The following is a 72,089-nucleotide window of genomic DNA, read 5'->3' as shown; positions in this document are numbered from 1 at the left end:
ATATACAGCCCCAGGGAACATACTTAAGAGAGGAGGAGAAAAAAATTTCACTGGCTCCACTATGGGTCATGACAGAATGACAGTCCTGTGAGAGCCACATACCAGTGGTCCAGGAGACAAATGGGCAATAACTGGAGATAATGTTGTTGTGCCACACAAAGAATTGTCTAGCCCCAGATGTCAATGTTACTAATGAGAATCCTTGCTGAAAAGGGTATGGGAAAATGCTGTGAATTTGGAGCATTGAAGAGCTTTCATTTGGCCTCAGTTACCTAGGAGAACTATGCTGAAAAATTGTCTTCTTTGTGTTTGGGAGTGGGGAATTTTTTTATTTGTTTGATTGTTGGTTTGGGGGGTCACACCTAATGATGCTAAGGGTTTACTTCTGGCTCTGCACTCAGGGATTTCTTTGGAAAGTGTTTGGGGAGCAATCTGAAATGCAAGGAACTGAATCAAGTTGCCACATGCAAGACAAATACTCTAGCAGCTCTACTATCTCTCCAGCCCCATGTTTATAATTATAAGTACAATCCTCCCAACTTTGCTGCAGTGTGGATTAATATTAGAGAAATTTCTGGGCCCGGAGAGATAGCACTGCGGTGTTTGCCTTGCAAGCAGCCGATCCAGGACCAAAGGTGGTTGGTTCGAGTCCCGGTATCCCATATGGCCCCCCCCATGCCTGTCAGGACCTATTTCTGAGCACACAGCCAGGAGTAACCCCTGAGCACCGCCGGGTGTGGCCCAAAGACCAAAAAAAAAAAAAAAAAAAAAAAAAAAACAAGAAAAAACAACAATATTAGAGAAATTACAACAACATGGACAATATAAAAGAAAAGGAACTATTAGGGGAGACAAATAGACCAGAAATAGGAAAAAAAAAAAAGGAGCTTGAGCGATAGCATAACAGTAGGGCAGTTGCCTTGCATGCAAACGACCCAGTACAGACCCGGGCTTGATCCCCAGCATTCCATATGTTCCCTACCCTGCCAGGAGTGATTTCTGAGTGCAGAACAAGGTGTAACCCCTGAGCACTGCCAGGTGTGACCCAAAAACCCAAAGAAAAAAGAAGTAGAAAAAAGAAAAGAAAAGCTCCAGCCTTCTTTACAACCAAGGACAAAAAAAATTTAGGTACTTTATTATGTACTTATTTATTTATTTATTTATTTATTTTGTTTTTTAGGGGACCACACCAGGGCGTTCAGGGATTACTCCTGGCTCTTTGCTCAGAAATTGCTCCTGGAAGGCTTGGGATGCCGGGAATCAAACCTGGGCTCATCCCAAGTCAACAGTGTGCAAGTGCAAGGCAAATGCCCTACTGCTGTGCTATCACTCAGCCCACTTTATATTATTTTTATTTGGGGGCCATACCCACTGGTGCTTAGAGCTTACTCCTGTTTCTGCACTCAGAGATCACTCCCGGTAATGCTCAGGGGACCATATGGGTTCCAGCCCAATGTAGCAAGGTAGGGCAAGGTCTTCCCCATTGTACTATCACTCTGGCCCCACAATTCATGCACTTTAATGTAGAGCTTCAGTCATTGAAATACTTCTGTCTCCACTACAAACTCCTGGATCCTGCATCCAGATCCAAGTCATCATCATATCTTTCCAGAACCAATAACTGCTAAATACTTCTCCTAGATTCTCTCTGATCACCTCCTTTTTTTCCCTATTGACACCCCCAAATCCCAACAAAAGGGAGAGGGTTTTAGAGCACAAGTTTTGGGGGTGAGCGCACCTGATGGTGCTTTGGGTTATTTCCGGCTCAGGGATCACCTCAGAAAGTGATCATTCCTAGGGAAAGGAATATGGGGCTGCCTAGATACAGTTGATTAATCTATATTTTAATCCAGTTGATTAAGCTATATTTTCTGGCTTTGAACTCTCTCTCCTGAATGATGCACTAACCTTTTCTTTTTTGGCCACATGTGGTGGAGCTCAGGAGTTATTTATGGCTCTGCACTCAAAAATTACTCCTGGGGGGGGGGCTGGATAGCATGGAGGTAAGGTGTTTGCCTTGCATGTGGAAGGATGGTGGTTCAAATTAGGGCATCCCATATGGTCCCCGAGCCTGCCAGGAGCGATTTCTGAGCATGGAGCCAGAAGTAACCCCTGAGCACTGCTGGGTGTGACCCAAAAACCAAAAAAAAAAAAAAATTACTCCTGGGGCCAGAGCGATAGAGCAGTGGTAGGGCATTTGCCTTGCAACAGGCCTATCTAGGATGGACCTTGGTTCGATCTCCCTGTGTCCCATATGGCACTCAAACCAGGGGCGATATCTGAGTGCAAAGCCAGGAGTAACCCCTAAGTGTCACAGGTTGTGGCCCAAAAAGGAAAAAAAGAAATTACTCCTGGCTGTCTCAGGGGACCATATGGGATGCTGCGGATCGAACTCGGCCAGCCACATGCAAGGCAAATGCCTTGCTCACTGTGCTATTGCTCCAGCTCCATTATTATTATTATTATTATTATTATTATTATTATTATTATTATTATTATTATTATTATTATTATTACTGCAGTAACCTTTTTTTTTTGTTTTTCTTTTGGGGCCACACCTAGTGGCCCTCACAGGTTACGCCTGGCTCTGAGCTCAGAAACCACTCCTGGCAGCCTCCTAGGACCATATGGGATGCTGGAAATCAAACCCAAGTCAGTCCTGGGTTGGTCATGCACAAGGCAAACACCCTACTGTTGTGCTATCTCTCCGGTCCCTGCAGTAACTTAAAAATATTCTGTTAGAAGAGAGACAACAGGCTTGGATGGAATGGCTCCTACTAAGATCCAAGTCACCAACTGTGAGTTAATATAGAATATAATTGCAGTTTCTGCCTCTCCTAGGAATGCAATTTAACCAGTTGAACTGGAATTTCCTGGCCAACATAAGAGATGTATATGTAAGCTATCTGCTAGGGATCTTTCATCCCCTATAGGTAAACTTGCTGGGGGAAAAATCCTGTTTCTTTATCCTGCCCCCTTTTTTTTTCATTGAAAATATTTGTTTGTTTGGGCCATATCTGGCAGTGCTTAAGGGTTACTCCTGGATTCATGCTAAAATATCACTCTTAACAGGCTTGGCTTGGGGGACCATATCGAATGCTAGGTCGCAAACCTGGCTCAGCCATATGTAAGGTAAGTATTCTCTCCACTGTATTAGCTATCTCTTAAACCCCTCTGTGAAAATATTTAGAGGCCATGGATGTGCCTTAAGTAGTGGTGCACATGCCTGTAGTGTGAGATAAATTTTATTTCTACATCAATTTCAAAATCCTCCCTTCAGCACCACATGACTCTGGTAGCCCCCAAACATCATCTGGATGGCCTTGATCCCCAAGCATGCCATACATGACCCCACATCAACCACAGTAACAAACATCCAACAAAAATTTCAATATAGTTCACTTTTTGTTTGGTTGTTTGTTTGTTTGGCCATACCCAGTGATTCTCAGGGGTTACTCCTGGCTATGCACTCAGAAATCACTCCTGGCTTGAGGGACCGTATGGGACGCCGGGGAATGAATTGCGATCCATCCTAGGCTAGTGTGGGCAAGACAGACGTCTTACCACTTGGCCAAGCTCGAGCCCCTCTATATAGTTCTCTAAGCTCCTTTTTATTTGTTAGGTGGAATATAACCCAGTTTATGAAGCATTGACTAAAACCAATAAAACCTTTCAATGTACACAACTGAATTTTGTTTTCAACACTTCCCATTTCACTTAAGATAAAATCCAGGGGCCGCTCGATTTAAAGAAAAGGTCATGAGTGCATACTCTGTGATAAGAACAGAACCATCTGTCCTCTATGATCTCAGGAAAAAAAGATGCTTCAGGGATAGAGGAAGCCCATGGTGGAAGTTTGAGTTTGGGGGCTCAATCTATAGTATCCCACATGCTCTGAGATCATGGCTGCCTCATGGTCGAAGGTTGTGAGGAAAACAAAAATAGGTGCCAGGAGATAGCTCAAGGATCAGAGACAAAAAGCTATACTAGTACAAAGCCTTCAGTTGGTCCCTGTGATTACATGACCCTTTCCCTCCTAGCACTGTCAAGTGTGGTCATTATGGCCTTCAGCAACTAGTTTTGCTCAGATCTAGTATCTGAGCAGCATTGCATCACTAGGCCCTTGCACTGAACCTTCCAGTTCAGTTGGCCATGTAGCCCTTAGAGTGGGCTCTGAGTTTCCGAAGAATCGCTTGGGTGTCCATCTTCTTAAAAAAAAAAAAAAAACAACAGGGCCCGGAGAGATAGCACAGCGGTGTTTGCCTTGCAAGCAGCCCATCCAGGACCAAAGGTAGTTGGTTCGAATCCCGGTGTCCCATATGGTCCCCCGTGCCTGCCAGGAGCTATTTCTGAGCAGACAGCCAGGAGTAACTCCTGAGCACAGCCGGGTGTGACCCAAAAACCAAAAACAAAACAAAACAAAAAAAAAAACAACAACAAAACCCATAAAATTCTCCCTCACTGCAATCTATTGAAAGTCAGCACTAGACACAAGGATTTGTAAAAAAAAAAAAAGAGAGAGAAAAGAAAACTAAAAAATACCAATAAAGAAAAGAGGGAGATGGGGCAAGAGCTATTAAGCACAGTGGTAGGGTATTTGCCTTGCATGCAGCTGACCTGGAATGGACCCAAGTTTGATCCCTGGAATTCTACATGTTCCCCCGAGCCTGCCAGGAGCAATTTCTGAGTGTAGAGCCAGGAATAATCTCTGAGTCCCACCAGGTGCAGACCAAAAACCAAAACCAAAACAAAACAAAACAAAAAAACAAAACAAAAAAAGGGAGAAAAATAGAAAAACCAGATAACATAAAATCATCTTCTTGCTGCCTTGCCAGGCTTTGGAAGATCCTGTCTCATCCTACCTCAGGCTGCTCCCCGAACCACTCCAAATATGAAAGCCTCCTTTTGGCCAGTCTTCAATTTATGGAGGACTTTGGACTCAATCCAACCTCAGATTTCTGCCTTTATGATTTTGAGAGACTAATGACACCTGGAGATGAACCTGAATAATCCCTCTTGCAGCCAGATCATATTAAATCACTCATACAGTCAGAAAGAGCTACACCAAGTGATGCTCAGGGGTTACTCTTGGATCTGTGCTCAGAAATCTCTCCTGTCTCCAGGGACACCTGGGATAGAACCAAGTTTGTCCTGGGTCAGCCATGTGCAAGGCAAAAGTCCTACTGCTGTACTATCTCTCCAGCTCCAGTAAATGAATTCTTGAATAAGTCACTCAAACTCACATCTATTAGATGAGAAAGAATTAACTAAGTTCAAAGAAAGCAGAAGGAGCCTGTGCAAATGCTCTGTGGGTTGTGCAGGGGAGGCTGGGTGGAGGAGGAGAGAAGGAGTGGGCAGGAGACAGATCTCGCAAGGCTGAAACCCAGGGGAAATTTTCAGGTTTTATTCCGAGAAGAAGGGGAAGCTCCTAGAGAATCTTAAGCAAGAGACTGACCAATAAGATTTGCAATCAGAAATAATGACTTCGGTGGCAGAACAACATCTCTAAAAAATTTCTCTCAGTCTTACAGCTGGATTTGCTGGACACCAAGGCAGCACTAGAGCAATTATTTCTCCCGAAATTTGGAGAGATCAGGAAGAATGTGAGGACTCTATGGCTGTCAAAGAAAGAGATAGGGAGGCACACACCAGACGTAGCTTTTGCCTTCCTGGTGCATTTTTTTTCCTCCCAAGAATTATTTGCCAAAAGGCCCATTCAGAGAAGTCAATTATTGACCATTTACGTGAATCATTGGCTATAATTCTATGACATTACGTTTTCTCTTTATTTGGCCACTATAGAAATTCGGCCTCAGCTTTCCTGCAGACAAAGAAATGTCACTACCAAAGCCTGCCAAAAGTTCCCCACTGGCTAGTCTATTTGTGAATCTTACTTCTAGTATAACCTGGCGCCAGCAGCTTGTTTTTCTGAATTTAGCTCTATGATGGTAAACAATTATTTCTGTCCCCCCAAAAATCCATTTTCTGGCAACTAGATAAACATCATAAATATTTCTATCTCTCTACTGTTTCCTTGTTAAACCTGTTTTTCTGCTTACCCAAAAACACTTCCACCACCAACCTTCAATAGGGCTCTTTCTCACCTATAGGACAGTCATTTGATATGTAGAATCTAGGCCTGGTTCCCCATTGTACTGCTCTCCTACTTTTTGTTCTCCCTGACAACACCCTACATACCAAAGCTCGTGCTTAAAAAGTCATCAGCTGAAAAATAAATTTGTCTCTCGTCCCTTGGACGTGGATCCCCATACAATGCATTTTGTGTGGTCTCATTTATTTCATTTTCATATTTCATATTCGTCCGCTTTGTGTACCTGCTTATTTCCGGTGATGATTATCTAACCCACTAAGGTTTTTTGCTTAGGGACGCTAACACGTCTGCAGTAGTGATGCCGTGAAGATGGTAGAAATACTTGCAAATTGGGACCGGAGAGATAGCATGGAGGTAAGGCGTTTGCCTTTCATGCAGAAGGTCGGTGGTTCGAATCCTGGCATCCCATATGGTCCCCTGAGCCTGCCAGGAGTGATTTCTGAGTGTAAAACCAGGAGTAACCCCTGAGCACTGCTGGGTGTGACCCAAAAACTAAAAAAAAAAAAAAAAAAAAAAAAACACAAATATTTGCAAATTAGTTATTTGTGTGTAGTTAAGGCACAAATATATTCCAATTTATTGTTCTAAATCCCTATATTCTCCTGACCAATACCAAAGAATAAAAGAAGACATACAGTTTAAAGACAGCAGATGAGTAGGTATGTTTCTGTGGGTGGGAAGTTTAGGAGGCATTGGACGGTATATTGAATCTGGATTGGCCAGAGGTGACAAAACCTCACAGGCCAGAGGAGTATCTTTTTGACAGATCCCAATGCAAGAATGGTTCAAGTGACATTGAAAGGCTGCTTTTCAATAAGCATGAAAGCCCCCAGCAGAGTCAGACTTCCTGAATTCAAAATTATCTATTTCAGGGCTAGAGCTATAGTACAGGGGAGTAGGGCATTTGCCTTGCACACAGTTGACCCAGGTACAACCCCTGGCATCCTGAGTCTGCTAGGGGTAATTTCTAAGCTCAGAATCAGTATTTCCCCAGAGCATTGCCAAGTGTGGCATAAAATTTCCCCCGAACAAGCAAAAAAAAAAAAATAAATAAATAAATAAAAAAAATAACAAAGAAAAAGCAAATCAACTTGCTTATTTCTACTTCACATATCAGCTCTGTGGAACATTCCAGAACCTCTCTATATTCTTTTTTCCTTGTCTTTAAATAGGAATAATGGTAATAGCGATCACTGTTGGATTGTTGGTAGATCAATTAACCTTTTGGATCAGGGATGTGGCTTAGTGGTAGAGTATATGTATTGTGTGTGAGGCCCAGAGATAATTGATCCAAAGTAATTCTCTCTCTCTCTCTCTCTCTCTCTCTCTCTCTCTCTCTCTCTCTCTCTCTCCATCTGTCAAAAGGTATCTTTATTTCTTTCCTTTTGTTTTTTTGTTTTTGTTTTTTGTGTCCACCGGCAGTGCTCAGGGGTTACTCCTATGCTCAGAAATTGCTCTTGGCAGGCTCAGGGGACCATATGGGATGCCTGGATTCGAACCATTGACCTTCTGCATGCAAGGCAAATGCCTTACCTCCATGCTATCTCTCCGGCCCCTTTTTTCAACTTCTTTTTTTTTTTCCATCTTTATTTCTTTTGTTTGTTTGTTTTTGGGTCACACATGATGGTGCTCAGTACTTACTCCATGCTCAGGGATCACTCCTGTAGGGCTTAGGGGACACATGGAGTGCTAGGATAGAATCAGCGAATCAGTGTTGGCTGCATGCAAGACAAGTGCCCTCCCTTTCTCTCTGGTCTTAATCACTTTTATCTCTGACCAAGAGAGATTGGAGGAGTGGCTAGGGTAAAAAGATCCCCAGCCACTGAGACATTAGGCAACCTCAGAAAGCAGATAATACCCTTTCTGGGGCATGGTAGTCCAAACTTGTGCTGATCCTTTCCAGAAAGTCTCTACTGAGTCAGGACCTTCCTCTTGCCTGAAGAAGGACCCTTTTATATCCAGTGAAGGAAGTCCAATCTTTTACCAGGGAAACTTGAGAAGAGGAAATAAGTGATTTTCTCCTCACCATTTCAAGAGAGTTGAGAAAACGGGTGAAAAAAGGACTGGAGCCATATCACAGTGGGGAGGGCATTTCGCCTGCTTGTGGCCAACCTGGGTTAAATCCCTAGCATCCCTTAGGTTCCCAAGCCTGCCAGGAGTGATTCCAGAGTGCAAAGCGAGGAGTAATCCCTGAGCTTTGCAGGGTGGAACTCAAAACAAAACAAGACAGGACAAAACAAAAAAGAAAAAAAGAAAAAGAAAAACAAGGTGAAATGTCTGGAATACAGCCTTTGTTATAGGTCTCAACCCTGTTATCAATTGTTCTGAGTCTGCAGACAAGCCTAGTCAATTAAGGAAGTTGTGGCTCAGTAATTGCACGGAGCAAGGGAATTTCTTAAAGGGGATTTCTCCCTGGTTCTCCTTGTTCCCTACACTCAGGAAACCTTGAGAGTTTGCTAAAAGGAAATGATGACCAGATAGGAATAAACAAGTCTAAGAGAGAAAAACCCAAAGTGGTATTTCTGATATATACCAGTCCTGACATAGGAACACAGTATAATTGCCCTACTTGCTTTTGAAGGTTTGTGTTTGCAACATTGTTCGTTTTTGTTTTGTTTTTGGTTTTGGTTTTTGGGCCACACCTGGCGGTGCTCAGGAGTTACTCCTGGCTGTCTGCTCAGAAATAGTTCCTGGCAGGCACGGGGGACCATATGGGACATCGGGATTCCAACCAACCACCTTAAGTCCAGGATCTGCTGCTTGCAAGGCAAACACCACTGTGCTATATCTCCGGGCCCGTGTTTGCAACATTGTTATTGTTTTAGGGTGTTGCTTTTTAAAAATTGCCCACTCTCTTTACTGTTTTTTTTTTTCATTACTGTTTTTTTTTCTTTTTCTTTCTGTTTTGATGTTGTTGTCTTACTGCACAATGGCTGGAGCTTCACACATACCTGCCTGTGTTGCCCACCAGAGGTCACATAGCAGGTTGTGACACTCGAACACTTGATCCCAATGCTCACACCTTTAGCATGTGTTCTTCAGATTGCATTCTTAGTTGAGGCACATAAATTTTGGCTGTGCTACTCGTTCTAGGTTGCAGCAGTGCTCACACACCTCCTTCACACTTTCTTCGCTATGGAGCTTGCACCGCCTTTTGGTTTGTATACCTATTTTATATATTCGGGGAGAAAAAGTTTAAGAAGGCCTGCTCTAAGCCATGGTACTTCCTCTGATAGGTAGGGTGGTAGGCTTTTGAGGGGAAAGGAAAAAGGACCATTGTGTACTTTTCTTTATTTTATTTTATTTTATTTATTTATTTATTTATTTATTTATTTATTTAGTGGTTTTTGGGTCACACCTGGCAGTGCTCAGGGATTATTCCTGGCTCATTGCTCAGAAATTGCTCCTGGCAGGCGCGGGGGACCATATGGGACACCGGGATTTGAACCGATGACCTTCTGCATGAAAGGCAAACGCCTTACCTCCATGCTATCTCTCGGCCTCGCCATTGTGTACTTTTCAAAAGGCATCTTAATCACCTTTTCCAATAAAGCAGTTAAGAATAATCAAATAGGAAGTCACCAGGAGCAAACTGGAACCATCCTAAAGAAAGTTCTGTCCAGACATAAACAAAAGGTATCTATTTCAGATGAATGCTAGGTAGGGAATAATATGTTTTTCACTCCAGTTTTAGGTACATGCTATTAATAAGACTGAGCTCACTCACTGACCCCAGGTCATATACCTGATAAAGGAAGGCAGCTGGTGTGTGGACATTACGGAAAAGCCCAGGGGTGCAGGAAGTTGTTGGGTTTCTTCTGAGTCTAGTGGTTCTCTTCCCTATGCTGAGTCACCTCCTGGTGGGGCACCAGGGGGACCACACCTGCTTGTGTCTTTCAGGATATAGAAAACCCCAGCAGCTGGGATCACTGGCTGGTTTTACCTTGGGTAATCCCTTTTACCATCACAATTGCCCTTTGGCATTTCCAGCTGTAAAAATTTTAGGTCCCTTCTGTCTTCTCAGGGGAAAAGCAACAGATATGGCGAGGATTCCTGCCTGAGCCTGCAAATTCCATATGGTTGCATTTCACACAAATTTCACATAAAGCTTTTCCATAAAAGTGGATTCAGGGACCGGAGCTATAGCACATTGGGGAGGGCATTTGCTTTGCATGTGCCCGACCTGGATTCAATTCCTAGCATCCCATATGGTTCCCCGAACCTGCCAGGAGCGATTTCTGAGCTCTTAGCCAGGGTAACCCCTGAGACCTCCGGATGTGGCCGCAAAACAAAACAAAACAAAACATAAGTTGAGGAAGGCCGGATATATAGCAGAGGGGAGAGCATTTGCTTTGCATCCCATATGGTCCCCTGATCCTGCCAGGAGTGATTTCTGAGCTCAGAGCTAGGGGTAACCCCTGAGGGCTGCCGGGTGTGGCCAACCCCAGCCACCCAATAGATTCAGGGGCTAGAGCAATAGCACAGCGGTAGGTCGTTCGCCTTGCATGTGGCTGCCCAGGTAGGACCTGAATTTGATTCCCGGCATCCCATGTGGTCCCCTGAGCCAGGAGCGATTTCTGAGCGCATAGGCAGGAGTAACCCTGATCTTCATCGGGTATGGCCTAAAAAAACAAAACAAAACAAAAAGATATGGCTAATTTTGCAGTAATTTAATAATAAATTCGCTTAAATTAAGTGAGCACCTATTTGTATTCAGGCATTATATTTCTTTTCTTAAAATATGATAGATGAAAAAAAAAACAAAAAAGGGGGGGCTGGAGTGGTGGCACAGAAGTAGGGCATTTGCTGTGCACGTGGCTGACCTAGGACAGAACACAGTTATACCCCCCTCCCCCCGGCGTCCATATGGTCCCCCAAGTCAGAAGCAATTTCTGAGCGTCACCGGGTGTGGCCCAAAAACCAAAAACCAAAAGAAAATAAAAGATAAATGAAGAATTCAGAGGTTAAGTAATATTCCCCAGGTTCCTTTCTAGCTATCATAGTTTTTAGCCTGAAGTAAGGAAACACACACTTTGCTATATCCAGGGTGCTCAGGGCTAACTGCTGGCCTGCACTCCTAGCTGTACTTGGGGGACCAGATGTGGTGCCGGGCATCGAGCTGGTTTGGTCTGGAGCAAAAAAAAATTTTTTTTTTACCTCTTCTGTAACAACCTAGAAATCATTCTAACTTTTTCTAAGTTTCTTTGCTTCCAAAACATTTTCCTTAATGACCTCTCCCTCATCTTTTGGGTGCCATTTTAGTTTTTATTTGGGGGCCACATCTGGCGATGCTCAGGGTTACTCCTGGGCTGGTGCTCTGGGGACCATATGGGATGCTGAGTATCAAATCCAAGTCGACCACCTGATAGCATATTTCCTACCCACTGCTCCAGCCTCATTCCAGTTACGGTTTTATTTTATTTTGTAGAGAGAAAAGCTTGGGGCTCATCGTCTCCAGGATGGAGAGCCCAGACTGCCCTTCATGTACTATATTTATTGTTCAGAGATACTTAATTTGAGGGCCAGACACCTATTTAATGGTGATCAAACCTAAGCAGGTTTTTACATCTCAAAAAGAATTGTGTACAGAAGAGCAATTTATTATAAAAGCAGAGAAGAGAGAGAGACAGACAGACAGAGACAGAGAGAGAGAGAAGAGAAGAGGAGAGGAGAGGAGAGGAGAGAGAGAAGAGACAGAGACAGAGACAAAGACAGAGAGCAGAGACAGAGGAGACAGAGAGAGACAGAGATAGAGAGAGAGCGAAAGGAGAGGAGAGGAGAAAAAGAGAGACAGGGAGAGAGAGACACACAGAGAGAAAGAGAGTAGGTAAAGAATGGGCCATTTCATTTTGAATGAATGAGACGCCGTAGAACTGAGATCGCGATTTTAGACTTTGCTATCCGGTTAAGCCAGCCAGATCCCTTGTGAGATACAGGATTCAGCCCCACCTCCTAGCCTAGCGGCTTAATAGACCTCGATAGTGGTTTCCATGAAAGCTACTTGCCCTCACTTCAGGCGGCCCTAGACACTCTTTTGGGAAGGGGGAAGACCTCGTTGCCCTCAACAAACATGGCGGCGGTGCTACGTCACGCCCGTCGCCTCGGCTCCCCTCTCCTCTCCCCGGGGAACGGCGCGCTTCAATGACGTCAGGCGGAGGCGGCGCGCATGCGCGGCGGCGGGCCCGGGTTCGCCGCGGCGGAGGAAGGGGCGGAGGGCGTCTCTCCCCGCAGACGCCGAGCTGAGGCGGCGGCGGCGGGATGGTGTAGCCGGGCTCCCGGGGCCGGTGGCAGGGCGGGGGCGAAGGCAAAGGCGGCCGGGAGGGCCGGGCGCCGCTAGACGGGCTCGAGTGCCGCAGCCGCAGCAGCCGCAGCGGCACGCTGAGGGGGCGTCGCCGTCGCGGGCCCCTGGCGGCGCCGCCGCGGGAGGCCGCGCCCGCCATGGCGGCCCGGCTGGTGCTGGACGAGTTCACGGCGCCCGCCGAGAAGGCGGCGCTGCTGGAGCGGAGCCGCGATCGCATCGAGGGGCTGTTCGGCGTGCATCTGGCCGTGCTGGGCGCGCTGGGCTCCGAGGAGCCGCTCCCCGCGCGCATCTGGCTGCAGCTGCGCGGGCCGCAGGAGGCTGTGCACAGCGCCAAGGTGAGCCGCGTCCGGGGCGGTCGTGACTCCCTCCCGCGCCTGCTGCGGGGCCTGCGGGGCTGGCTGTGGGGGCGGGCGGCGGGGGGCGTCGGCTCGGGATCCCAGGCCTGCGGGCCCAATCCGGGAGAGCCTCAGTTTCCCTGCTGGTGATGGATGGAGCTGAATTTCAGGCCGCTGTGTACACGGAGCAGGTGAGGCGTTGTGGGCGCAGGACACACACACACACACACACACACACACACACACACACACACACACACACACACACACACACCGGGGCCTGCCCGCTGCAATGCGCCGCGAGTGGTTGGTGCCCGTTGTCACGACCAGGCCCAGCGCCGCATCGCCACCTCCTCGACCCACTCTCGGACGTCGAGCTTGCCCCTGGACAGTCCGATGGATGATCCAAAGAACCCCGATAGTCGCGGGAGGATTTTGGGCACGAGCAATGTTTCGTCGTATATTGTTATCAAAGCTCCTGCGCTGATGTACGCACAAGCCACATTTGTGTACTACTGCTTAGAGAGCGATTCGCTGTTTGGCTGACTGTCTTATTAGGAGGTTTCTCGAATCTTAAGAATCCTATGGGTTCTTGGGAGTCGGAGAGATAGCGTGGAGGTGGGGCGTTTGCCTTACATGCCGAGGGACGGTGTTTCGAGTCCTGGCATCCCATGTGGTGCCCCCAAACCTGCCAGGAGCGGTTTCTGAGAATAGAGCCAGGAGTAGCCCCGGAGCACTGCCAGGTGTGACCCTAAAACCAAAAAGCAAAACAAAACAAAGAATCCTATGGGTTCCAAGGTTTTTGTTCTCTGGCTGGATCTCTCAGTTAACAGCTGGGGGGAAACCGAAACTGTAAAAGAAGTGATTCACCTCTGTCTGTCTGAACTCAGCCTTTCAGATTGATACCTTCAGCGACATATTCTGCTCTCCCTTCCTCCCCCGGCCAGGAAAGTACATCTCCTATCCTGAGTGTTCATTGCCCAGGGAGTGGGAGTTGTGGGGGTCGGGAGGAGCCAGGTTTGTTTTGAGACTCTTTGTTTTTGTTACCTACCTGCCTCCCGAGTGATGAGGTCTCTACCCAATATGGTTTTCTGACTTCCAGAGATTACACTTCTTTCTCCCTTGATGGAACTAACTTCTAACTGTAATAGCTTGAAAAGAAAAAGGCCCTATCCTTGCCTTAAAAAATTATTTAATTGAATCACTACGACGTTCATGATTGCGTTTCTGTCTTATGATGTCCAACACCTTCATCAGGGTACATTTCCCAGACTCGTCTCTGCCTCTATATTTTTCTTTTCTGTCTCTCTCTGTCTCTGTCACGCGTTCTCTCTCTCTCTCTCTGTTTCTCTCTCTCTCTCTCTCTGTTTCTCTCTCTCTCTCTCTCTCTCTCTCTCTCTGTCTCTCTCACACACACATTATGGTTTGCAATATCATTACTGAAGGGGTATTTATACATTATCATTATTTTTCTTTTCAGCACCCATTTCTTGTCCAGAGTGATCATTTCCAACTGTCATTGTCATAGTGGTCCCCTCTCTACCAACTTTGCCACTTTTTCTGGCAGGCTTCCTACCATGTACTGGTCTGGATCTCATTTCTTTTGTCTCTAGATATTATTACATATGTTTTTTTATATCCTCACAAATGAGTGCACTTATTCAATGTCTAACCCCTCCCTCTCATTTTGCCCAGCATAATACTGTGCATATCATTCCATGATTTCATTTTTTTCTTACCAGCTGCATAGTATTCTATTGTATAGATGTACCACAGTTTATCCCCTCATCTATTATTGGGTATATGCTGTGTTTAGGAATTGAAGATGGGTTGCTTGTCTGCTTGCAAGGCAAACACCTTCCCCACTGTACTATCTCACTTCCTATCTGTTTTCTTATTTTGGTGTGTGTGTGGGGGTCACACTGAGTGTACTCCCTGTTACTCTTGGCTCTGCACTAAGAAATCGCTCCTGGTGGTCACGAGGGACCATATGGATGCCGGGAGCTAAACCTGGTTTAGGTAGCACAGCCTACTTGCATCCCCTTGTCTAAAATTTCAAGTTGAACTTTAAAAGGAAGATTTGGGGGGTGGTGGTGGCATTTTCCATAATTAGTGGATCTGATTAGAATAAAATGTGGTCTAGGGTTCTGGGTCCCCACCTAAAGGTTTGCATATTGCCCTGCTTTTATTTTATTTTTTAAATTTATTTAAACACCTTAATTACATACATGATTGTGTTTGGGTTTCAGTCATGTAAAGAACACCACCCATCACCAGTGCAATAATGTTAATTCATTGCCATCAGCAACTACTACTCTGAGGATTTTCTTAGTTCAGTTTCCTTTGTCTAGAAAGAAGTGAGAGGGGGCTATTGATAACAGAGAGGTTATGTTGCTGGAGGTTTAGAGACCTCATATTCTGAAAGATTAATCTTTTTTTTTTTTTTTTGGTCAAAGGGGAATTTGAAAGAGGTATCACTTGGGCTGGACTTTGAAGAACCAGAAGTCTCTAGAGGAGACTGTTGTAAAGCCAGAAAACAACGTCAAGAAGTGTCTATATTAGAAGGATCAGAGTAACCCATGGAAAATTCCTTCTGGGCTTCAAATGCTAAGCCAAGGCCTTAGTGAAGATGGAATCCTAGGGTTTTGAGAAGGGAAAGATTGCTTGTTCTGTAGGCAAGATTCACCTGGAAGAGAGGAGACATTACTTTAAGTTAGAGTTGACTAAAGTAGGTAAGATTTTCATGGGGACCTGGCAGCTTAAATGATACAGGATTGAACTGATTTAAGCGTCAGAGTGATGTAAGTGTGTGATGGTGGAGGGTCTTTGTATTGGTCCACAAGTGGAGGAACTTAGCATTAGGAATAAATTAATATAGCTCATTTTGTGGTGTTGTTGTTTATTTTTGTTTTTTGTTTCTGGGCCATATCCGGTGATTCTCAGGGATTAGTCCTGGCTCTGTGCTCAGAAATCACCCCTGGCAGTCTCTGGGGACCACATGGGATTCCAGGGATTGAATCTGGAAAAGCAGCTTGCAAAGCAAACACCCTGTCTGCTGTATTATTGCTCCAGCCCCCTGTGTGGAGAGGTTTATAGGAAAACTGAGTCTTTGTGCAGGCCTTAACAGGCTCTCCTTGCATTCGTTATCAATTAATAAAAATGTTAGAGAGCATGCAAGGGTCTTACTGTGTAGTCTGGCCAGTCTGAACCCTTTGGGTTTGACTATTTGCTTTAGGCATTTGCCTATTTTAGTCTCTCAGTGAGCCAAAGTGAGGCAGAATTCTATGATCTTAGGCCGGAGCAGTTTGCCTTGCATGTGCTAACCAAGGACAGACAACTGTTCGGTCCCCTGCCATACCATATGGTCTCCCAAGCCAAGAGCGATTTCTGAGCACATAGCCAGGGGTAACCCAAGAGTCTCCGGGTGTGGCCCAAAAAGAAAAAAAAAGTTAAAAAAAATAAAAGAATTCTATGATCATGGGGAACTAACTGATAATTCCCAATTTATCAGAAAGTCCAGAAATTCTCACAAACATTAAACATGTAGCATGGGGGGGGGGCTGAGAGAGAGCATGGAGATAGGGCATTTGCCTTGCATGCAGAAGACTGATGGTTCAAATCCCTGCATCCCATATGGTCCCTTGAGCCTGCCAGTGGCAATTTCTGAGCGCAGAGCCAGAAGTAACCCCTGAGCCCGCTGGGTGTGATCCCCCAAAATATGTAGCCTGGGGCTGTCAAAAATGGTACTGCTCAAAGCAGCTGGCAAGGGGAAACTAAGGCCTCTTTCAATAGCATGAAGGATAGTGACTGTTTAGTCTGTTGGTTGCTAGGGACAATAACTCACTGTTAAGAGTAGTATATGGGCCCGGAGAGATAGCATAGGGGCGTTTGTCTTGCAAGCAGCCGATCCAGGACCAAAGGTGGTTGGTTCGAATCCCGGTGTCCCATATGGTCCCCCGTGCCTGCCAGGAGCTATTTCTGAGCAGACAGCCAGGAGTGACCCCTGAGCACTGGCCCCCAAAAAACCGAAAACAAAAACAAAAAGAGTAGTATATGTGTCAGGAAGTATACATAGCTATCATCTTTTTTGGGGGGTCACACCCGGTAACGTTCAGAGTAAAGGCAAACGCCTTACCACTCTTCTATCACTCCAGGCCCTTAAAATTTTTTTAAGTTCGAGTTTGATCCCCAGCATCTCAAATGGATCTATTAAGAACAATCCCTGAGGGCAGAGCCAGGAATAACTCCCTGATCAGTTTGGGTATGGCTCAAAAAAAACAAAAAACAAACAAAACCAAAACAAGTGAAAATATGGGGCCAAAGGGTAGGATATCACAATACAGGGTAGGTTGGGTAGGATGTTTTGCCTGCATGCAGCTGACCTGGATTTGTCCCCTGACATCTGATACAGTTTCCACCTGATATGATATTGCCCACGAACCTGCTGGGAGTGGTTCCTGAGTACAAAGCTAGAAGTGACCCCTGAGCATCGCAGTGTGTGGCCCCAAAACAAACAAGCAAAACTTAAAAACTTTTAACACAGTGGTTTGTATAGTTGTTCCTAGTAAAGTTGTTTTTGGGCTACTCAGTGATTCAGCATCAATCCACCTACTAGTGTGACTTTCTACCCCTGTTTGAGTTTCCCACCCATCTCCCAAGCTGCCCCTTTAGCAGGCACAAAATAATTTAATTTATGTTGCTTGTTACAACAAAATGACTAATGGAATTATCAAAAAAAATAATACTTCAGTAAAAGAAAATTTGAAAATTGTTACCTCACCCTGGAGTTACTAAATCAATGTCTTAGGATTTACTAGAGCTATTTATTGTTAGTCAAGCTTTGGTTATTGTTTTTGGTATTCGCTTAGTTGATGTCTATGCTATATTGCCATCTAATTTGGTGTGTTGCTACCGATTATCAATATTGTGTTATTTTTTTTGTTTGTTTTTGGGCCACACCCGTTTGACGCTCAGTGTTTACTCCTGGCTATGCACTCAGAAATTGCCCCTGGCTTGGGGGGACCATATGGGACGCAGGGGGATCGAACCGCGGTCTGTCCTACGCTAGCGCTTGCAAGGTAGACACCTTACCTCTAGCGCCACCTTCCCGGCCCCAATATTGTGTTATATTAAGTAATATATAAATTAGGTGTTACATGGCGAGAGGGCCAGAATTTGTAGAACTGGAACTGTTGTGGTCTGCTCCTCCCTCCCCTAGTTTTCAGCTTGAAGACTGGTTTTTGGGTGATTTTCAGCAGGTTGGCTTGCATCTCTTCCAAGAATAGTCAAGAAGTAGTGAAGCTGGGTTATTCTTCACATGGAGGTAGCTGTGGGATGTGGGTGTGGCTGCTACAGGTTCTTCAAGCAGTACCTGAGTGTGGGGAAATGGGGAGGCTGCTGGCCCCTACTCTGGGAATATTCCAGTTTCTAGCACCTTGGCTTGCAGCTGTTCCAATATTAGTTGTGAAGTTGTGAAATTGTTCATTGTAGTTTACAATTTATCTGGCGGCAGTTGAATGTGTGTCCTGACCAGCCAGTAGTGTAGATTTCGTAGTGTGAACTTTTCTATTTTGTTGTTGGTGGTGGGAACCACACCGTGCAATGGTCAGGGTTTATTCTTGACTCCATACACAGGGATCACCCCGGTGGTGCTTCAGGGGACCATATTCGGTACTGAGACTCAAACCTGGGTTGGCTGTATGCAAGGCAAAAACACCTGCTATACTAATGCTCAAAACCTGAATTACCTTTTTTGGTTTGTTTTTGGGTCACACCCAATGGCTCATTTGTTACTGCCTGCCTCTGGGAAGGCATTTCACTTCTCTCTCACTTTCTCTCTTCCTTTTTTGGGGGGAGGGGCTTGGGTCATACCCAGCGGTTCTCAGGGGTTACTCCTGGCTCTGCAATCAGAAATTGCTCCTGATGGGGCTGGAGAGATAGCACAGTGGTAGGGCATTTGCCTTGCACGTAGCAAATACCATCTGTCCTGGATCTGCTGCTTGCAAGGCAAATGCCCTAACACTTTACTATCTTATCAGCTCTCACTTTTTTTTCTTTCTATGGCACTGTTCGACCATAGATATCACTTTATCCCTTTACAGCACCCATTTTTGTCCAGTGATCAGTTCCAACTATCATTGTCATAGTGGACCCTTTTCTACCCTAACTGCAATCCTGACTCTTTGTTGCAAACTTCCTGCCATGGACTGACTGGTCCTCCTGACTCTATTGTCTCTGGATATTATTACCATACTGTCTTTTTTTTTTCTTTTCTTTTTTTTGGGGGGGTAGTAACTTCAGGGGTTACTCTTTGCTCCTGTTGGGCTTGAGAGACCATATGGGGTGCCACGGATCAAAGTCAGGTCGACTGCCTGCAAGGCAAATGCCCTACCTGCTATGCTGTCGTTCTGCCCTCTTATTTTTCTTATATCCCACAAATTAATAAGCTGATTCTATCCTTCTCCCTCTGACTCATTTCACACTCAGCATAATACTATATATTATTCCAACTATAAGCAAATTTCATGAGTTTATTTTTCCTAACAGCTGTGTAATATTTCATTTTGTTAATGTACTACAGATGTGCACTGCAGAGACTGGCACACATCACAAAGAACAATAACAACGCAGGCCTGAGTAATAGCACAGCAGATAGGGCATTTGCCTTGCATGTGGCCAACCAGGGTTTGATCTCCGGCATCCCATTTGGCTCTTTGAGCCTGCCAGGAGTAACTTTTGAGTGCAGTCAGGTGTAACTCCTGAGTGTCACAGGTTATGGCCCCATCCCCCCAATACCCCCCCAAAAAAGAACAAGAACAAGCAGTACTGTCGTATATGTGGGAGAAAGAGACTCTTTCACTGCTGGTGGAATGTAGACTGGCCCAAACTTGGGAAAAAATATGAATATTCCTCAAAAAACTAGACATTGTGCTTCCATATGATTCAGTAATACTACTCCCAGGGATATACCTTAGGACCACAAAAACACCATGCAGAAAAACCCTTTGCATTCCTATGATTGTCACAGCTCTATTTACAATGGCTAGAATCTGGAAACAAACCAAGTGCCAGAGAACCAAGGAATGGCTTTAGCCACTTCTTTAGAAACCGGTCCATGGAATAACATTAACTGTTTTGTTTCAGGCATTCCCTTTTGTCAGTGAGTAGCCCTATGAGTATACACAGCATGTATCAGGAATTAAGTAGAGTAATGACCCTTAAAGTTTGAAATTATAGGACACCAGAAAAACTGTAAAAGTACATTAATGTGCAGTTCATTTTCAAATTGTACATTTTATTTTCTGAAAAAGTGGGGATCTTAAGACTTGATAATTGTTCTTTACCTATCTTTGAGTTTTTACTTTTAAACTTGTATAGTAAGAGAAGAGTTAAAAAAAGATAAAGAAAATGCATTTGAAGTAGAAGTGGCTTATTACTATTTGATGACAGAGAATTTTTGTTTCATTTCCTTTTCTATGAGAAAAGTTTGCTGTATACTATACTTAGTTTCATGTGTGAACTCTTGAATAGTAGATTGCTCATGGAGGAAATAATTCATAGATGTTATTCTAGGTAGTGATGTGGAGATTCTGTTTTGCTTTTACTGGAAAGGTTAGGTTTTTCTTTCTTTTTTAAATAAATATAAAACTTGCAGTTTTTCATCCCTTAATCAGAATGATAGGGGGTTCTTAGTTTAATTACTTTAAAAAATCAGTGTGTTTTGATTTTTGTTTTTGGGCCACATCCAGTGGTGCTCAGAGTTACTCCTGGCTCTGCATGTAGAAGTTGCCCCTGGCAGGCTCTGGGGACCATATGGGATCTGGGAATCGAACCTGTGTCCACCTCAGATGAGCCACATACATGCAAGGCAAATGCCGTACTGCTGTGCTACCACTCTGGCCCTTAAAAATTAGTTGTACAAATGGAAACAACATACAACAAATATTTAGGTTCCTTTAATATAGTTTTTTTTTTGGGGGGGGCACCCAGTGATGCTCAGGAGTTAATCTTGGCTATGTGCTCAGAAATTGTTTCAGGCAAGGGGTACCATATGGGATGCCGAAGATCAAACCCAGGTCCGTCCTGGGTCAGTCGCATACAAGGCAAACATCCTATCCCTGTGCAATTGCTCCGGCTCCTCAATATAGTTTTATTTTGGCCATGCCTGCCTAGCTCAGGGCCAGGTTGGCTGCATTGTAGGTGGGTAGGCATTGCTCTACCCGCTGTGTTAAGTATAGAGTTTTGTTAAGTTATAGCCTAGATTGAATTAGTAATTTATGTTAGTTGATGAATAAGAACTGTGGATTCTCATAAAAACTTGCATGAGTACTGAAGAGATACTTGGACTAGGGTGCTCATCTTGTAACCTGCCTTCTGAAGGTTAGTTCCTCACATATGATCCCCCTATCCCTGCCAGGAGTGATCCTTGAGCACAGAACCAGTCCTGAGCACTAATGGACATGATCCCAAAACACAATAAGCAAAGCAAAAATATAACTTTGTATCTAGAATTTGCTTTTGATTTGGGGATTTTGAGATTGAGATTTCTTCGAATATTTACCCATATTTGAAGTAACACTTTTAGTGGTGTGCTTATTATTAAACCTAGTATTTTAAATAACTAAGGTAATAGATATTGTTACTTTATTTTAATAGGTAATGAGATATGATGTATGTATGTGTGTATCAGTTAATAGATTTGTCTACAGTTACTTTTCAAGGTGGGAGGGCTCACTTTTATTTATTTATTTATTTATTTTTTATTTTGGGCCACACTGGCAGTGCTCATTGGTACTTCTGGCTCTGCCCTCAGAAATCTCCCATGGCCAGCTCATGGGAGGACCATATGGGATGCTAGGGATCCAATCCAGGTCAGCCTCATGCAAGGCAAGTACCCTACCTGCTGTGCTATCCCTCTGGCCCAAGTTTACTTTACTTCATTTAAAAAGTCTATAAAGGGGACTGAGTGATAGCACAGGGTGAGAGCATTTGCCTTGCATGCAGCCAGCCCAGATCCCCTGCATTCCATATGGTCCCCCAAGTCTACCAGGACTGATTTCTGAGCACAGAGTCAGGAGTAACCCAGGAGGCGTTGCTGGGTGTGGACCCCCCCCAACAACAACAACAACAAAAATAAACAGAGTTCCATTTAGCTTCCAGGTAAGTGAGAGAACAGAAAAATGAGCGATAACATAGTGGGTAGTGCAATGACATAGTGAGTAGGGTGTTTGGCTTGTACACGCCCAACCCGAGTTTGATCCCTGGCATCCTATATGGTCCCCTGATCCTGCCAGGGCTGATTTCTGAGTGCAGAGTCAGGAGTAACCCCTGAGCACCACTGGGTGTTAACTCAACACCTCCCCCGTCCAAAAAAAACACGAAAGGTCCAAAGGTGAGTTGCTGTTATTATCAGGGTGAAAATCTTTGCAGTTACCTTCTTTGCTATTTCTCTCTGATCATAAGATGTGGCGAGAGTGATTGTACAGTGATTGCACTTGGCTCTGTACAAGGAGACCCAGATTTGATCCCGCCATCACATATGATTCCCTGACCCTACTAGGAGTGTTCTCTGAGCACAGAGCCACGAGAAGGCCCTGAGCACTGCTTGGTATAGCCCCAAACCAAAGAAACAAAAATAAAACAAACTTCTACAAAACCTGAGAACTTTTCCTTTCCTCTCATTTGTCAGAACTGTCATGACAATGACAAACAGTAGAAGCAAAGGGAGCCCCACAGTGTTCAGTCTTTACTATAAACACAATTTGTGGCCAAATTGATAGACAAAAGGCAAGATTGCCACACCAATATGATATACTTTAAAAATTATGCCTTGGGGCCGGGGAGATAGCATGGGGATAGGGCGTTTGCATTTGCCTTGCATTCAGAAGGAAGGTGCTTCGAATCCTGGCATCCCATATGGTCCTCCGAGCCTGTCAGGAGCGATTTCTGAGCATAGAGCCAGGAGTAACCCCTGAGTGCTGCCGGGTGTGACCCAAAAACCAAAAAAAAAAAAAAACCAAAAAAACCCAGAAATTATGCCTTGAATCTCTCCTATTTTTTTTTTTTTTTTTTTTTTTTTTTTGGTTTTTTGGGCCACACCCGGCGTTGCTCAGGGGTTACTTCTGGCTATCTGCTCAGAAATAGCTCCTGGCAGGCGCGGGGGACCATATGGGACACCAGGATTCGAACCAACCACCTTTGGTCCTGGATTGGCTGCTTGCAAGGCAAACGCCGCTGTGCTATCTCTCCGGGCCCGAATCTCTCCTATTTTTATTGCTCATGTAAATAGGAACATCCTAAATGGGTGATACTTATTTCCAGGTGGTGTGGGGCTCAGACCTTCAAATTGTGCTCAGGCCATTATGGTTCATTGCTAGGCCCCAGGATACAGAATGGTTAGGAACTAGAGTATTAGAGGAAGTGAATATACACACTAAAAAGAAATACTGAAATAAGATTACAGATGCCTTACAGGGTAATGAAACCATAAAGTTTTTTGTTTGTTTTCTTTTTGCGGTCATATTTGGTGGTGCTCAGGGATTATTCCTGGCTCAGCACTTAGAAATCACTCCTGGTGGTGTACAGGGTACCATATGGGATACCAGGGGATTGAACCTGGGTTGCTGTGTGCTGTGCCTTACTCTCAGTCCTATCTTTCTGGCCCTAACCATAAACTTTGGGGTTATCTTTTATACTGGTCATCTGTGCCTTCCCTGGACAATAATCTGCAAGTTCAACTAATTTCACAGACTCCAGTTCTTACTCATTATGAACACAGTAAGTAAAACTAAAGTATATTATCCCAGAATATATATTGGCAAACTAATTCTAGGGTCTCATTCTTTTATTCTTTTTGTATTTATAACCCCTTGAAATGTTGAAAAAATTATTATGTAGGGACCATGCCGAAACAGTATGATGACTGACTGGATTTGTATAGTCCAATATGAAAATCACTACTGTAGTAAATTTTTTTTACTTTATTTAAACACCATATATTATGACTGAAACCCAATTACAAATGTGTTTTAATCATGGCGCTTAAATAAAGATATTATTGTTTTGGTTTTTGGTTTTTGGCTCACACCTGGCAGCGCTCAGGGGTTACTCCTGGCTCTGTGCTCAGAAATTGTTCCTGGCAGGCATGGGGGACCATACGGAATGCCGGGATTCCAACCACCATCAGTCCTGGCATGGCTACGTGAAAGGCAAATGCCCTTTCGCTGTGCTATCTCTCCGGCCCAAGTAAAGATATTATTAAAAAAAAAAAAAAAACACAAAATCCATGGTATACAAAGTTCTTTAAAATACATTTATTTCTGGCATTCAGTGTTCCAACACTAAATCCACCATCAGTCTAACATTCCCTCCATCATTGTTCCAGTTACACCCCCAAGCAGGAATAATGGAAACATACTTTAGTTAAAATAATTGTGAAATTATTATATCTCACAGTGGGGTCATTCAGTCTTTCTCTGAAGGTTTACTAAACTGTTTGTTTTTATTTTTTTTTTATTTTTTTTGGTTTTTGGGCCACACCCGTTTGACGCTCAGAGGTTACTCCTGGCTATGTGCTCAGAAATCGCCCCTGGCTTGGGGGGACCATATGGGACGCCGGGGGATCGAACCGCGGTCCTTCCTTGGCTAGCGCTTGCAAGGCAGACACCTTACCTCCAGCGCCACCTACCCGGCCCCTAAACTGTTTGTTTTTAGCTGAGCATTCTGTAGTTTGTGTTGAGCTTTGATGTTTCTCATCTAATTTGGTTTGCTTCTACTGGAGTTTCTGTGTTGAGGAATTTGGCAGTATCCAGGAATTCTAGGATCTGTGAAGCTGGACTGATTGATGAGATTACATGGCAGCAGTTGTGTGATTTATGTGTGGCTACCTGGGCTTTTGGAAGTACCAGTTTGGAGGACAGAGATTTGGGTTGTTTAAATTAGCTATGGGGGGTGGGGAGAGGGCAGAGCAATAGCATAGCTTTAGGATGCACACGGCCAACTTGGGATGGACCTGGGTTTAATCCCCAGCATTCCATATGGTCCCCCGAGTCTGCCAGGAGCGATTTCTGAACACAGAGTTAGGAGTAACCCTTTAGCACTGCCAGGTGTGCCTCCCTCCCCCCCCCCCCCCAAAATATCAGTTGGGTTGGCTGTTTGCTAGACTAAATATTTTACCCTTTGTAGTGTCTTTTCTCTCTCTTAATCTTTGTTCTTATGATCCTGGTTGTGATGCTTGCCAGTGGTTGACCACTCAGATATTGTATGCAGAAGATCCCAAACAGCCATGCCCTTCACACTGTTGTCTCTCTGGTCCCTCTTCCAGGCTTCTTAATTCCTGTTCTGATGCTGTCACTTTTTTTGGGGGGGTGGGGGATTACACCCCGCAGCACTCTGGGGTTTACTCCTGGCTCTGCGCTCAGAAATGGCTCCTGGCAGAATCGGAGGACCATAATGGGATGCCAGGATTCAAACCACCATTCGTCATGGGTTGGTAAAACGTCATTTTTGACACAGAAATATCTCCTGACAATTTCTTGGTGCCACCACGAAGAACAGAATCATACTTGTCTGATAAGTGTTATATGATCAAGTCTAGTTTCTGAACTGTCTGGTAGAGTCGTGGTAAAAGCTATAGCTTAAGGAAGACTATTGTTTACATTCTCCCACTCATCCATCCCCCCAGTTTCTTGGAAGGAGTTTTTGACTGACTGGCTAAGGAAGAAAATATTAAAATTATTAAAAACAAAACCAAACCAGAAAACGTTAAAAAAATTAGACTGCAAAAATAAGAAAATATGTTAAAGACCAAACCACATAGGACTTTTGAATATGGTCATGAAGATCCTGAATATTAATTCCATGAATTAAGTGTTCTAGGAAGTCTTAAAATAAGGATGTAAAATGGATATTCTTTCAGACATTATTTGAATATTGTTCGAAGACACTGAGGATAGGTATGTTTTCAGATACAATTTTGATACTGTTACTAGAGATGAGAGTGTGAAAAGACTAGTAGCAGAAAGAAGAGTTTAGGGTTGATTTCAGTGTTAACATCATAGTAATTTGAGCACCTCTAGCAATCCTACATTGAATAGGATATTTGTCTTCAGCATATTGATCCCTAGCATTTCAAATGGTTCCTTCAAGTACTGTCAGTCATAATTCCTAGGTGCAGAGCCAGCAAGTAACTCTTGGGTGTAGCCCAGCTTAGGCCGCAAACCAAAAAACAGACAGATGGATGGTTTGAAACTTGAAGAGTCTATAGAATAAAATTGAGTTGGGGAGATCTATACAGAATCTTTTTTTATCTGACCACAAATATATGCTAAAAAAGCAACTAAAGATAAGGGGGAACAGCTAGAAATTTAGGCTGTAAAACCAGTTCCTGGTAACTAATTTTTAGTGGGTAATTCTGGAAATAACTTTATTGTTTTGTTTTGGGGCTACACCCGACAGCTCTCAGGGGTCACTCCTTGCTCTTTGCTCAGAAATTGCTCCTGGCAGGCTGTGGGGACCATATGAAATGCCTGGGATTGAATTGGGTCCATCCTGGGTCGGCTGCTTTCTAGCTAAATTCTGCCATTGTGCTATCACTTCGACCCCTGTTGTTGTTCTTAATAATGTGAAAGAAGGTTTTTTATTTTCTAAGATTTGTGTCATGGGCTAAAAGTTATATTAATCCTATTTTTTCTTAGAGATACAGTGCTATTATGTGAGAACCTAATAGGAGAAGACTTTGGAATTTTGAAGTGTCTAGTCAGAGTAGAGAGACCTCTTAGTCTGAATCATTTTAGAAATCTAATATAAGAAGAACATACTTGCCTGTATTGTTTCTCCTTCCTCAATGATTTGTGGTCAGTTTGTGGTTGGTGTATCTTCTATTACTTTGTGCAGTAAAGCTCATGGCAACTGCTAAGGTCTTTCAGATTTACACTGATGATGGTTGATCTACATTTAGATTATATACATTTTTACCCATTGTGGTTATTATCCATATGTCTCCCTTAAATTTGGTTTTGTACCTGTCTGTGCTCTCAGTTAACCATTTATTGTTGTATACTGTACTAGTAGAGGAGGCTCACTTTCACTCTTTTCAGTCAGCTGCTTCAAGCCACATTATCTGGGAGATAAACCAACAATGCTACTTAAACAAGTGCCTATAATAGAAATGGTAGATGTGAACAGAGGTGCTGAGAAACTTGGATTAGCTGTGCAGGCTCTTAATCACTTTGATTCTGGTTTTAGTGATGTTTTGAATGGCAGACATTGCAAAAAAGTAACTCCCTTGGATAGAGGAGGGCTCACTTTGTGTAAGGTTGACCATTTATTTTGCCTTATATAAAGAAATGTGTGGGTGTGTGTGTATTTAGTCATTGTGAAACTACAAAGCTAACAAAGATTTGTATTGGGTTTCAGGTATACAGGGTTCAATGTTTCAGCAACAGTCTCTTTACAGTGTCCACTTCCCTCCACCAGTTTGGGCCACCATTCTGCCTTTTTGAGATGTGTTTTTGTAAATAAGTTTTTGCACTGTGGTTTATAGTACTGTTATTAATAGGATTTCATGCATAGCATTTCACCCACATTTCAACACTACCCCTCCTCTCAGCAGAACACTTTCCCTCCACCATATCCACCATAGTTGTTGCCCCCTCCCTGGTCTGGCCTCCTCCCCCAGTAGCAGTAGCATGTTTCCTAATGTTTCCATTGTCTTTGTGCATTTGTTATTCCTGTATATGAGCATTCTGTGTTTGTCTCTCCTGACTAACTTCACTTAGCATGATAATCCCACATCCATTCTTGTAGCAGCAAATTACATGATTGAACCTTTTCATATGGCAGAGATACATATACATTGTGTATATGTACCCTAGTTTCTTTAACCAATCTATCCTTAGACACTTGGGTTGTTTCTAGACTTTGGCTGTTATGTAGTGCATGGAACATAGGTTGCAAATGTCCTTTCTCCAGGAACATAGGTTGCAAATGTCCTTTCTCCATTTTGTTTTTAAGTCCGTGGAGAATACTTCAAGAAGTGAAATAGAAATTGCTGGAGCTGGGGCCAGAGAGATAGCATGGAGGGTAGGGCATTTGCCTTGCATGCGGAAGGACGGTGTTTTTCGAATCCCGGCATCCCATCTGGTCCTCTGAGCCTGCCAGGAGTGATTTCTTAGTGTGGAGCCGGGAGTGACCCGTGAGCACTGCCTGGTGTTAAGAAACTGCTGGGGCAAATGGAAGCTCAATTCCTAGTTTTTTTGTTTGGTTTTGGGCCACACCCTGTGATTCAGCTCAGAGGTTATTCCTGGCCATACGCTCAGAAATCGCTCCTGGATTGGACTGGGTCAGCTGCGTGTGAGGCAAATGCCCTACTGCTGCACTATCGCTCCGGCCCCCAATTTCTAGGTTTTTTTTTTTAAAGGAATGTATATATTGTTTTCCAGAAAGGCCTGGCCCATTGACATTCTCACCAGCTGCTCTAAGATTTCTTTCTACAATAACGCCAACACAAATCTTGGTTTATTTGTTTGTTTTTGGTACACTTATTTTAAAACCTAATAATGTAATACAGGATGTACATATACAGGTTTGGGATTGATTAATAGATACACAAATATAGTCAAGTGTGAATGATTGATATTGAATCTTACCAGTAGAATTAATGATGGCCAGACATTGGGAACACAATAACTTGTTAAAAATAAGTTCTGTGAGCCAGAGAGATGGGGTAGGGTGTTTGCCTCGGATATAGCCAACCCCTAAGCACCAGGTGTGGCCCCAAAACCAAAAAAAAATTTTTTTTTTCTTGAGGTGGGTCTGTAGAGATCATACAGCTGGTAGGGTACTTGACTTGCAACCAGCCAGACAACATCCTTGAGCCAAACAGGAGTAATTCCTTGAGCACGTCTGGGTGTGACCCAAACCCCTCCTCCTTTAAAATTCCTGGGAGATGAGAAATAGTACAGTGATTTGGTCACTTGTTTTGCACGTGGCTGACCCAAGTTCAATCCTTGGCACCCATTATGATCTCCTGATGTCCAACCCAGATTCAATCATAGCATCCCTATATGGTCCCTGGAGCATGTCTAAAGTAATTCCTGATTGCAGAGCCCTGAATACCATATTATCCTTTATTTTTCTTACATCCCACAAATGAGTGAGATTATTTTATATCTATTATTCTCCCTCTGGCTCATTTTACTCAGCATAATGGTCTCCATATTCATCATGCATAAGCAAATTTCATGACTTCTCTTTTCCTAACAACTGTGTAGTATTCCATTGTGTAGTTGTACTATAGTTTCTTTAGCCATTCATCAGTTGTTGGGCACTTGGGTTTTTCCAGATTGGGGTTAATGTAAATAGTGCTGTGACCAACAGAGTAATGTATAGACCCAGCTTTTTTTTTTTTTTTTTTTGGTTTTTGGATCACACCCAGCAGCGCTCAGGGGTCACTCCTGGCTCTAGGCTCAGAAATCGCTCCTGGCAGGCTCGGGGACCATATGGGATTCCGGGATTCGAACCACCATCCTTCTGCATGAAAGGCAAACGCCCCACCTCCATGCTATCTCTCTGGCCCTTAGACCCAGCTCTTAATTTAAAAACAAAACAAAACAAACTTTTTTTGGTCACAACCAGCGGCACTTGGGTTATTCCTGGCTCTATACTCAAAAGTCACCTCTTAGCAGGCTCAAGGAACCAAGTGGGTGGGAACGAAACTGGATTTGTTCTGGGTTGGTTGGCCACTTGCAAGGCAAATGCCCTTCTACTATGCTATCACTCTGGCCCCTAAAAATTTATTTTTATCTGCCCTGTTTTCACTTACTTTGACATTTGCATTACACATATCCATAATAGTTTACAGACATTTCTTTATATCATCTGCTCATTTTATCATCTTTCCTAGGAGAGCTCCCTTACTGCCTTATCTCCTCCCGTCAGTTGGTTGCTGACTTTGGCTACAGTGATTTTTGTATTTATATTTGCCACTCTAGATTGAATTTATTAGTTATTTTGTTGCCCATAGTTTTTGGTTATTACATAGTTTCTCAAGAGTCTCTAGGTTTAGATTCCTGAGCCTTTAACATAATGTAGAAATGTTTTCTGCCTTATTTGATATTATAGATGAAATATAAAGATAAATTAAAAGATTAAATTTCCCATAATATTTTTAATTCATTGCTACCTACCACCCTTGTAGCCCATCAAGTATTGCTTTTAGAATTTCTTTCTTTTTTTTTTTTTTTTTTTTTTGGTTTTGGGTCACACTTGGCCATGCTCAGGGGTTACTTCTGGCTCTATGCTCAGAAATTGCTCCTGGCAGACTCAGGGGACCATGTGGGATGCCAGGATTCGAACCACACTCGTTCTGAATGTAAGGCAAATGCCATACCTCCATACTATCTCTCCAGCCCACTTTTAGAATTTCTGACTTTTCTGATTGTAATTCTGTTTATCCTCTTCATACCTTACTCTCCTCCATCTCACCCATTCACAATCATGTTTGTGACCCCCTGACACATCTGTGCCTTTGTTCTCAAACGATTTAATGTAATTCACCTACAAAGATGTATGATGTCTTGTGTATTGTCATTTAAAGAAATATATAAATATTGGGGCCATGGAGGTAGTAACTCAAGTATCAGAGGTGAAAACCTTGCAGGTGCTGCAAGGACTTGATTTGAGTTCCTAGTACTGTGTTGCTCTGAGCAGCAACTGACTAATCAAGGTAGTTCCCAGCACTGCTAGGCCCAAGCATTGAATTATCCAGCTTGATTAGTACTGTCTGATCAGGAGTGGCCCTGATTTCCTGAATTAACATAGATGGCCATTAGAGACATTTTTTTTTAAAGGAATATACTAATATTTATATTACTTTTGATTGCTATTTTGTCTTTTAGGGAATGCTAGTTATAGTTACCGTATTTTCCGGCATATAAAACGACGTTTGAAATGAAAAAAGTCAACCGGAAATCGGGGGTCGTCTTATACACCGAGTATATCCCGAAAAATGTTTCAATATACCGCTAAACGAAAATTGTCTGAATATTGCAACAAAACGAATTTTCCAACTCGATCCTGCACCAATCACTGCAAGGCTGCTCGGACCGCCTCTCTAACTCAGCCAATCCAAGCAGGCTTTTTATGCATGCAAATTACACAATGTTCTGGACCCGAATCTACACTGTAAAAAGCCTGCTCAGATTGGCCAGAGTCAGAGAGGAAATCTATTACAGTATAACCTTTGAACCTTTGCTTGTTGTGATTGGCTCACTGTGGTACATGAGCACAGGAACACATGCAGCACAGGAAAGTTCTTTCTGATACAGAGAATATAGGCCTAAACCTATGTTTTAACTGCAAAATTAGGGGGTCATCTTATATGCCAGAAAATACGGTACTTGGATTTAGGTAGAGGATTTAGGAATTAGTCTTTTTTCTCATTTTCCTCATTTCTTCGTTTGTAGTACTTTTGGGGGAGAAATTTACTTCACTGTCATGTAATTCATTCATTGACTCTTACTTGGGCCTTCATTAAAATTGACTAATAAAGCTACCGGTAAGTAGCAGGAAGGGAGACCAGAGCAGGTCACAACCCCCGCCGCCCCAACCCCGCTCAGAACACTCAGAACCCACAGGGCTTGGAGCTGGGGCCTTGATGCCTGCCACTAGTAAGGAACAGGGAGGGAACCTGAAGCAGGGCGCAATCCCTGCCTCCACAAACCCTGGTCTGAAGCCACAAGGTCTGGGGACTTGGGCCTCACCCCAGCTGGAGCAGGTAGGGCGACCGGTGTTGGGTAGAACACATCCCCCAGCCACGGCAAGGAGCACAGAGGGAGACCGGATCAGAGCATAACTCCTGCTACCACAAACCCCGGTCGGAAATCACAAGGCCTGGGGCTTGGGCCTCACCACCAGCTAACCCCTAAGGAGCAGGGAGCAGGGCATAACACCGCCACCACAACCCCAGTCAGAAACTGCAAGGCCTGGGGGTTTGGGCCCCATCTGCAGCTACTGGTAAGGAGCAGGGAGGGAGACCAGAGCAGGGCATAAACCCCTGAGAAGCCACAGGGCCTAGGAATTTGGCCTCATGCCAGCCACTCCAGCCACCTGTAAAGAGCAGGGAGGGAGACTGGAACAGGACGCAATCCCTGCCGCCCTAACCCCGCTCAGAAGCCGCAGGGCCTAGGGCCTTGGGCCACACTGCCAGCCACTAGTAAGGAGTAGGGCACAACCCCTTGCCACCACAACCCAGCTCTGAAGCCTCATGGCAGAGGAGGTCTCCTGACATCACAGACCACTTAAAAAAACTTGAAAGTGCAAAACCCCAACCCACCCTATGCAAAGAACAAAGGGAAACTAAGGAAGACATCAATAGCTGGAAATACAGAGAGAAACTCAGATTTCCAAGCCTTCCAAAACGCATGAACTCAATATATGAAGGCCTAACATAAGCATTTAATGTATTAGCAATGGAATTCAAAGAATCACTAACCAAAGAAATTAAGAAATCCATAGACGAACAGTTCACTAACTCAAAGAATTGTATCAGAAGACAAGAGAGTCCGTACAAACGTAACTAAGGGAGCTAAAAAACATGCTAGCAAGCCACGACAGCAGAATTACTCACATAGAGAATTATTTGGACGAACTTGAAAACAAAATTCAAGCCAGAAACAACAAAGAAGTCAATAAAGAAATGAGAGACAAAACATTGGAAGAAAAGTAAGGTGCTTAATGAACAAAGACAAAAGAAATAATCTACAAATTGTTGGAATACCAGAAGGGGAAGAACAAATAGTGAGGGAAATAATAGCAGAAAATTTCCCACCCTCTGGAAAGAGACACCCTGTACAAATCCAAGAAGCAAAAAGTTCCAAATAAAATAGACCCAAATAGACCAACCAAGGCATATAGTAATCCAAATGACAAACAAAAAACAAAATCAAGGAAAGATGAAATCTTTAAAGCAATTTAAAAAAAATTCAAGTACAAAGGAAGGAACATAAGAATCAAAATAGATCTCCCATTTGAAACAATTCAAGCAAGAAGTCAGTGGAACATATTTAAATTACTGAATGAAATAAACTTCCAACCTAGAGTCCACTACCTATCAAAACTTATTTCACGGGCCCCGGGGCCAGAGAGATAGCTTGGAGGTAAGGCGTTTGCCTTGCATGCAGAAGGATAGTGGTTCGAATCCCTGCATCCCATATGGTCCCCCAAGTCTGCCAAGAGCGATTTCTGGGTGTAGAGCCAGGAGTAACCCCTGAGCACTGCTGGGTGTGATACAAAAACAAAAACAAAAATCTCATTCACATGGGAGAGAGGACTAAAAACATTCTCAGACAAAAAAGAACTTGCACTATTCGCGCTAACCAAACCGACCCTAAATGAACTACACAACCCAAACACCCAATTTAACAACAACCGTAAACAATATAATAGCACAACAACCCCTTCTGTCAATAATCTCCTTAAATGTTAATGGACTGACCCCTCCCCCCATTAAAAGACACAGTAGAGGGTTGGATCAGAAAACAAACCAGATACTTTTATTTTTTGGTTTTTGGTCTTAATTATTTTCTGTCATGCTTCCCTAGGAAGAAGAAATAGTATCTTTATTTAAAAAAATATTTAACCTGCAAAAAAATATATATATAAAATAATTTGAGCCACATGAGGAAATGTTTATGTTAGGTTAGGACTGGGAAATAAAGCTGGCTGACTCCTGAAACTTCATCTGACTTCTTTGTGAATCCTCATCCTGCAACCATCAGACCTGCCAGGTCGTAGGGGCTGCAAGAGCCTGGCTGAGCTGAGAAAGGCCTCACCATCCCACACTAACACTAAGTCTCATTAAATTAAATTAAAACAACAATCTAAACCAGGGGTCTTCAAACTGCGGCCCGCGGGCCACATATTGTATTTATTCCCATTTTGTTTCTTCACTTCTAAATAAGATATATGCAGTGTGCATAGAAATTTGTTCATAATTTTTGTTTTTACTATAATCTGGCCCTCCAACAGTCTGAAGAACAGTGAACTGGCCCACTGTTTAAAAAGTTTGAGGACCCCTGATAAACCATCTAAATACATAAGGTGCTAAATCGCAAACCTAGAGGAACATATGAATGGAAACACGATAGTACTTGGAGACTTTAACACATCATTATCACCACTAGACAGAGCCACTGGGCAGAAATCTAGCAAAGACATAAGAGCTCCAACTGAAAAACTAGAAGAACTAGGACTAATGGATATATACAGGACCCTCCACCCTCAGAAAGCAGAATACATGTTCTCAAGCACACAAGGTACCTTCTCTAGAATAGATCACGCCTTAGGCTATAAATCTAATTTCCACAAAGTCACAAATGTAAGGGTTGTAAGAAGCATCCTATCAGACCACAATGCAATAGAAATCAAAATTGACTGTAAAAAGAAGAATTGGAGAAAATCCAAAACCTAGAGATTAGACAACATGCTGCTCGACAACAGGTCGATCAAAGAGAAAGTCAAGGAAGAAATAAAAAGATCTTTGAGACGAATGACATTGAAGAAATATTGTCAAAATATGTGGGTCACAGCAAAAGCAGTAATTAGAGGGAAACTAATAGCAATTCAGGCCTATGTTAGGAAAGAGGAAAATGACAAAATCAACACCTTAAAGGAACAGGTTAAGGAGCTGGAAAAACAGCAACAAAGAAACCCAAGTGCAGATAGAAGACAAGAAATAGTAAAAACCAGAGCAGAAATAAACAACATAGAAACAAACAATACAAAAAAATCAATGAGACGAGCTGGTTTTTCGAAATAATAAACAAGTTAGATAAACCAATGGCAAGACTCACAAAGGAAAAATGGGGGGGACCCCAAAATAAATCAGATTACAAATTAAAGGGGAGAGATTACAACAGAATCTCAAGAAAACCAAAACATCATGAGGGCTTACTATGAACAATCGTATTCAGTTAAGTTAGAGAATCCAGAAGAATTTGACAGGTTTCTAGAAAAATATCATCTTCCGAGACTGGATAAGGAGGATGTAGAAAGCCTAAACAGGCAGTCACTTCTAAGGAAATTGAAACAGTAATTAAGAACCACTCCAAGAGCAAAAGTCCAGGACCACATGGTTTTACAGATGAATTCTATCTACCTTTGATCCTCAGACTCTTCCATAACATTGAAAGAACAGGAATTCTCCCTAATTTCTGTTATGAGGCTAATACCACACTCGTTCCCAAAGCTGGCAGACACCACCAAGAAAGAAAACTACAGACCAAACTCACTAATGAACATGGATGCAAAAATCTTCAACAAAATCTTGCAAACCGAATCCAATAATATATCAAACATATTATACACCATGACCAAGTGGGTTTCATCTCAGGGATGTAAGGATGGTTTAACATACACAAACCAATCAAGATTATACACCACATCAATAAGAAAGACAAAAAACACATGATCATTTCAGTTGATGCAGAGAAGGCCTTTGACAAAATTCAACACCCGTTCATGATGAAAACACTCAGCAAAATAGGGTTGGATGGGACCTTCCTCAAGATTGTGACAGCTATCTATAACAAGCCCACAGCCAACATTATCCTTAATGGTGGAAAACTGAAAGCATTTCCACTAAGGTCAGATACTAGCCAAGGCTGTCCACTGTCTTCACTCTTATTCAACATAGTTTTAGAAGTCCTAGAAGTAGCAATTAGACAAGAGAAGGAAGTCAAAGGAATCCAAATAGGGAAAGAAAACTAAAACTTAAACTCTTGCAAATAATATGATATACATCAAAAACCCTGACGAGTCCACAGCAAAACTCCTAGAAACAATAAACCAATACATTAAAATGGCTGGCTACAAAGTCAATACACAAAAGACAGTAGCATTCCTTTATACAAATAATGAAGCAGAGGAGAAAGAAATTAAGGAATTGATCCCATTTAAAATAGTATCTAAAAATATGAAGTATCTAGGCATCAACCTAACAAAACAAGTGAAAGGCCACTACCATGAAAACTTTAAGATCCAGATTAGCCAAATACATACTGAAAAGCCAAAAACTGGGCGGCATTTCTTTACCTAACTTGAAGCTTTACTATAAAGCCATAGTGATCAAAACGGCATGGCATTGGAACAAAGACTGAATCTCAGACTGATGGGTCAGAATAGAATACCCAGTGACACCCCCCCCCCCAATATATAGTCAACTTATATATGACAAAGGTGTCAAGAACCTGAAATAGAACAAAGATAGTCTCTTCAACAAATGGTGTTGGAACAACTGGATAACTATCTGTAAGAAACTAAAGATTGATCCGTACCTCACACCTTACACCTTATACAAACATCAACTCAAAATGGATCAAGGATCTTGAAATCAGACCTGAATCTATAAAGTTCTCTGAAAAAAAAAAGCAGGACACTTTCAGACTTATACATCAAAAAAGTCTTTGAGAGTTTTTGTTGAGAGTTTGGTGAGAGTTTCAGCATCAAACCTAAATAAATGGGACTACATCAAACTAAAAAGTTTATGCATGGTGAAAGAAACACTGGTTAAAACTAGAAGACAGCTAATAGAATGGGAAAAAATTTTTGCACTTAACACATCAGAAAAAGTGTTGATAACTAGGATATAGAAACCACTCGGAAAGGTTAGCTTCAAAACACCTAATAAAGCATAGAAAAATGGAGAGAAAAAATGAATAGACACTTCTCTGAGAACAATCAACAAATTGCTGATAGGCACATGAAAACATGTTCACCATCATTCATCATTCGGGAAATCCAAATCAAGACAATAATGAGGTACCACCTTACACCAGTGAGTATGGCATCAAAAATAACGTGACCAATAATCTCTGTTGGAGATGTGGTAAGAAATGAACTCTTATCCACTGCTGGTAGGAATGCTGCCTGGTCCAACCCCTATGGAAAAAAGTATGTACGGTGCCTAGTAAACTCAGAATTGAGCTGTCATATGACCCAGCAATCTTACTCCTGGGATCTCTCCCCAAGATAGAAGAACATTCATTCCAAAGTATTTATGCACTCTACTATTTATCACAGCACTCAGCACAATAGTCAAAATTTGGATATCGATGTCCAACAAAATATGGAATGATCTAGAAAATATGTTAAATGAAGTAAGCCAGAAGAAGGAAAAAATAGAATGATAGCTCTAATCTGAGGTATTTAAAATATTACCATATATACATACAATACTTCATAAAGAAACACAAATGTTCCTATTGCTATACTTATTTTTTAACCTTTCTTTTCTTTGTTTTGTTCCTTCCTTCCAACTTTTCTAAATGGTAGAAACTCCAAATACTATAGGGGTCTGGGTATAGCAAGGGAAAGGGATCAAATCAAACAGAAGACGGGAAATACAAAGCCATGACTATCTTTTATACCCTAAAGAAAGCACCAACAAGGGAAATAGTGATTCAGAGTGAACAAGTGTTCGTTCGACCTCTCAGTACAAAGCTCTATAACAGCGATGGCTAACCTTTTTGAGCCCGAGTGCCCAGACTGCCACACAATCCCCAGTCCTCCCAATGGCCAGTCTGGCCCTGTTGCTAGTTGAGCTGCAAAGCAACACTGGCACACTTGCCTCCCGCTGCACCGTATATCTTCATTGCGGACCTTTCTGCATGCCAGCTGTAAGGCCTTCAAGAGCCACAGGTTCGCCATCGAAGCTCTATAATGTTCTAGTGTATTGATCCACAGAACCAGATGCAGAATATGAGAGGAAGCCAGGGACTTACACTGCAGTGATTACTAACAATATGTTTTAATTCCTTAATTGTATTAGGTATAAAATAACCCTTCAGCTTCTTTGTTTATAGTGGTTTCTGGAAAAATAGGATGGACATCCTAATTTTGCAACTTGGTGCTCAATCATACTTGATACCAGATACAGTATGCATTATGACAATGTATTGATAAAATACTTTCATTTTCCCATTTTCCTTTATGTCTTCTACTTGAACCTGAAGTATAGGACCTTTGAGACCATGGAAACAGACAACTGTGCACTGCAGGCTTATGTTATGGTTCCCACTCATCAATACGTTTTTGCAAATTACTAGTATCCTGTTTCATTTTATTCTTTTTTTTCTTTTTTTGTTTTCTTTTTTATTCTTTTTCTCTACTCATTCTTGTTTCTTCCTCCCTTCTTTCCTTCTTAAATGCAATCTATGTTACATAAAGCCCATGCTGTTAGTTTCTTTTTAGGAAAGGAAACTCGATTTACAAGATGTGGTGGATGATACTACACAGGGAAAGCACCTCTCATAGTCCTCACCACCATATTGCATAGCAGTAGACACATGAAAACGAGGCTTATCCTAAGATGCTTCAGCCACTATCTAACCCTGAAAGTTTTATTTTGCAAACAAAGATCACCCCTGTCATTGATGAAGTGTCTAGAAATGGGAAAACCTCCCAACTCAGAGGCACCCTCCCAATTTCTTTTTTTCTTTTTTCTTTTCTTTCACTTACTTTTTTCATTATTTTTTTACTTCTTATCCTTTTTTCCTTTCTCCCCTAATTTATAAGTTAGCTATCTATTTATCTTTTCTTTTTTTTTTGTTTTTTTTTTTTTTGTTTTTTGTTTTTTTTGGGCCACACCCGTTTGATGCTTAGAGGTTACTCCTGGCTAAGCGCTCAGAAATCGCCCCTGGCTTGGCGGGACCATATGGGACACCGGGGGATCGAACCGCAGTCCGTTCCTTGGCTAGCGCTTGCAAGGCAGACACCGCGCGGTTTGCATCATGTAGACTAGTATGAAATTGCCAGTGACAGCCTGAGTATAACTGACCAGCTATCTGCCACCCCACAGATCAAACACCACCCCCCAAGCCAATCTCGAGCTCAAGCCCCACCGTAGGCCAATCTCCGCAGCTGGCCTGGGAGTGGGGAAAACCCAGGGTGCCCCATCAGGTCCTCCCAGAAACCCACCTGGAGATCCGGAGGAAAGGGGGAGAGGGGGGGGTCGGGTGACCCAGGTCCGGGCTCCCCTACCCTAGGCCGGGCCAAGTGGCCCCTGGCACATACGGAGGTCTGCCAGGAGCCAGCCCGTGCCGGCTGAAAATCCTGCCCCAGGAAGGGAGGAAGGCCCTCCCAGGCCCAAAGGACTAGAGCTCAAGACCCACCCCAGGCCAATCTCCGCAGCCGGCCTGGGAGTGGGGAAAACCCAGGGTGCCCTTTAGCGCCACCTCACCGGCCCCTATTTATCTTTTCTTAATTAAATTATTTATTAAGTGCTCAGACCCATCCTAGGGGTAGGCCTCCAATAATAACTGAGGAATAGATCTCTAATGTCTGTTTATATGTGGGCATGAGTTTGTATACAATGGACTCCTCCTTGTCAGCCAAACCTATATTGTAGACAATCCATGCCTACATTGTATATAGCCTCTCTTATATATTATCCCTCCCCCCTTCAGAACTTTCTCTGTCCTCCCATCCCCCTAATCCTTATTCATTATCCCTCCCTACTTAACCCTCCTTACCTTCAGCTCTTAATTTAGCAGGTACCAAGTCTGACCTCCTGCCCCAATAAGTCAACACCCAGCTCCCAAAGCCAAAGAACACCCTCAGTCCCAAATCTAATGCTCTGGCAAGAAATTACAACCACTAAGCCTGCTGACTCATTTTATGTGGCCCTTCTTTTCACCACCCCTTCCCCAAATGTAGACTGTTGCATGCTATTGGATTCAGCTTCAGAAGGACACCAGTCCAAGGACACTTCCTGATCCCTTACACTGCTGCTAACCACTTCTCAAACTCAACAACACTACGGTGTGGGCTGAAAAAGTGCCCTGGACCTCCCCTCTGCAAGAATATCTCAGAAGACTTAATGGGGATGTCTCTATTTTCCTTGTATGTTCAATACCTGAGTAGTTATACTGCTTAGTGTGTTTATTTTTAAAGAAATAGGTAGCCTCCTTCATTCTTTTTTAATGGTTAATTTCTTAATTTTTAAAAACTTGTAAATTATTTTCTATTATATCTTTTTTCATTTATATATGTCAATTCCACTTGTTTTGGTTCTTCTTGGTATAAAATTCTAGAAGAATAAAAACCCAGGTCAGAAACAGGGCAGAGAAAGTAAAGCCTGTCATTCTTATCCCTAAAGGCACCAACAATGGAATATGACACTCTTCCTTTTGCATAGGCATAATTAAAAAAAAAGGGAAATCTTATGTATAGAAACAAACTCTTATCTACTAGGCATAAGAGCCCTTACATTTTATAATAATGTTCATGAGCACCCAACTTCATATGATAGCCACTGTCCAATCCTGAACCCCAGATCCCAAATAAAGACCCAATACAGCTCCCTACAACAGCACCAGGAACCAATTTCCCCTTAGGAAATTCCTAATACTGCTCTGACACCAACTTGTACAGGTTGATACAACAACCTGACAATGAGGAATAAGCAAAAACTTGATCCAAGAAAGGTTGCCCTATCGCATCACTTAAAGGTAAGATGAAATCAGAAGACATGCTGTCCTTTGATCTGTGCAAAACCAAAATCACTAATTACAAAGACGGACTATGACAACCATGACTGGGCAGAAGTTTTCCGGGGACCAATAAGAAAGATCCTAGCCTATGCTTCAGTTTAGTATTTGTACAGAAACCAAGATCTCTAATCCCAGATTCTGGGATCTATGCAAAAACCAGAATCACTGATTACAGAAGACTGACTACAAGAAGTGTGATTGAACAGATCTTCTAGAACCATAACAAAAGACTATCCTTAGACATTGTCCTATGGCCCATTGAAATACCAAGATATCTAGCCACAAAAGACTGTCATCCACAGCTGAGCAGAAAGTTTCCTGGTACCATAAAAAGACCTTGGGGTTTGACAATGAGCATGTATGGAACCTATAGCTATGACAGTATGCTTCAAGGGTGGAGAAACTCTGTACCTCCTAGGCCAAGGAATTCCCTCTAATTTCCTCAATACTTATTTGCCTAAGGAAAAACAAACAAAACCAAAAAACACAAAGCCTCCCACACCAGACCTTTTTCTTTTTTTTATGTTCCATACTAAATCAGAATGATCCCTTGAACCCTATGTTGTGGGAAGACTATGCACATAGGTAGGCTTTGCCTAGTATCAGTTAGAAAATTAACCCCATTGTTTTGAAACTCTTTATATGCAGAAGAAACCTCTTCATTTCAGGTTGCCTTATTGCTGATGGCAGTCCAGAGTAGATGTGAGACTGACTTTTCCATATAGAGTTTACAAGGCAAACACCCTACTGCTGTGATATTGCTCTGATCCTCATACTCAATTTTGTTCCTGAAAAAAATAACAGTATTAACTTTCTCTGTAAGGAAAATATGGTAATCTTAACATGATACTTAATGGTGAAAGACTAGATATTTTCCCTTAGACTGTGAAGATATGAGGCTTGACAGCTCTCATAGCACTGTCATTTATAATGATGGAATTTTTAACTTGTGGCAGTGTACTAGTAGACAGTTGGATTGCCATCTTTGACCTCTGTCCATCAGGTCAGTGGCATAGAATGAAACAGAAGGACACTGGCATGTCCAATTTGCAAGCTAAATTGTTAGCTAGCAATTTTGAACACAAATCTCTGTTCCTCCACCCTGTCTTCCTTGCTCCAGACATGTGAGCTATTTCTTCAGTTGACAGATAATTGAAAGACAGTTAATACACACATCAAACTTTAACTGGTACAATTAAGAACAAAGGGTGGGATATTTACTCAATCAATTAAAAAGTACCTTTATAATACAAAGTCATGATAATTTTCTGTTCTGTTCTTGTCTGGTCTCATCTTACTCTCCTGATTGTCTAAACTACTATTAATATCCTGAACTTATTCCATACCTGGGCTAAGCTAAATTTGTTTTATGCAAAAGACTATCCCAAACTTAGGGTTTTTAATTAAAGGGGTGATTGGGACAATTTCCCACACCACCTCATGCAATAAGGTAAGAAAATAAAATTTAGACTTTATAGATTAAAGAGATTTATTTGTAGCTGACGTAATTACATAGAAAATCCCAAGAAGGGGCTGGAATGATAGTGCAGCTGTAGGGTGCTTGCCTTGCATGTGGCTGAGCCAGGATGGACCTCGGTTTGATCCCCAGCATCCTTGATGGTCCCCCAAGCCAGGAGCAGTTTTTGAACGCATAGTTAGGAATAAGCCCTGAATGTCACTGCTTTGGCCCCAAAAAACAAAACGGAAAAAAGAAAATCCTAAGATGTCTATAAGGAAAATAGCCTAGTGCCAGACATGAATTCAGGAAGGTCACAGGATAATCAGTATCAAAAAATAAAAAGGTTTTTTTCTATACACTAATTATGGACATGTAGACGTTAGTAGTACATACTAACAATATAGCAATACTTATTTGCTCTCTGGCACTGCATTTAACTTTTGAAACTTGAATACAGCATAGTTGGATATGTGTGATTCAAATTCAACCCCCATAGATAACAGAGTAATTGTTCAAAACTTTGGGTCTGAAGTTTAAAAAAATTTTTTATTGAAACCATTGTGATCTACAAAGTTCTTCATAATTAAATTTCAGATACACAATGAGTCTAGGCCATTCCCACCCATCACCAGTATCGACCTCCTTCCACCAATGCTTCCAGAGTGCATCCTGTACTATCACCCTTTACCCCTAGCCTGCTAGTATAATAGTCCCATTTAAGTTTACATTATAAAAATTTAGGTCTCTTGATTCTATTATTGTTTACTTTGGCATGGATATTTACTTCTGTCCTTATTTTTTCTCCACCAATGCACCTGAGACTATTTGGCCCCTGGCCCACATACTGTCTTTATACTTTATTTCTTAATTTTACAGAAAAATGCAGGAATATGTGGTAAAAGAAAGTAATCCATGTGCCAAGATTCTATGAAAAAGGTGGGAGCTCCTAAGTAAAAGATAAGAAATTAAAAACAGAAAAGAAAAAAAGACATGTATGTGTGGCAGATTTTTTTTTTTTTTTTTTTTTTTTGCATAGGCACAACAAAAGTTGGGGAAAATACAAAGGATAAACCTTTGGCCTAAAAACAGGGAGACCCTGACCATGAAGCATCCTGTCATAAGACCAACTATGGGTTCTGGGCATACTAAGTTGTCTAACCCCAAAGTTTTTTTCTTTGTGGTTCCAGTAAAAGTTCTTCTTAATCATGGTTGTTGCAATCAGGTTTCTGTAGTTAGTGATCCTGGTTTTTGCATAGATCCTATGTCTAAGTCATGGTGTCATGGAGTGTCTTCTGGCTTCATCTCACTTGTAAATGTCATTGTAGGGAACCCTGCCCTGAAAGCAAGTTGTTGCTATTTTCAGGTCATCAGAATGTCATATGAACCCACTCTGGAGCAAATTCTGCCAGGGCACCATTAGTGCCTTACCTGGTAGAAGTTTGATTCATGCTGCTGGTTCCATAGGTGGGATCCAAGGTCCAGCGATGAATGGCCATTGTCTGATCATATGAAGCCTAAACCAAGTAATTATGACAAATGATCAGGGTGAAAGGCCTCACTCCAATATAAAATGTATGAGTTCCTATTCATATTAGATAAGAACTTGTTTCTATATGTAAGATTTTCCCATTTTCATGTGCTTATGCAAAAAGGAACAGTGCCACATGATACTACTGGTGCATATGGGGCCAAATATAATAAGCTAAACAATCTATAACCTGGTTTTAACATGAACTCAACCCAAGAGAAACTACTAGCATTTCCTACTAAACAGATCCAAAGAAAGGAATGGAAAAAACTACCTCTACATAAGGAAATAGACAATAAGAATTAAACCTATTAGGGAGGGGCCGGAGAGATAGCACAGCAGTAGGGCATTTGCCTTACATGTGGCCAACACAGGACAGACCCTGATTTGATTCCCGGTATTTCATGGTCCCCTGAGCATACCAGGAGCAATTTCTGGGCACAGAGCCAGGAGTAACCCCTGCGTGCACCAGGTGTGACCCCAAACCCCCTCCCCCAAAACACCTATTAAGGAAATATATTTAAAGAAATATATGAGAAATATACATATCCACTTTAAGTCTTCTGAAATAGTCCGGTGGGGTGTATAAAATCTAGAGCACAGCTTCAGTCTACGACATTGGGTGTAAATTTAACAAGATAACATTTAGGGACTAGAATAGTTAAATTTTTAAAAGAAGTGGGAGCAATACCTATAGTTTCAAGATATATAATCACAACAAAATGTATGGTGTTAAAGGGGACAGTGATGTAGTACAGGAGTTAGATCACCTTGCATCTAACCTGCTCATATTGATCCTGATACCACATGATACATCAAGTAGCATCACATCCTTGGGCATTGAACCACTGACTCAACCTTCTACACCCTGAGTACCATTTTAGGAGTCTCCTCACAAAATAAACAAATATTTAGTTAGAAATAGAATGAGGAATACACAAAAGATGGAAGTCAGTTTATGTAGTGCCCATTCTTCAAGGGCACTTACATGTCTTATACACAGCTGACTCTGCTAGTTTTCTAGACTCTGTAAATGAGTTTTTGACAAAGTTGGAAAAGCAGTGCAATAGAGAAAAGATAATTTGTTGAAGAAATGGTTCTACAACAGTGTTAGCATGTCTTTGACTTTTCTGCATTTATAATTATATTTGTAACATGTATTTTGTGGAGCTTTTGTAATTTAATCTTCTTTTTTCTATTATAGGAATATATTAAAGGAATCTGTGAACCTGAACTAGAAGAAAGAGAATGTTATCCAAAGGCCATGCACTGTATTTTTGTTGGGGCCCAGAGTCTCTTTCTAAAGAGCTTGATTCAAGACACCTGTGCAGACCTCTGCATTTTGGACATTGGACTTCTTGGCATCAGGGGAAGTGCTGAAGCTGTGGTCATGGCTCGGAGTCACATTCAGCAATTTGTAAAGCTTTTTGAGAATAATGAGAATTTACCCAGCAGTCAGAAAGAATCAGAGGTCAAAAGGGAATTCAAACAATTTGTTGAAGCTCACGCAGATAGTTATACAATGGACTTGTTAATTTTGCCCACTTCATTAAAAAAAGAACTTTTGACACTCACGCAAGGTGAGGAGAACTTATTTGAAACAGGGAATGATGATGTCACTGAAGTTCAAGATTCTGAACAAAAAGAGATTATACAGAACGCTGCCATAGGTCTGAGTATTTCCAGAGATGAAGTTGTTTTGCATGAGGATGCAAGAAATAAAGCTGGGACTCCTGTTTCTGAGCTTACAAAACAAATGGATACAGTTTTTTCCAGTTCACAAGATGTACTTTTTGTTCCAGAAAATGGTCTAACTCTAGAAGAAGAGACACTTTCTAATGATAGAACCTGTCACAAACGGAGATTTTCTGATTCTGAAGAAAGACATACCAAGAAACAGTTTTCATTAGAAAATATTCAAGAGGGGGAGCTTTTACATGATGGTAATACACCATCTGGAAATGTAATCATTGACCTGTCTGAGTCTTCTGCTGATCCTGAAAATTTCAATTCAGATGTAAAAGATACTACCGAAGAAATGGAATATAACATCCTTGTGAACTTCTTTAAAACCATGGGCTATTCCCAAGAAATTGTTGAAAAAGTCATTCGGGACTATGGACCATCTACGGAACCACTACTGCTCTTAGAAGAAATTGAAAAAGAAAATAAACGATTCCAGGAAGACATAGAATTTTCACTGGGTACTATATATACTGAGACAAATAAAACCAAAAATAAAAGTGTTTGTAGCAGTGTAAGTGAGCTTTCAGTAGATTCTACTCCAAAGAAAACACAAAGTCACACACAGCAAAATATGATAGAACGATTCTCTCACTTACCGTTCAAAGCAGAATCAAAACCATGTACCTCAAATTGCAAAATGAATACTTTTAGGACAGTGCCAGTAGATCAGAAGCAAGAAATACAGAGTTCAAATCAGAGCTACACTTGTAGCATAGACCTTGAAACTGATGGTCTTTCAACTTCTGTTGCCCCATCAAGTCCCAAAGAAGTCAGTTTTGTTTCAAGAGGAGCCTCAAGTCACCAGCCCAGAATTTCAGTTTTCCCTGAAAACGGTTTGCAGCAACAAGGAGATCCCTTGCCTTCAAATATGAAGACTGCTGGTGAAAATCGTTTGAGACCTTGTAACTCTCCTCAGTCTAAGCCAAATTGTCCACCTCTTTCTCCACCGACACTTCTGCCCCAACTGTTACCTTCAGTTGCTGATGCAAGGTTTGCAGGAGCTTCTGAGTATATTGATTCTTCAGTTACAGGGGTTCAGAGGTTTCGAGATACCCTGAAAATACCCTACAAGCTGGAATTAAAAAATGAACCAGGGAGAACAGATTTGAAACATATTGTTATAGATGGGAGCAATGTTGCAATTACGTAAGTCTACTTTCTATAGCTTTTAATTTTAGATAAGGCTGTAAGTCATGTCTCAAAATAATATCTGTAAGAATACCCTTATGTGACTGGTTGCTCTGTTTCCATTTCTGAAAACAAACATTTAAGAGGGGAAATTTTGTATAGCCCTGGAGTTGGAAAAAGCTTTACCTTGCTGAAAATTAATGTTTCCCAGGAAGAGAGGATAATTTTACTTTTCACATATGATTGCTTATCACTGAGTAATAAGCAGTATAGGGATTTACATCATTAGATTTGAAATACAGTATGTAATTTGATACAGAATATTGAGTGCTAGCAAAGGAAATATTTTTTGAAGTCTTTATGTAATGGAACTCTTTCTCAAAATGGGTGCAGTGGGGGCACTAGAGCCATATAAGTGGTGGTTGGAGTTTTGGGTTCAATTGAAGGATGCTTTCTGTTGATTTATTTGGTGAATTTCCAGCAGGTCACTGAGCGACATATTTTGTTTTATTCCTTAAATTTGGGATACTCAGGGCCAGAATGATAGGGCTGTGGGAAGGCATTAGTGTGTTCAATCTTCAGCATCCCATGGGGTCCCTTGAATATTGCTAGGATAATACCTGGGCACTTTTGGTGTGAAACAAATAAATTCAAATAAAATCAATAAATCAAATCAAATAAAAAAAGGAAGGAAAAACATTTGGGGGCCCTCTGCTGCAGTGTAATAATAAGTAAGTGGTATGTATTATGTTGATAATAGGTGTGTTTTTATTGGGTTTTGTGAGTTTTATTTTGACAGTGATCATTTTTCTAAATTGTCAGTTCAGAATGTTTATAGACCTCTTCTCTTGGTCAAGATTTCACCTTAACCTGTTTTTTTACTTCTGGTGTGGAATTGGGTTGTTGATTTTTTTTTTTCTCTCTCTCTCTAAAGGGTGATTTAGTACATTGACTAAGAAAACTGAAAGTGTGGAGTCATGAGAACCTGTGAGATCTTGGGGCCCATTTTTACCCTGCTTAGTTTCTGTTACCATTTCTTTGTTCCAAGAACATTTTTCATCTTTTTGTTGTTTTTTTTTTTGCCACGCCCAGTGACGTTCAGGTTATTCCTGGCAGGCTTGGGGGACTATATGGGGTGTGGGGATTGAACCCGGGTTGGCCACATGCAAGGCAACCGTCCTATTCACTGTGCTATCACTCTGGCTTCCCAAGAACATCTTTATCCTGCCATTTCAACAAATCTTAGGTAATCTTTCAGTTTCCAAATTCAGTTACTCAGTTGATTTTAGAGTAGACATAAAGATCTAGTGTTTCATGTAAAATAGGCACCTGGACAGGGTGAGAAGTTGAAGTACTTTACTAAATTATTCAGTATGTTTTGGTGGTCCCATTTCTTTCTCTTTTTTATGTAGGAATCCACACTAGGTGCTGGGTAACTGCCCTGTCCACTGTAATATTTCTTTAGTTCCTCCATCTCATTCTCTCTCTCTCTCTCTCTCTCTCTCTCTCTCTCTCTCTCTCTCTCCCCCCCTCTCTCTCTCTCTCCCCCCTCTCTCTCTCTCCCCTCTCTCTCTCTCTCTCTCTCTCTCTCGCTCTCTCCCCCCCCTCCTTTCTTTCCTCCTTCCCTTTCTCCCCTCCCCTTTCCCTCCCCTCCCTTCCCTCCCTCCCTCCCCAGGGATTAATTACTCCTGAGGCTCAGGGGACCTAATGGGATGCCAGGGATCAAACCCTGGTCAGCCATGTCCAAGGCAAGTGCCCTGCCTACTGTACTGTCACCTGCCCCCAAACAGTTTCATTACTTTTTTTTTTTTTTTTTTTTTTTGGTTTTTGGGCCACACCCAGCAACACTCAGGGGTTACTCCTAGTTCTGCTCAGAAATCGTTCCTGGCAGGCTCGGGGGACCATATGGGATGCCGGGATATGAGCCACCATCCCTCTGCATGCAAGGCAAACACCTTACCTCCATGATATCTATCCAGCCCCACTGTTTCATTCTTAAGAATTCTAAAAGATTAACATATGTTCTGATTTTGTTTAGAAATTCTTGATGAGGGGCTAGAGTCACAACACAATGGGTAGGGCTTTTGCCTTGCACATGGCTAAACTATAAACTAGGTAGGCTCAACCCCTGGCACCACAATATGGTTGGTCAAGTCTGATAGGTATGGCCCAAAACCAAAAAAATAAAGCAGTAAAGAAATACTTGATTGGAAAAAAGAAAGGAATATTGATAAGATTAACATATTTTTAATTATTGAAATACTTGTATATTGGTTTTATTTTGCTAATTTATTAGAAATTTTAGAGATACGTAAGAAGAAATATAAAAATAGTATTTTAGATTGACCTTGGATTTTCTTGTGTTTGTGTGTTTTACTGGCTATCTCATGCCCAATTTTTTTACATCATATTCAGACATTTTTTATTTTCCACCTGCTGTCTCTTGTGCCTTTTACATTTTATTTTATTTTATTTTATTTATTTAGTTTGGGTTTTGGACCACAACTGGTGACACTCAGGGGTAATGCAAAGCGCTCAGAAATCCCTCCTGGCTTGGGAGACCATATGGGACACTGGTGATCCAACTGTGGTTTGTCTTGGTTCAACTGCGTGCAAGGCAAACGCCCTACCACTGCACTATCACTCTAGCTCCTGCTTTTATGTTTTGAAGGACATCTCAGTATATCTTCTCAGCCAGTTTTTTGGTTTGTGTTTGTGATGTTTGTGTGTTTTGGTTTGGGGGCCACAACTGGGAGCCCAAGGATTATTCCTGCTTCTGCATTCAGGAGTTGCTCCTGTTGGGATTTGGGGACCATTTGAGGTGACAGGGATCATACCCAGGTTGGCTGTATGCAAGGCAAGCACCCTGCCTGCTGTACTCTTGTTCTGGCCTCGTTTTTATTTATTTTTTTCACTTGCTTCCTTTTTGTTTTATTTATCTTTGGGCACACTTAGTGGTACTAAGGTCTTACTCCTGGCTCTGTGCTCAGGGATCATTTCTGCCAGGTTCAAGGGACTACAAGGGGTTCTTTGAATTGAACTCAAGTTGGCTATGTGCAACTTATATACCCTATCTGCTGTACTATTGCTCCAGTCCAACCATATTTTTAATATTTTCAAAAATACAGGTATTCTTTTAGAGTGTGTTACTTTGCTGTCAAGAAAAAGAAAATGGCATTTCACATATTAAATTTTATAGGTAGTAACAACTTGTAATATTCTTGTCTTTGATTCTAAGTAATTTTGTTCGTTTATTGTCACTTTTTATTGGCGTTCTTTTTTGAGGGAAAATCCAGCAAATATAGTTGTATAACACTAAGTAAAACTATAAAGTGCAGTTTTCAGTCATCAACAGTCCAAGTTCAGCACCAGTTCCTCATTAGTTTCTCCACCAAATGATAATAGAAAATTTATCATGGATAATTTAAATATATAATATATAATTTTATGATATCAAGTTAATGATTTATTATTTATAAATTAATGATTTATTGTGAATAATGTGAATCCTTTTATTATCTATTTTGTGAAGATTTTCCAAATTGTTGATTAAAGAATAAGAAATGCAAGTGAGTATAGAATAAGCAGAAATTATGTACTTCAGAAAAACCTTTTTTTTGAGGGGAGGGATTTGGGCCACATCTGGTGATGCTCAGGGGTTACTTCTGGCTCTGCGCTCAGAAATTGCTCCTGGCTGGGAGGGTCATCTGAGACACTGGGGAATCAACTTAAATCCACTACATTCTACTTAAAAGAGATTCTTTTCTGTTCTCCTGACTTCACTCAACGTAATATTCACTAGATCTATTCATGTAGCAGTGAATTGCATGGTTTCATCTTTTCATAAAACCAAATAGTATTGCTTTAGAAATTTTTTACTGAGAGCCAGCAAAAACCCAAGTGACAGGGCCTAGAGTGGTGGCACAAGCAGTAAAGCATCTCTGCCTTGCCCTTGCTAGCCTAGTACCGACGCTGGCATCCTATATGGTCCCCAAGCCAGGAGCGATTTATGAGTGCATAGCCGGGAGTAACCCCTGAGTGTCACTGGGTGTGGTCCAAAAACAAACAAACAAACAAAAAACCCAAGTGGCATATCCTGAGAAGTGTGAGAACTCTATTTTACCAGCGGACTTAATAGAGCTTTTACTCAACTCAGTTAGGAGCTCATTTTAATGGAATCTCTGATGGGGTCGGATATTAGCAGACAGCTGAAGGGAGACTACAGTAGCAGAAATTCGGAAACTTTCACCTGTGAAGTAGGGAGAGACCATCTCAAGGATTAAACATTTGGAGCACATTCCCAGTTACCAAGGCATTCAGATGCATTCCATGGTTATTGTATGTTACTTAGACTCAGTTGTCTTTTTCATCTCCTGCTTTCATGTTGGCCTACCTAACATGCTATCAATAGTATTTTCTTCATCAGTATTCCATCATGTAAATGTACCGTAGTTTCTTAGTTTAGTCATCTCTTCTTGGACACTTGGGTTGTTTTCAAAGTTGGATTATTGTGAATAATGCTGCAGTGAACATAGGGGTGTAGGTGTCTTTTCTGAAGAGTTTTTTGGGCCATCTGTGTAGATGTCAAGAATTGGAATTGCTGGTCATAATTGGAAGCTCAATTCCTGGTTTTTGAAGTATGTTCAAATTGTTTTCTGAAAGGCTGGTCCAGTTAGCATTCCCACGAACAGTGAATGGAATCTTTCCCCACATACATACAAAACCATGCTAACACTGGTTATTTGTATTCTTTGTAATGTTATTTAGTTTTAAAACTATTTAAAATCTTAAAAGCTGAAGTACCAGCATATGTCATGCACTGTACTTTGTTTTTGAAGATAGCAGTTTTGTATGGTTATATATAACACGAAATGACTTGAAATGACAGTGGGTAGGGTTGCTCTTTTCTTGCAAGCAGACAACCTGATACCTCATATTGTCCCTTGTGCCCTGCCAGAAATGATACCCGAAGCACTGAGGAGTAAGTCCTGAGTATTGTTGATACGGTCCCAAAGCAAACCGAGAATATTATACATGATTACACAGATTAGATTTTGGTCCTTAATATCACTTTACAGCCATTATCAGTCCTTTATAGTCTTCACTTTCATAGAAATCAAGGTCGGCATGGTTAGTTCTTGGCAGCATTGGTTACTAATTTTATTCATTTGGTCTGACTAGTTGGGAAAGTAGTTCCCCCTTTATTACCATAAATGAGTCAGGTGATGAGTAAATGGAAATTGTTTGTGGCTCATGGCTAGACATCATAGCACTGCCCACATAATACTCAGTGAACTCTGTCAATCTGAAACCAGCAGTAGATCACCTGACTTATATGTGTAGATCATTTTCCATGAAAATGAAGTCTGCTCCTTACCTTGCCAAAACAGTAGTTTAGCCATTCTAACTTTTAAATATGCGTTGCTTTATCAAGCTTCCCTAACTATTTTCATTAAGTAGATGCTACAGAAGGAAGTTAACTCTCTTCTGGGTAACTCAAAAGATTTTTCAGGGACCGGCAAGACTGTACAGAGGAGAAGGCAGTTGCTTTGCATAAAGTGACCTGGGTTCAACCAGGTTTGATCCCTTGTAAACCCTGGTGATCCAGGAGTGATCCTGGAGCACAGAGCCTAAGCATAACTGGATGTGGTGATGACCACACCCCACATAAAGAAAGAGTTTTCACTATTTCTGCATGTTGACCTTTCTGAGTCCATTTCTATCACGAGTCTGTCAAGTTTCCATGATACATCTTGTTTGGGGTATTCCATCTAGTGACTGCCTACTGTGATATGAACAGCCATATCATAATACAACTTGTTAAATGACAGTTTACTCTGTATTTGGAGCTGGAATCCCTAGAGCTTTCTACTTTCTCAGAAGTAGAGTGCTGTAACTGTAGATAATACTTTATCTGTGAGTCAAATAGACCGGTGGTCTTAAAACTATGCTGATCTAATTGTATATAGGCTAGGAAACTGGGATAATCACAAACATTTCTACCTGGCCAGACTTAGATGAGGCAGGAAGGTCAAGAACCCTCTTTTTTGGGTCAGAGAGGTAGTACAGGAGGTAAAGCACTTGCCTTCATATGTGACCCTGGCTTGGCTTCTGTGTACCCCATATGTCCCTCTGAGCTCTGCCAGGGATCATTCCTGAGCATAGAGCCAAGAATAGCTCCAGAATGTCTGTGGGTACAGCTCCAACAATCCCTCTCATCCCCCTTTCTCCCAAGAAAAACATAGGACCCCATTTACTATTTTTAGAATATTTTCTTTTGGGGTCACATCTGGCTGTGCTCAGGATTACTCTTGGCTCTGCCCTTAGGAATTACCCCAGTTCAATGCCAGGGATTGAACCCAGGTTGGCCATGTGTAAGCCAAGCTCTCTACCCATGGCACTATGGCTCAAGCCCCTTTTAGTATTTATTTTTTATTTTGGGCCACACCCAATGACTGATGCTCAGGAATTACTCAGTGATGCTCAGGGGTTACTCCTGGCTGTGCTCTCAGAAATCTCTCCTGGCTTGGGAGACCATATGGGACACCAGGAATCAAACAGTGGTCCATCCTTGGTCAGCTGCGTGAAGGCAAACGTCCTACTGCTGTGCCATTGCTTCTGCCCCTTTAGGATATTTTAAGCTTGACTGCCTCTTAGCGGTTTATTTTCTGGGTAAATCCAGTATTTTTCACCAGAATTTTGAATTTTTCTTTGCTTGTGGATATTTTTTAGGTTATGAAGTGACAACTATTTTTATGTTTACTGTTTGGTATTATGGGGCCATATATATGCTTAGTGCTTGAGGCAACAGAAGCAAAGAAACAGAAGAAAGAATATACATTTATATCTATGTAATGGGCCTGGGAGATACTTGATAAACTATTGGAGGATTGCTTTTCAGAACTTTACATGTCCCTTGGTTGTTATAAAACTAGCAGACTTTTTGTTTTATTTTGAATTTTCATCTTTTGGGTATGGTTGACATTCACTCAAGGTTACCTTTCTGATAAGCACTTGGAACGGTTTATTTTTATGGTTAAGAAAGAAAATGACCCCATGCCAAGACAGTGGCTCAAAGGACTAGAGGGCTCTCTCCCCTGCCCCCTTATAGTACTGCTGGGTAGACCAAACAAAAAAGAAGACAAAACCAAAAACACCACCTCTGCAAAAGTATCCCTCCAGTTCTTTCCAGTAGCAAATACAATGCTGTATAATTGCTGTGTTCTAATACTTTTAGAACAAAAGCATTGCTGAACTATTTCATCAAGAATAAGTCTGTTTACTTCTTTCTTTGTTTTCTGATGTATAGTGGATACCAGCATATCTCTTATTTAAGGGTTTTTTTGAACAACTGTTCTGGATGTTTGTTGTATGTCTGGCCCATTTCTGTTGTGTGGGAATGTAGGTTTAGTTGGGGCTATACCACTGTGGAGTTTTAGAAAAGGTCTAGTTGGGGTGTCAGGAAACTAGGTTTAATTTCAGGTCATTCTCTCTTTAGCAGTGTATCTCGGGCTCTGTCTCACTTAAGTGTTTGTTTTCCTTAATCTGTTATAGAAATTGAAATTTATTTCATATTAACCTAATTTTTATGATTCTTTATGTTTTGTTTTGTTTTGTTTTGGGGCAACACCCGGCATCGCTCAGGGGTTACTCCTGGCTCTCAGCTCAGAAATCTCTCCTGGCAGGCACTGGGGACCATGTGGGATGCCGAGATTTGAAGCACTATTGGTCCTGGGCCAGTCGCTTACAAGGCAAACACCCTACTGCTGTGCTATCTCTCTGACCCTAATTTTCATGATTCTGATGCACAATAGAGAACAGCAAATTAGGATAGAAAGGGGATGCTGAATGGTCTGTGTCTAGAATGAAGGGAGTGAAATTAAGTCCTGAAGGCATTTGACAAGGAGAGGGTAGAGGTAAAAGAGCAGCGCAGCACAGCATAGAGTGAAGTGAGATGGCAAGATCACTGATCCCTTTAGACTGACTAGTCAGCTGTGGAGGAGGGAAGTAGATTTGTATAGAATAGTGCTATTAAGGATCTAAGAGTCCTTGTGGCTTACACATCAAAATTAGTCTGATAGAAGCTGGCAGGGATTGGCTGAGATTGAATCCTGGCAAGGCTTTTTCTGGAAAACAGGAAGCTATTGAAGCAGTAAAGATGGATTATGCTAATCTGGTCACAATTTAGAATTTTGCGTGCCCCCATACCTATTGGTAGGCAAATAGATTAACACCTACACATTTGTAGACATTTTTTGGGTGTCACACCTGGTGGTACTTGGGTTACTTCTAGCTCTGCCCTCATGGTGAGCTTGGGGGACCATGTGGGATATCAGGGATACCCTCTTTGGCTGCGTGCAAGGCAAATGCCCTACTCATTGTGCTATCTCCAGCCCCCAGACTTTTTATTTTAAACTGCTATAAATAAATGCTGAAGGATAATAAAAGTTTTGTTTTTTTTCTTTTTTTCTTTTTTATTTTTTTTTTAATTTTTTAATTTTGAATTATGAGAACAAACGATGCAAAGAAAGAGGACAAGGTAAAGTTACAGTGGAAGGACAATCAGCCATAACATAATTCTCAGAAGAAGTCCCCTTGCTGATATCTTAACTTTGAACTTTCAGCCAAAGAAAGTTAAGATAAATAAAACAGAATCCATGAACAATTACTTTGTCCCTCAAGTCCCCAGATTGTAGCACATTATAATATTTCTTGACAGCACACAAGGCAATCTAAAGCCATAAAACTTACATAACTCCTTAAACACTAGAGGCATAGTATTTTTTACATTTCCATGTACATGCATATTAGCTTAAGTTAACCTCAAATTTTAAGTGGGGGAAAGCCTAGGGTACCTTCAAGCTCCACCAAGGGGCCCAACTCACCGGTTTGCCCAGGCATGTGGCCCGGGGAAGCCCTGGAGATCTGGAGCAAAGTGGTAGAGGGGTGCTGGGGTTACCCAAGTCCCGCACCCCCACTAGGCCTGGTTAGGAAGGCCTCCGGCATGGCGGTGGCCTGCCAAACCCCCTCCTGCTAGACTCCCCAGGATAATAAAAGTTTTTTCTTCATTTGAAATTTGTTTGATTCTTTTTTTTTTGTGGGGTCACACACCACTATGCTCAGTACTTTCTCCTGGCTCCATAGTCAAGGATAACTTTTGATGACTTTGGGGGTGCTGGGGATTGAACCTGGGTCAGACTTCTGCAAGGCAAGCACTGTACCTACTGTACTTTGTCTCTTCAAACTTTCTGAAAGCTTTTTATTTAGGAAAACTTGTAAAAATCATACCAGGGATTAGCAATTAAAGGGAAATCTGCCCACCACTTTGTAAATACAGAACATAATGATAATTTATTGTTGGCAGAATTGAGTGCTGTAATAGAACCAAATGGCCGGGACCATTTATAGAATAAGTATGCTGGCCTGAATTCTGTTTTACTATTTCTTACATGTTTACTTTCCCCACCTAAGCCTTCTGTATTTTTCCAAATTCAGCTAGCATGTACCCTCCCATTTCCCATTCCTACCACTTATTTCTATTCCACTCTTGCTTTCAATTTGTTTCCTTGAAGCTACAAACTGAATAGGTTTCCAGTAAGGGGACAGACAATCTCTCCCCCCCTCCCAACATAGGCACTCAATTCACTTCCTTAGAAAATTGCGTTCGTAGAGACTATACCATGAAATGAATGGAATGGGAGTGCTATTCTGCTTTAATGTCAAGTTTCTTAATACCATTTAAGAATTTGTGTGGCTGGGAGTGGTCCAGGAATGTTGGCCACATCCAACAGTGCTCAGGATTTACTTCTGGATTTCTGCTCAGGGATCACTCTTAGCTAAGCTCAGGGGGATGATATGGGGTTTGGGGATCAAACCTGCTTAGCCACGTGTAAAACAAGCAAATGCCCTATCCACTCCAGCCTCCAACATTTATGACATTCTTAACAGCCAGTAGTACTATGGTAGGGTGCTTGCCTTATACATGGCTGTTGTGTATGTAAATATTTTGGGGGATTACTATGTCACTCACCCTAAACTGATTGGTGATTGTGCCCTACCCTAGGGTGTGACCTGGCATTCTGCCCCCACCCTAGGGTAGGACCTGATTCTGCTTCCACCATTGGTTGGTATCTGATCCCACCATTGGGTGGTACCTGACTCTGGGGTATAAAAACAAGGGTCTGTGGAAGGCCGAGGCTTTTTGGCTGGAACTGAAGCTGAGTCTTTGGACTTCAGTTTTGTCCTCCGAATAAAGCGAATATTTCCACGAGCCTGACTGTCTGCGAGCTGTTTACCCGCCGTTTCACCTCAGAACCGTGGGCTAGACAGGGTGGCAGACGCATGCTCCGAGCTGGAAGAAAAAGGCCTCATCCTCCATCCCACCATCAGTCAACCTCTTCAGGGGCTGACTTGCTACACATGGCTGACTAGGGTTCGATGCCCAGCATAACATATTGACCCCTAAAACCCACTGAGCATAGCACAGAAACAACAGCAAAAATGAAGAAAAAAGAAATGAAAATTGAACAGGTGGGCCAGAGCAATAGCACAGTGGTAGGGCATTTGCCTTGTAAACAGTCGATCCAGGATGGAACATGGTTTGAATCCCAGCATCCCATATGGTCCCCCAAGCCAGGAGTGATTTCTGAGTACATAGCCAGGAGTAACCCCTGAGCCTCACCAGATTGGCCCCCCCCTCAAAAAAAAAAAAAAAAGAAACTGAACCGTTTTACTTTACTTGAGAGAGACCTGGGCTTGATTCTGGGCACCATATCCCAACAAGCACTGCTAGATGCGGACCCAAAATAAATAAATGACGGGCTGGAAAAATAGTATAGGTGCTTATCTTGCATTTTGTTAACCCCAGTTTGACCATCCAATACCATATATAGTCCTCCAAGCACCACTAGTGATCATTAATGGATGTGTCCCTCAAAGGAAAAGAATTCTGTTGAATAAAAAATGCAGATGATGGAGCCAGAGCAGTGGCACAAGTGGTAGGGTGTTTGCCTTGCACGTGTTAACTAACCTAGGACTGACCATAGTTCCTTCCTTCCTTCCTTCCTTCCTTCCTTCCTTCCTTCCTTCCTTCCTTCCTTCCTTCCTTCCTCCCTCCCTCCCTCCCTCCCTCCCTCCCTCCCTCCCTCCCTCCCTCCCTCCCTCCCTCCTTCCCTCCTCGATCTCTTCTTTCGTTCTTTCTTTTTGTTTTTGGGCCACACCCAGTGGTGCTCAGGGGTTATTCCTGGTTCTGCGTTCAGAAATTGTTCCTGCCAGGCTCATGGGACCATATAGGATGCTGGGAATTGAACCCAGGTTCGTAATGGGTCTGCTGAGTGCAAGGCAAACGCCCTATCACTGTGCTATCTTTTCAGCCCCTGTCTTGTTTTATTTTATGAGAAATAATAAAACAAGAACCACAAGTTCTATCTTACATTTGTAAAGGAGAAAATTAATGCAACTTGATGCCAAAAAGGGTATAAGAGCAAAGTTATACTAATTGTTCATATTGTATATAAATTTTATCTTACTAGCATTTTATGATGAAACAACATTTATAGTGAAATAAGTTTTATTTAATTTTTTATAGCCATGGTTTGAAAAAGTTCTTTTCTTGTCGTGGAATTGCGATTGCAGTCGACTATTTCTGGAAGCTCGGCAATAGAAACATCACTGTATTTGTGCCACAATGGAGAACAAGGCGTGATCCTAATGTCACAGGTGAGTTAAACTAATTTTTCCAGATTTCTAATTAGAAATCTATATAATTGACTTTGTAGTTGTAACTTTGTAATTCTTCTTAGAAGAATCCATGTGCCAGAGATAGCTTCTTTAAAAATAAAAATGCAAATCTGTTCTAGTTAATCGTCATTTGTAGAAGATGCTATAAATTAAGAAAAGAAATACTGAAGGGTAGACCTAGAAAGATCCTCAGGAGTTAAAGGTGTGCAGCAAGGCCCAAGTAGTACCACATTCTCAAGCTTCACGTTGAACTGCCAGTTAGTCCCCAGAAGGGACCCCCTGTCCTTCCGAACACTGCTTGGAAATGGTTCCCCGCCCTCCAAAAAGTAAAAGAAATATGGGGTGTGTGGGGGATTGAAAGATACTTTATGTTACTACTAGATATCACAAAAACTTTGACTTTTAAAGTGTAGAGCAGGGGTCTCGAACTCAATTTACCTGGGGGCCGCAGGAGGCAAAGTCGGGGTGATCCTTGAGTGCAAAGTCAGTAGTAAGCCTTGAACATTGGGGTGGGTGACAAGAACAACTAAAACAAAACAAAAAAAAAGAGTCCTCTAGGGCAGGGCCACAAAATGTTGTATGGAGGGCCGCAAACGGAGTTAGAGACCCTTGGTGTAGAGTCATTCTGCTACTTTAGACTTTTGTGTTTAAATAGATTTTGGGTTTTTTTTCAGTATTGTGAAGGCCTGGGGTCACCAGAGTCTCTTGGGGGCCCAAGTTGGTGCTCAGTGTTGAATCCAGGGCCTCAGATGTCCAAAACCTGTGCTCCACCACTAAACTGCAAACAGCCCAGTTCACTAAATAGTACTTTTAGAAAGTCACTTAATAAACTCAGAACCCTAAAATAGGATATGTTAAATCATCTGTTGAATAATTTAATATAATCATTTCTGTGGGGAGTAAGCTTTATAAACACCACAGATTGTGGACCCCAAACCAAAAGCTAAAAACAACAAAACAAAAATAAAACCTTTAAAACCCAACTACAAACATATTTGTAATCATAGTGCTTAAATAAAGATATTAAAAAAAATAAAACCTCTCGGCAGCATATAGCTTAGCAGTAAGAGAAAACATGGGTGAGATCTTGTTCTCACTTTGCATGTAGTCAACTCTGGATGATTCTTTTTTTTTTTTTGGTTTGTTTTTGGGGCACACCTGGAAGCGCTCAGGTGTTACTTCTGGCTCTACGCTCTTTGCTCCTGGCCAGCTCATGGGACCATATGGGATGCTGGGATTCGAACCACCGCCCTTCTGTGTCTAAGGCAAACGCCTTACCGCTGTGCTATCTCTCTGGCCCCAAATTGGGATGATTCTGACATCCCATATGGTCCCCTGAACACTGCCAAGAGAGATTCTGAGTGCAGAGCCAGGAGTAACCCCTGAGAATTGATTGCCAAGTGTGGCCTCTAAGCACGTTATATATAAAATTTCCGTTAATCGTATGAAATCTATAGACCACAGGAAAAAGGTGCAAAGTTATTAATCATGAAAAATTCTTGAAATTTTGTAAAATCTTTGTAAAAATTATGAAAAATTTTGAAGGAACTTATGTTATTTCTTATGGCCATGATAGGAAGGCAGGTGAATGTGCCAGGGAACTTAACACAGCAGATCTATATATAACAGGTTGATTGTGAAAGGAAGGGTGTAATGGACACTCAGCACATTAAACAGAAAATAAAACCTAACTATTCTCATTAAAAAAAAATTCTAGGGGCCGGAGCGATGGCGCAATCTTTAAGGCCTTGCTTGCGCTAGCCTAGGACGGACCAAAGTTCAATCCTCAGGCGTCCCATATGGTCCCCCAAGCCAGGTGTGATTTCTGAGCACATAGCCAGGAGTAACCCCTGAGCATCACCGGGTGTGACCCAAAAACAAAAACAAAGAAAAGAAAAAAATCTAAGAAAAAAAAGAACTTAAAACCAAAAAAACCCTGACTATTCTTTTTTTGTTGGTTTGGTTTGGTTTGGTTTGGGGGTCATACCCAGTAAAGCTCAGAGGTTACTCTTGGCTGTGAACTCAAAGATTACTCCTGATGGTGCTCAGGGACCATAGGATAGAGGACTCTTGAGAACTTGGGGTTTTTGCTCATTATGGAGTTTGTCAAGTGATGTTTTGTTTCACCCTTTTCTGTCATGGAAAAATTTCCCCACAAATAACCCTAAATCATGCTGACTGAAGGGCGCTATTGATGGAATGTGGCTTGGGAGCAGGAAGAACCTCTTTTGGGATCAGGAACATCACAATTGCTAGTCCTATCACATGCTAGGGCTACCATATCATTGCCCTTTCCTTTTGCTACCTTGGCCCTCTCAGGCACACTGGTCATCATTGTCTTTGTCCTTTACTGCTTATAGTGTGTTGATGAAAAGTCCGTGATAGGATTTGCTAAATTGGGCTTATGTGTTACTCTTAAGAAGTAAATGAATCATTTTAAAAAAATAAGAAGTAAATGAAGCAAATCTTTTTATCTTTTGGGGAAAAAAATAATGAAAGTCAATTTTTACATTGAATTTGCCTTGAATATACCTTACTTGACTTTTTTCTTCCTTAACAAGTCTTCAGTCAGAAACTCAGCAGAGTTTTCCCAACTTTACAAGTAAAATATTTGGTGGTACTTTGCAGTTATTTATATTTCTGAAAAGATAGCCTTTTTCTGAATGTGTTTCAACTTATTCCATGAACAGAACAGCACTTCTTAACTCAGCTTCAGGAGCTTGGAATATTATCTTTAACTCCTGCACGGATGGTCTTTGGAGAAAGAATTGCTTCTCATGATGACAGGTATGAAAGTCCAGGTATGAGGTGGGTGGGGAGGAGCATCGCAGAGTCAGACCCTGCTCTGCTGAAATGTGCAGCTGGGCCTTTCTGATTTAAAGCGAGTTTTATTTTATTTTACTTTAAGTTAAACATGGTATCTCACATCTAGTTTAATAAAGAACAGGCCATTATTCTTAATTTGGAATGTCATTCTAAATGCTAGTATATTTGAGACAGCTTTAGTTCATGCCTTCATGTGTGTATGAAATTTAAAAAAAAATTTTTTTTCCCTAAATGCTGTAGTGAGTAGCAGTGAAGAAATGTGTAGGACTATGCTCCAGGGACATGGAATTCAAATGCACTTTCCTCCCTGAGAACTTTGTGATCTAGAAAAAAGAAATAATAGTTTTGATTGAATAAGAAAAGGTTCCAAACTTGATCAGTGGTGTAAAAGCAGTTTTAAAGTCATCTCATAGTATGAGATCAATAATGACAAGGCTTTACCAGTTAATTCCTCTTGCGGTCATCTTTTTTAAAGTAGTGTTTCAGTTCTAGAAGTAAGATAATGGCTTATAGTACTTTCCTTGGCATGGGGGGAGGCGGGGAGGTGCTCAGGTTCAAAACTAGTGTCACCTCACGCCCTGGGGCAACCCCACCAAACCTAACAGCCTCATCATCTGTTTTGAGAAGAGGAAGAGATTTAGTATGAATGAGTGTTAAACATTTTTATTGAGCTAAATGACTAATATGAGAGACTAGATCTGATGGGGAGAATTGGAAGTAAAATAAAAGAACATTGTGGGAATAGGCTTACAGCACCTTGGACCAGGGCATGAGTGAAAAAATACTAGTAGACTGGGTTTGAGGTTACCTCTTGGTTCTCTATTTTGATATCTGGAGTTCTCGAGTAGAAAGGTAGATTGAGGGCTGGAAAAACTTTAGGGAGTTTGTCTTGAAAATAAGGCCAACCCAGGTTTAATCCCCAACATCCCACATAAATTGTATACTGCTAGATGTATAGAGCCAGGAGTAATCCTGAGCACCACCCATGTGTGCTTCTCTCCCAATGTATTGAACTCCTTCAGACCCAGTAAAATAGTAGCTGGATTTTCTAATAGAATCTTTTTGATGAATTTTGTGCTTTTTGAGTTTTTTATATGCTCATAAAGCTGTTCTTTAGAATACAGGCTCTCAGAAGTCTGTCTTAACTCTTCTTTTTCAATGACTTCCAACAGATCTCACTACTGTGCCTATTGGAAATAATTTTAAGTATCATTAATAAATCTAAAGATAAAGAACTAAATCATACTTTAAGGCAGGGGTCTCAAACTCGCGGCCCACGGGCCATTTGCGGCCCTCCGTACAACATTTTGTGGCCCTGCCCTAGAGGAATCTTTTTTTTTTTGTTTTATTTTGTTGTTCTTGTCACACCCCCCAATGTTCAAGGCTTACTACTGACTTTGCACTCAAGGATCACCCCGACTTTGCCTCCTGCGCCCCCCAGGTAAATTGAGTTTAAGACCCCTGCTTTAAGGTTTCCCCTGTTATTAAGAATTTGGAGGGAGGCACCTGGCAGCGCTCAGGGATTATTCCTGGTCTTGCACTCAGAAATTGCTCTTGGCAGGCTCAAGGGGATGCTAAGAGCATGGAGATCCTATATGGGATGCTGGAGATCAAACCGGGGTCCATCCTGGGTTGGTCACATGCAAGGCAAAAATGCCCTGCCACTGTGCTATCGCTCTGGCCCCATGTTTAACATTTTTAACTAATAAACATTTAACTACTAATAACAAGTTGTTTGTGACTTTAAATTCAGAACTTCTCATAATTTGTTTTACCATCTTTGTGTATACTTCTTTAGACATAGTGATCCAAAGGGATAAAATTGTACTTTTTTTCCAAAGTATCATTAAGGTTTGAAGATTGACTTCAGCAATGAAAATGTATCACTCTTAAAATTATTGCCCTTTTATCACCATGCATCTTTTTATAAGTTGTATATCCATTTATAACTTGGGGTGTTTAGAATGCCAGTTCTAGATTTCTTTTAAGAGCTGAAAATGTGAGCATGCACATAATTCTCTCTCTCTCTCTCTCTCTCTCTCTCTCTCTCTCTCTCTCTCTCTCTCTCTCTCTCTCTCTCTCTCTCTCTCTCTCTCTCTCTCTCTCTCTCTCTCTCTCTCTCTCTCTCTCTCTCTCTCTCTCTCTCTCTCTCTCTCTCTCTCTCTCTCTCTCTCTCTCCTCTCTCTCCTCTCTCTCCTCTCTCTCTCTCTCTCTCTCTCTCTCCAGGCTGATTACTTTCCAGGCTGATTATAACAAGCATTTAATCTTAGAAGCAGAATACTTGTATCTTAGTAACTAAAACTTGAACAGTGATTTAATGGCCTGAGAGTTCAAATTCATTCTCTATTCTTACTCTTTATGTGTTGTTTTATTTCTTCTATTTGTTGATAAATTAACAGTTGAAGTTCTCAAACAAAATTAAATTACATAATAAACACCTTCACTTATATCACATCAATAATTTCTGTTTCAGGTAGATCATTACTTACTTGACATGGTTAATTTTTCTGCTCTTCTTAATGGATATTTGAAGTTTTCCTATGAAGAGGAAATTTACTTTCTTAAAACACAGTTTTTTTTTTTTAAGCCAAGAAAACCAACATGTTCATTTTAACTTTTTTTTTTTTTTTTATATTACCATAGGTTTCTACTACACTTAGCAGATAAAACTGGTGGCATAATTGTAACAAATGATAACTTCAGAGAGTTTGTTACTGAATCAGTCTCTTGGAGAGAAATTATTACCAAAAGGTAGGTCAAGAATTTTTGTGATTTTTTTTTAATTTATTTTTTTATTTGTGCTTTTGTTTTTGTCTTATCAGGTTGGACACTACCCTAGAGAAAAGCAACGTGAGGAAAACTCATTCTAAGACTGTACTACCAGTCAGTGCATGGGATGACTGGCCCTGAAAGTTGGGAGGATGAAGCACAAAATAGCACTCCCAGTGATTGATATGTGGGTCTACTGAGTTACCCATAGGTTTTTTTCCTAAAAGATCAGAGTTTTCAGCCAACAAAGCATGAGGCTTATCTTTGTGAATTTATTGTTAACTATGTGATGGAACAGAATGGCTCCTAACTTAGCTTTGTGTTGACACTGAGGGAGGTTTTTTTTAGCAGGTCATTGATTCTCCCTACTTTATTCAACTATGGAATATGAAGGTTGGATTTGATGGTAACTAATGTTACACTGGTTTCTTATTTCATTTCTTGGAAGAGAGGGATTTCCATGCTTTGATAGCTTTTGTTTTCTTTGTTTTTGGGTAGGTTATTTTTGAAGCCGTATATCACAATGCTTTGATGGTTCTGTAGTACTGGGGATTGGACAGACCTCCTGCATGCTTTGCATGCATTTCATCCAGTTGAACCATCTTTACAGTGCAGTACACATTTCTTAAGCTTGTCATTGTTTAATCATCTTTATGAAAAACATAACATCCAGAAAACTGGGCTAGAGCTCAACAGGTAAGGTTCTTGCCTTGCATGTGGCTGACCCAAGTTCGATCCCTGGCATCACCTGTGGTCTTCCAAGCCCTCATTCCTGAGCACCAAGCTAGGAGTCAGCTCGGAGCACAGCCAGGTGTGCATACCCTGCTCCTCCAAGTCCAGCGTTCACTGTTCGAATATTTTAATTTTAATGAATCACTGTATATGTCCAAATGCTCCAAATTGCCTGATTAGTGAGCACTGGTTTCTTGAACTTTTGTTAATAAGTATTTTGTTATTTAAAAGACAGTAATAGGCTATGATACTGCCAGGGGTTAGTCCAATACTATAAATCTAAAAACATAAATGAACATACTTAAGATGTAGGTTACAGGTATATGAATAGAATAATCAAATATTTACCTCCTTTGGGATTTTAAAAACTCTTACAAGTTCACTGCTGCTTTGAAATTGGATACTAGTAATTTCTTCCATCAACAAGCATTTACTGTTTCCTACAGATGAATTGTAATTGTAATAAATTTCTGTGTTACAGGTTGCTTCAGTATACCTTTGTGGGTGATATATTTATGGTTCCTGATGATCCGCTGGGAAGAAGTGGGCCCCGATTAGAAGAATTTCTTCAGAAGGAAGACTTCGTTGGGTATTTTCTTTTTTAGATTTTCTTGCATTTGCAAATTTATTTCAGTTAAAGTGCTTTCTAAGACCCAAAACAGCATTTTACTTTAAAAAGGAAAAAGCCTTATATTTATTGTTGGTGTAATATATAGAAAAGGAAAACACATCGAGCAACCCCACCCCCAATAAACAAATTTTCATTTGTGGTTAGTAAGAATTTAATCATAGGAGATTAAAGAGCCAAACTTTCTATAGCTCTGAAAACAACAGATTTTCTGGTAATAAATTAACAAATGCCAGTGTCGGAGAGATAGCACTGTGGTAGGGCATTTGCCTTGCCTGCAGCCGATCCAGGATGGATGGTGGTTCAAATACCAACATCCCATATGGTCCCTCCTGCCTGCCGGAGTGATTTCTGAGCACAGAGCCGTGAGTAACCCGAGTGCCGCTGGTGTGACTCCAAACCAAACCAAACCAAACCAAACAAACACAATTAACAAGTGCCACTGAGATTTATTATATATTTTTTGATGGGTTTCTCATATCCATTTTCTATAGTCAGCTTGCTTTGAGTGAGTTCTGTAAGTTTATCTGCTGTCCAGGGATTATGAGTAGAAGGACTGTCTCATTACATTTTATTTCCACATTTATCTGAAGTTGATTGATAATTCAGATGTCTGTTGGTTGTCCGTTGGGTTTGTTTATTTTGGTATTTTGGTTATTTTTCTTTTAAGATACTGTACTAGTGATCATTTCTGTTTTTAGAATTTTTATTTATGGATCATTATAACCCAGCACAAACTTTACTTTCATCATTAAGTTACTTATTTTTGGTTTGTGAGCCAAACCCAGTACTGCATTGAGGTTATTCCTGACTCAGTTCTTGGAGGTTGTGCCTGGTGGTGCCACAAATATGGCTTAAGGGTATTTTGAGTGTCAAAATTAGAGGAAAATGCTCAGCTTCCCCTGCTTTTTAAAGGCAATGACATTGTGTATCTTATCTTTCCCATTGTAATGGATCCTTTGGGGGTTGTGGGTATGAATTCAGTTGGGGAAGGGTCTCTGTTTCCTGCAGAGAAGACTAGTATGATTTCACCTCCCTAAAGTCCCTGATTACACGAACCATTTCTTTTTTGAATCTTTGGATTTAGTTCCAAATATCCTGCAATAATTGCAATCATTTTAACATTTCCTGGATGTCATTGCAGCTTCTTTTAGTGCTCACATGTTTTATATCTTATCTTGGAGATTCTTTGCTAAGCTTTAAAAATCTGAGTCCTTTGACAGCTCCTATTTAATCAAAGTGGAATCTTCTCTATTTTCCCTAAATTCAACTTTCTGGCAGCCCTCCCTCTCTTCTTCCCTCCCTCCCTCCTTTCCTCCCTCCTTCCCCTCTTCCCTTCCTCCCTCCCTCCCTAAAAGGTAGCAAAAGGGACGGGATCACAGCAGGGATAGTGCTTGTTTTACACATGGCCAATCTGGCTTCATTCTCCACCATGGCTGAGTCTACCAGGAATAATTTTGTTTGTTTGTTTTTGGGTCACACCCAGCAGTGCTCAGGTTACTCCTGGCTCAGAAATCATTCCTGGCAGGCTCAGGGGACCATATGGGACGCTGGAATTCGAACAACCATCCTTCTGCATGCAAGGCAAACACCCTACCTCCATGCTATCTCTCCGGCCCTACCAGGAATAATTTTTAAGTGCAAAGCCAGGAATAACCCCTGAGTGCCACCAATGTGGCTCAAAAACAAGCAAAACAAAACAAAGTTAGCAGTAACTCCATTTACAAAGGAACTAATTTTATTTTTAACATTTTTTTTGACCAAAGTGGATTACAAATATTTTACAGTAATTTTTTTAGGTACATAGCAATATTGAATCAGGGGCATTCCTACCACTAATGTTGTAAGAACTAATTTTTTGTTTTGTTTTGGGCCTACACCCAGCAGCGCTCAGGGGTTATTCCTGGCACTTCACTCAGAAATTGCTCCAGGCAGGCTCAGGGGACCATATGGGATTGAACCCAGGCCTGTCTCGGGTCAGCATCATGCAAGGCAGATGCCCTACTACTGTGCTGTCACTCTGGCCCCAGAAACTAATTTTTCATATTAATTTAATTAAACATTGTGAATTCAGGTTGTTCATAATATAGTTGATTTTTGGTTTTGTTTCTTGGGGGTGGGGGGGGGGTTGGGCCACACCGGTGGTGCTCAGGGGTTACTCCTCTCTGTCTGCTCAGAAATAGCTCCTGGCAGGCACGGGGGACCATATGGGATGCCAGGATTCGAAACAACCACTTTAGGTCCTGGGTCGACTGCTTGCAAGGGAAACACCGCTGTGCTATCTCACAGACACATAGTTATTCATGACTGCATTTCAGTCATGCAGTGTACATTACCCTTCACTAGTGCATATTTCTTAACACCAAAGCCCCCAGTTTCTCTTCTGTTCCCCCCACTCCACCTACCTGTGGGGCACACAGTTCTCTCTTTCTCCTTTCCCCTTTACTCTCCACTCCTTAATATTCTGTGGTTTTGGCAATATTGTTACTGAGAGGTATCATGCCTATCTTCTTTCAGCACCCAATTCTTGTCCAGAGTGGTCCACAAATGAACTAATTTTTGAAGTTTTGATAAATGTTCATCCAGTCCTGTTCCCTCAGCTACAAACCAGTTACATAGGCAACCTCCAAACAAAGCAGATTCCCAGTTACTTCTGACACATGTCATGTAATCAGGTGACACACCTTACTGACACTTTAGAGAAGGAGACAGTCTATCAGTCAGTTGAGACTGCCTCTCAGAGTACAGAGAGGTTCCTTTGTCCTCTAAGTCCTGTCAACCAGGGCTTCACACAGAAACAGAATCTAACGCTCCCAAGTAATTTTGGAGCAACTGGATTAGAGCAGTGATTGAATGAGGTCACTCCTCATAACAGCAGCCCTTGACTGGGTGCCTTACACCTGAAGAGCTGTCACTTCCACCTTGACTACAGATTTTTGTCTTGCTTTCAGAAGCCTGCAGCTTGAGCCTCAAGTTCAGCACTGGCTATTTTAGAAGGGTTTCTAGTTTTTCCTAATAAACCCACTCACTTGCTTCCATTCACAGAGATATGCAGCCTTTGTACAATGCCCTGCCAAATGTGGGCATATTTGACCCTGGCTTCCGAGTCTCTGGCACCCAGGCAGCCAGCACCAGCCACCAGCCTCCAGCCCGGATCCAGGGCAGCCCGCCCAGCCACTGGCTTCCTCAGCAGTCCCACTACCCACTTCTGCCAAATCTTCCCAATATCCAGCAGAACCTGTCCCTGCCAGCACAGAGGTCTTCTGTAGAGACCAACGAGCTGAGGGAAGCCTTACTGAAGATCTTTCCTGACTCGGAGCAGAGAACAAAGATTGACCAGATCTTGGCTGCCCATCCATATATGAAAGACCTGAATGCACTCTCTGCCATGGTGTTGGATTGAAGGCTCAGGAGCTGGCGCTCAGGGCTGAAGGTCGCACTCAAGCTATTGTCTGCACATGGCAGCCAGAAGCGATATAATGTGAAGAAACCAGTTTCCCAGTGGAAATGCTGTTGTAGTATATAGAAAAAAACATGTTTTGTGTATTAAAAAATCTGGATTTTCAGAACCAGCTTTTTTTCTATATATAAATTATGCTGCTATTACAGATTTAACATTTTCTGTAAAAGGAAAGTCTACATTTTCTGCCTGTTCAGAACTGTTTAATAGCAGTTAACTTGATTGTATTTACATTTTTATGTTTTTTAAACTATTTTCCTGAAGCTGAAAATATTGACAAATGGATAAGATTAGCCTTTCTTAAAAAAAAAGAAGAGTTGCTTTTTTAGGAAAGCAAAACCTCTTAAAGTATATTTTCTTGATGACTATGTCATGTGCACTAACAAGAAGTGTACTCACCCCTCAAACCTCCACCCACAACTGGAAACAGAGTCTGTGGGAATCAATTTTGCTTTCTTGAGGTCTCATTGGAGCCATTTGTGAAATGGACAATGGGTGCCACTAGATGGCACCTTGTGCCTAACCATTACTGATGATCAGGGCCTCCCGGAATGTCAGGGTCAAGAGAAAATTTAGAGCCCGTATAATCAACCCGTCTCACCTCCTGTCCAGCACAAGGGGGAGCTAAGTCTCAGCGTGCTCACGGGCCTGGCATGTACAAGCTTGTATAGGGCAGTGGCACACGTGCACAGATAGGACCCTCACTGCTCTGAAAACCTCACAACATGCCAAGGCCTCACTTGGCCCAACCTGACTCAAAATCATTGCTGAGTCTCTGAAGATAGGAGTGAGCTTGACAACATTGAATGAACAGCCTCATTATTGTGAAAATGATGTCCCCATGTGAAGTTAGTGCCGCTTTGTCCAAAAGTGTTTTTATATATTATCAAGAATGACCTAAGCCAGTAAATAGCATTAGTAGCTTCTATGGGGGCCTAAAGCCCCATATTTATTTTTTCCTGTGTTTGTCTTTGTAGTGTCCTAAAAAGGCTCAGAATTGGTATCTTAGTATTATCTATTTTCAGTGTTGACCATATTATGTCATTGAAGTTCTTTTTTCTGAGTAATTAATTATCTTTACTGTTCTCTGAACTTTCAAAGGGCTTTGTATTTTGTACCTGTTCTCTCCCCAGGCTGCTCACGGTCACTTCCATGTCTGCCCTGTGGATCGTGTATCTCCTGGCCCCCAGAAACAGCTGAGGACTTTGCTGGTTTGTACTCCATGTTGATGGCAGTTTGCTTGCTCTGAGCAAAGCTGGGTGACTTCCTGGGATGCTCTTTCCAGGTGCATTGACTCCCTGTATCCCTCAGAGGATGCATTAAGACCCGTAGGTAGACAGATTTGTAGTTCAGTCATAAAAACTTATAGTCACTTGGGTGCCTCAGGTGCATCCTATTATGTAGCTGTTGCTTTGGGGGCAGGTTGCCACCTCTGAAGTGCTGGCAGAAGACATGCTGGCATATCAGGATGTGACTCAGTCACAGCTCTCAATGCTTTAGTTTTGACGCTGGTAGTTTCAAAGCAGAGCTGATACGGGAAGTCTTCTTTTTCTGAGTAATTCGTGCTTGCTGCCCTGTGGCCCAAACTTGGCACAGCCTGGCTTACTTTTACTAATCTAATATTTCTCCCTTATTTTGGAGGGGATCCAGGAAGGACCTTGATTGCAACAGTGTTTAACCACTATTTTACCTGGTGGGAGACTAAGGCTTTCCTGTTACCACCTGCTGTTGGCTAGGTCAAGAAGTCAAAAGTTTCTTAGGCTCAAGAAATAACTTGACCTTAACCACTCTCTTATATGAGCCCCTGTGTTTTTAGTATTTCTGATCTCTACCTACCTTGTCTTCTCTCAGGTGTGAGAAGAAAGGATGCAGAAAACTATTTGGGAGGAATATAGAAAAGCATTATCTACCTTTATAATAAATTTATAGCATGAAATAATCACCTATCTAAAAATAATCAAGTTTAATTAAATTTAACATTTTAACATTTAACTCAAGTTTTTAAATCTTTTAAAGTCATTGCCAGGGCCATGAATAGCACAAAGGGCTGAGTATATGTAGGAGACCCAGGTTCCATCCCCCAGCACTGCAATGGTGCCTCTAGTATAGCCAGGAGTGACTCGTGCACCAATCCAGGAGTACTTCTGAGCATTGCCACGTGTGCCCCTACCACCACTATCTTCCATCCTCCAAAAATGTCTTGCTTGTTCTTAGTCTCTGGCTACTAGAGTAGGTGTTGATTCTAATAAACTTCTCTCAATGATAGAAACATCTGTTTTGATTTTCGGTGATAGGGATAGAAATATTTGTTTCCTGTGGCAGATTTCTAACCTGCTACCTTGGTAGTGTCAGCAGCAGTATTGCCTCATTTTGTGACAGTCTTCAAGCTTTTTAAAAATATATATCTATATCTATATATATTTTAATTACTCACTGTGAGATAGTTATAAAGTTGTTGATAGTTGAGTTTTGGTCATACAGTGTTCCAACATCCATCTTTTCACCAGTGTTCATTTCCCACCACCAGTTTACCCAGTTTACCCTCCTGCCATCCCTTCTCAGGCTTTTGTGTGTAGTGGCTCTACACACTACTCAGGAGCCTTCCTGCCTAGGTGGCAAGAGAAAGGATCAATGGCTGGTATTCAGGGTGCCCAGGATAAGGAATAAATTGGTGTTGATGCTGAGTGATTGCTCAAGGGCTATATTTCCTCTGGGATTGGGCAAGGAAAATAGCAAGAAGTCATCTTAGCTAAACCGGCCAGCATTGCCTGGCAGTCTCAGCTGTAACATCAAGGACTTTGGCCTGTTGCAGCTATTGATTCGAGAGGAGGGACATAATCTTGATTGTGGCATTCTTGGGATGCGATCTGCACATGGAAAACTAGGCTCTCCATCATGCTTACATGTCTCCTCTCCCAGGATACCTGCTGCCCCTTTCCAGGAAATAGCCCATGGTTCTGATTACGCTGACTCATTTCATGTCTTCTTTATCTACCTCTCCATTGTTCCCTATGTATAGTTTCAGATCATTTGGGTGGGGAAAAATAACCTGATTTCCCCTAAGAATTAATTTGTTCATTGCTTATTATCTTTGCTTTTCCTACACCTCACTGGCCTTCAAGCTTGGAGTCTACCCTGACCACTTATGTCTAGGCCACCAAGGACCATTGAATTGCTTGGTTCATAAACCTCGTATCAGTCTGTAATCTTAGTGTCTTTCCTCATTGTGTTTGACAAAACCTTATTCCTATTTTCTAAGATTTTTCTCATCCTTATTTCTTCATTCCTTTTCTTTTACCTCAAGGCCACTCCGTAGAGCTTTTTATCTTTCTTTCTTTACAAGTAGGTCTCAAACTTTGGTCCAGCAGTGAGACTCATAGTGGGAAGAGAACTCTGAAGAAAAAAAGTTATTGGGCACCGTCCCTGTTGTGTGGAAGGAAATCTGGAAGTATGTGGCTTCGGCCAGCTCCCTGGGAGTTCCAGTAAAGAAATGGTGCATGGACCATGTCTTGAGATTCTCTGTCCTCACCCTTAGGGATTCCCACTGTCTCCTGACAGTAACTTCTAAGTCCCCTTTCAGCCCTGCCCTTCAACCCTGCCCTGCAAAAGTGCATCTGTGGCATCCTCACACTCATTCCCAGGTCCTCATCATGAGGCTTTCACACACACCCCCATCTACTCCACAAAGGTCTCAGCCACTCTTTCCAGTCTTGCTGTTGCCTCCCCGCTGTATATGTGGTCTCCCTCAAGGTGTCACTCACTCCACAGACCAGCACTG

The 72,089-nt window shown here is 41.8% G+C and overlaps 1 protein-coding gene across 1 annotated transcript; it reads left to right on the top strand.

The window, feature by feature from the left end:
* Nucleotides 1–12,506: 12,506 nt before the first annotated feature.
* N4BP1 (NEDD4 binding protein 1) lies at nucleotides 12,507–70,985 on the top strand. The gene is made up of 7 exons (XM_049786062.1): nucleotides 12,507–12,748; nucleotides 44,488–46,175; nucleotides 57,745–57,875; nucleotides 60,587–60,683; nucleotides 63,366–63,473; nucleotides 64,705–64,812; nucleotides 67,897–70,985. The coding sequence occupies exons 1-7, from the start codon at nucleotides 12,551–12,553 to the stop codon at nucleotides 68,252–68,254; spliced, it is 2,688 nt and encodes an 895-aa protein (XP_049642019.1). The 5' UTR covers nucleotides 12,507–12,550; the 3' UTR covers nucleotides 68,255–70,985.
* The last annotated feature ends 1,104 nt before the right edge of the window (nucleotides 70,986–72,089 follow it).

Source organism: Suncus etruscus, chromosome 14, assembly GCF_024139225.1.
Source record: "Suncus etruscus isolate mSunEtr1 chromosome 14, mSunEtr1.pri.cur, whole genome shotgun sequence".
Lineage (NCBI taxonomy): Eukaryota > Metazoa > Chordata > Mammalia > Eulipotyphla > Soricidae > Suncus > Suncus etruscus.
This window is presented reverse-complemented; position numbering and strand designations above follow the sequence as displayed.

Coding starts and splice junctions, on each gene's coding strand:
- N4BP1 (XM_049786062.1), top strand. CDS start 12,551: ATGGCGGCCCGGCTGGTGCTGGACGAGTTCACGGCGCCCGCCGAGAAG. Junction 57,876..60,586: donor GCGTGATCCTAATGTCACAG/GTGAGTTAAACT, acceptor TTCCATGAACAG/AACAGCACTTCTTAACTCAG. Junction 63,474..64,704: donor AGAGAAATTATTACCAAAAG/GTAGGTCAAGAA, acceptor TCTGTGTTACAG/GTTGCTTCAGTATACCTTTG.